This window comes from Barbus barbus (assembly GCF_936440315.1).
Source record: "Barbus barbus genome assembly, chromosome: 11".
NCBI lineage: Eukaryota > Metazoa > Chordata > Actinopteri > Cypriniformes > Cyprinidae > Barbus > Barbus barbus.
In genome coordinates this window covers 12844559-12898047 of record NC_136739.1, presented here as the reverse complement: position 1 = coordinate 12898047, position 53489 = coordinate 12844559, and the positions used below count along the sequence as shown (strand labels likewise).

At 37.2% G+C, this 53489-nt stretch overlaps 1 protein-coding gene across 2 annotated transcripts; it reads left to right on the top strand.

Moving 5' to 3' along the window:
- The first annotated feature begins 8034 nt into the window (after positions 1 to 8034).
- Positions 8035 to 33298, top strand: LOC306876632 (gap junction alpha-5 protein-like). 2 transcript variants are annotated; one of them, XM_079427960.1, is made up of 3 exons: positions 8035 to 8326; positions 10575 to 10620; positions 31220 to 33298. In XM_079427960.1, exon 3 carries the CDS (start codon positions 31235 to 31237, stop codon positions 32438 to 32440), a length of 1206 nt encoding a protein of 401 aa, XP_079284086.1. In that variant the 5' UTR covers positions 8035 to 8326; positions 10575 to 10620; positions 31220 to 31234; the 3' UTR covers positions 32441 to 33298. The 2 variants fall into 2 exon arrangements, with proteins under 2 accessions (XP_079284086.1, XP_079284087.1); XM_079427961.1 differs by lacking the exon at positions 10575 to 10620 and having other exon boundaries at positions 8065 to 8326.
- Positions 33299 to 53489: the final 20191 nt, after the last annotated feature.

Below are 53489 nucleotides of genomic sequence, written 5' to 3'. Positions count from 1 at the left end.
ACTCTGGAATAGCCTTTCTGATAACATTCGGGGTTCAGATACACTCTCTCTGTTTAAATCTAGGTTAAAGACACATCTCTTTAGCCAAGCATTCACATAATGCATCTTATAATCTTGTACTGCAGTTATATCTGATCAGACGTACATTATTATTATTCTTTAGCTTGGGTTGAACAATTTATTTTTGCTTAGATGGAACAGCAGCTACGCTAATCATGTCTCTGCTTGTCTCTCCGTTTCTGCTAGGAATTACAGAACTTCAGTCTGGATCCAACCATTACATGATCTGAGATGACCGAACACCTGAGATGGAGGATCAGCACCGGGAGATGACGTATGTGTTCCTGATCATAGGCAGAGGCCAGACACCTGGATGAACACCTTCATTTCCAGCGATATCGTCGACCTGATTGCAAAGACACTATTTAAACTTATTGACACATTATTTTCCTTTTTTGATATTGTGCAGTGCTTTGACACAATTTGCATTGTAAAAAGCGCTATATAAATAAAGGTGACTTGACTTGACTTGATTAATATATATATATATTTTTTTTATTTAATATTATAATGTTTTTGGCAAATCGAATCATTATCTTTTACCCAAATTAGGACACTTTATCAGTCAGTCCGTGACATATCACCCTGCTTATTATCGAGGTGCACTTATAGATCTGTGTTGACTGCTGTTTAACAGAAAAAAGGAAACAGTGGTCACCAAGTACAATAAGAGCATCTTGTAAACGGTCAAGAAATCTGGTTCACATGTGTAAATGTTCTGTAGCCCTGTTATGTACAAACTACTATAAATACGCAAGCATATAAACTGGCAAAACTTATTTGTAAAGGACAATGGAGGAAATTATTGATTGTTCTCTTCAACCTGCCAGGAAGCAGACGCTGGACTTCCTGCAATGGATGAAGCAAAAGATGAGAGGACAAAATGTAGAGAAGGGGGGTGAATTAGGAACAGTATAAACTGTAGAAAGTAGTGAATGGCAACAATGATGGAGTTGGTGTCTGTGGGAAAACTGTGGACCTGTCAGTCACTATAGAGACACTGACGGCATAAGATCATAAAAAGCCGTAGAAATTTTTACATTTGTGGTTTAAGTGGCTTTTAGTGGGAATTTAATGGTATTGTTCACCCAAAAATGAAAATTCTGTCAATTTACTCACATTACACTTTTTACAAACCCAAGTTTCTTTCTTCTGAGCACAAAATATACTCTAAAGAATGTGGGTAAGCAAAACAGTTGACAGTAGCCACTGACTTCCATTTCTCATAGCAATATTTTTTTTTTTGTCATATTTCTAATAACATTATATCACAACTAATTATATTATATTATAATAAAGTATATATAGGCCTACTATTAATATAAACATAATTTAAACAACTTAATCGTAAGTTATTCATAACATTTAAGCACATTAAAACACAACAATGTGATGATTTGTTCCAGAAGCTTTAGTGTGAAGGTGGAGGGCATCAATCTTGCTTTGTCCTGATGTGTGAGACTTTCTCAAGATTTCATTTTGTGCTCAACTTTCTCACAATTTAATTCACTGTGCTGGACTGGAAGTTGCAGTGTGACCACTGAGACCAGTGTGGAAGCGATTGTGAATAGAGTCATTATCGCTTTTTTGAACAAACCCCAAATACTAAATATGAGTTGTAGTAACAGTGATGTTTGTCTTAGCAAGCACCATTAATAAAGAGAATATAAAGAACGGATGGAGAAGGGTCAAAGGAGTAGTAGAGGATATACAAGGAAAAGAGACTGATTGCCATTTAGATGCTCAGGGATGTGACAAACTAACGCCATGAAAAACACTCGCCATCTTTCTCTCAATTTCCCACACTCTCTCTCTCCACTTCTTGTCTTATTTTCTCACTCTTCCTTTCTGTTCTTGCTGTGTTATTCTGTCTCTGTCTTTCATAAAATGTTTTTATAGTTGTTGCAACTTCAAATGTTTTTGCTTAAGTTTCACAGAAATAAAATACAAACAGAAATTTTAAATAGGTAAAACCTTTATTGGACTATAAATGAAAGTTTATCATCAGGATAAACTAGACTGCAGGGCCTGTTCATTTGACATTTACACATGCATTTGGCAGATGCTTTTATGCAAAGTGACTTACAGTGCATTCAGGGTATATATTGTATCTGTATGTTTGCTCCTTAGGCATCGAACCCATGACCTTGGCATTGTTTGTGCCATTCTTGAATAGTTGTAGAGTACTCTCTGATTAAATTATTTGAACTGACAATGAAATTAGCCAAAGTCTACACAGACACACATTTTTTAGACATGTCTGGAGTCACTGTCTCAGGGTGGCTCCTTTCCTGTGTTTGTCTGAATGGTCGTGTCTAACCACCAAAATCCATGTTTCAGCTCCAGTGCAGAAAAACAGAGCATCTACACGTCCAACTTCCTCCTTTCTCTTAGAATAACGTCTGTCAGTCTCCTTCTTTCTTGGGCTGGTTTTGAAAGTGTTGATTGCAGTGTTTCTGTTGGGGTGGAGTGTGCTTTTAAAAGCGCTTTGTACATCTCTGCTTGCTTTGCCTTAGCTATATGTTTCAGCATATCATATAATCAGCATATTCAGAATAAAGGGTGATGAAAATTTATTTTTTTGTGTGTTTCAGAATAGGTATACAGGTACATCTCCAAAAATCGTGAAAAAGTTATTTTTTTCTTGAACTTATTTCAAAAAGTGAAACTTTCATATATTTTAGATTCATTACATGTAAAATAAAACATTTCAAAAGTTTTTTTGTTTTTATTTGGATGATTAGAGCTCACAGCTCATGAAAGTCAAACATCAGTATCTCAAAATATTAGAATATTTACATTTTTCAATTAATGACCATCCCTACAGTATAAATTCGGGGTATCTCTTGTCATTACTGAAATGTGTGGCTGTTTACAGAGTGCTGTATCAAAGCATATTAAATGCAAAGTTGACTGGAAGGAAGAATTTGGTTGGGAAAAGGTGCACAAGCAACAGGGATGACCGCAAGCTTGAGAATGCTGTCAAGCGAAGCTGATTCAAACACTTGGGAGAGCTTCACAAGGAGTGGACTGAAGCTGGAGTCAGTGCATCAAGAGTCACCACGCTCAGACGTCTTCAGGAAAAGGGCTACCAAGCCACTTCTGAACCAGAAACAACGTCAGAAGCGTCTTACCTGGGCTGTGGAGAAAAAGAACTGGACTGTTGCTCAGTGGTCCAAAATCCTCTTTTCAGATGAAAGTAAATTTTGCATTTAATTTGGAAATCAAGGTCCCAGAGTCTGGAGGAAGAGTGGAGAGGCACAGAATCCATATAGCTTGAAGTCCAGTGTGAAGTTTCCACAGTCAATGATGATTTGGGCTGCCATGTCATCTGCTGGTGTTGGTCCACTGTGTTTTCTGAAGTTCACAGTCAACGCAGCCATCTACCAGGAAATGTTAGAGCACTTCATGCTTCCTTCTGCTGACAAGTTTTATGGAGATGCTGATTTCATTTTCCAGCAGGACTTGGCAACTGCCCACACTGCCAAAGGTACCTAAAGCTGGTTCAATGACCATGGTGTTACTGTGCTTGATTGGCCAGCAAACTCGCCTGACCTGAACCCCATTGAGAATCTATGGGGTATTGTCAAGAGGAAGATAAGAGACACCAGACCCAACAATGCAGATGACCTGAAGGCCGCTATAATGTTCAAATGTTGCTATCAAAGCAGTGCCACAAGCTGATTACCTCCATGCCACGCCGCATTGATGCAGTAATTCATGCAAAAGGAGGCCCAACCAAGTATTGAGTGTATAGAAATGAACATACTTTTCAGAGAAGCCTGACATTTCTGTTTAAATATCCTTTTTTTATTGATCTTATGTAATATTCTAACTTTCTGAGACACTAAATTTTGGGTTTTCATTATCTGTAAGCCATAATCATCAAAATTTCAAAAAATAAAGGCTTGAAATAGTTCACTCTATATGTAATGAATCTATATAATATGGGTTTCACTTTCTGAAATGAGATACAAAAAATATTGACCCTTTTCACGATATTCTAATTTTTTTAGATGTACCTGTAGAAGATCTCAGATATGCTTTGGAAATTGTTCCCTAATTATGTGATCCATGATTGTTTTGATTAGGAAATAGAGCAAATATGAATATTTAATTTCACAGCAGTTGTACAATTTTCAGTTATGAGACAAATAATATGCATGTGTAAGTTGTTTAGTTGTTGATTTTGACTGTTTCTCTCTCTTCACACACATACTGTAAAACCAGGATTAATTTTTCTAGCTTAGGCAAAAAGATAAAAGTCAAGAGATGAAGGGTGGCTCTATGATTTAAACAGGGCATTGAAGGCATCTGTGGCACTTTCTTTGCTTCATAATTCTGTCTGTGCATGTTTAATGTTTGTTTAAGCTTGTAAGGTAGCCATTTTCCCCAAAGTTATTTCAGTATAAAAAAGTATTCCAAAACTACTTAAGTATAAACTGTGAGGACATGAGTGAAAAATATGGTAAAATATCTATTTTTATGAACTAACAATTAACTATTTTTATTTCAAATAAATGTTGTTCTTTTTAACTTTCTATTCATAAAAAAAAAAAAAATCCAGAAAAAAATACATTATATTTTCCACTATACTATTAAACAGCACAACTGTTTTCAACATTGATCATAATAATACATTTTTCTTGAGTACGAAATCAGCAAATTAGAAAGATTTCTGGAGGATCACGTGACACTGAAGACTGGAATAATGATGGAGGAAATTCCAAGTTATTTTAATTGATAACTAATGTGGTTTATTCTGTAACATGGATGCTGACATAGTCTGAAATACATTATTATTCTTTATAGTATAAACTAAATACAAAAATTCACAATGTTCGAAGGTCAGAAATGACAGCAGTCAGAAATTTGAGTCCTAATAAAGATGTTACACTCTATTTGCAACCTATTGCTATGGTGCGTCACTAACCAAATCCTCTTTGCCATCACCAGACTGATGATAACTGTTGCATGTCGTACTGATGTCTGGAGAGTTTCTGTGAGCATCATTAAAATGGGTCACATGAGCATACGATGTAGATAGGGCTTTGTTCCACTCGCCAACACCCACCAATCATTTTTTTCTACAAACAGGGTAACTAAGACAAAAGTCATGAGGGCATTATGCGTGTGTGTGTAACAGGTATAGATTTGTTATATTTAAAAAATATGCAGATTTTTTCTTTTTATGAAGAACACAACATCTAATGCATCTGTTTTGTGTGTCAGTCCCTTTAATTTATTGACATAATTTCTGTAACCCCTTATATGAATGTCCTTTGTTAACTGTTCCTCGTCCCTTTTGGGGTTGTCTGCAATATGAGACTGTGAATTTTTTTTTTATTCTGTCATCATTTACTAACCGTTATGTTGTTCTAAATATGTATGATTTATCATGTTCTATGAAGAAGATATTTTGAGAAATGTCTCAGGGTTTTTTTCCCCATACAGTGGAAGTCAATGGACTCCACTGTTGTTTGGTTCCTAAAATTCTTGGGAACAACAAAGAAGGTGGTGGTTTTTTAACAAGATTTCATTTTTGAGTGAGCTATTCCTTTAAGTTCCAAGTAATATAGAGCATAACATAATACTAAAAACAATGTTAAACATAACATGCAATTATTTTTATTGTTCATTTACTTTAAATGTATTATATACTCAAATTCACTGAGAGCATTCCTGTGATGTGTGGATTTAGATGATGCCCAAATAAGAAATGGCATGTACATTTGATAGTAAAACAGATGCCTGATGGGAATTTTCATCCATTTTCCATTTTGATGGAAATGATGGTTACTGTGGTATTAAAGTAAGCAGTTCTTAAAATAGGTTAAGAGATTTCACATGAAAGCTTTAAATTTGCTTGTTTTTCCTTGCTTTCTATTTCTCTATGGCTCTTAACAAGTGAGTGATCTGACACAAACACATCATCAGCCCTTAGTAACCTTTGGTGTCCCTTACACTAAATTAGCATCATTGTGCACATTATGCTATATATATATATATATATACACACACATGTATACACACACAGACACAAACACACATGGACCCAGCAGCAAGGAGTACTCAAATATCACACACACACACACACACACACACACACACACGTGCACGCACATACACAAACACACCCTTGAGCAAGGAGGAATGAAACCTAAAAGATTGCCATTATATAAAGCTGACATACATCTCTCAGCCGATGAGCAGCAGAAGCAATGAAAGGGAAGTGAAGAGAGAGAGGGATTATAGCTCAGACTTCTGTTTAAATTAGTCTCTGTGAAGATGGATAAATTTCATTCTCACTGGATACAGTAGCCTAACAAGACTGTGTGAAGGAGAGAGAGAAGGACACCTGGATGAAGTAGAGAAAGGGATCATGTAATCAGGTACAAGATTTTATTATCCTATATATACTGATACAATCATTGTTGCTAAATTGAATTCTGATGCATCATATTGTTCAGCTCATGAAGAAAAAAACTACTACACTTGTACATTTTCTGTAGATAATATGAGTGTTAAACTCACATGCAGGATGTTAGAATGTTGTGGTAATTGCCAGAGTGTTGCTATGTAACTCAGTGCCCATTTTGTGAGCTAGGTGCCAATATCTTCAGCTTTAATTTTCATAATTATTTGCCAACCTAGGCCTCTACCTACATTTTACACCTCCAAAGACATCTACAACTCCAAAAAGTTCACACAATTCACTGCAGACTTTCAGCTGAAATGTCAACTAGTGGCAGTAAAACATCAACAAATTGTATTCTTTCCCACACATATTATGATTACCAGGCAGATTATTAATTGATAAACTCTTATTTTCACGAGGCTCCTAGCACAATAATATGACCTCAAAACACTATTTGTGTTATTTGAAAATCAATATGTTTTGACATTTACATCACACACCCAACTCCGTATGTATAACTTTTCTCATGTAAACTTGCTCAGTAGCTCATCTTGTATGGTGGAGTGCTTGTGAATGAGTCCTTTGAAACACGAGCCATGATAAAATACACTTTTGGTTGATTTATTGGAGGGTTTAGTGTAGGTGGTAATGGTATATTGTTTTGCAAACGCAATAGAGTATTAACCTTTTAGTGCCATTCGCTGAATATTTAATGCCCGAATTGCCGCAATACGTACAACAACCAACAAAATAAAATTATAATCTGCTTTAGTAGATTTTAGTTTTTAAAAAATGTATTTGTATTTACAACGCTGTGATTGAAATCACCCATTTGCATGGTTATTTGTAGAATAAAGCATTCAATTGATCATTTGCTTTTATCTAAAAAAAAAAAAAAACCTTGTTGGCATTTACCCACCCTCAAGATAATTTTTTTCCCCTTTTTAATATGAAACTTAAAATGTTCAAAATATCACACAGTGATATCTGGTTCAGTTGAAATGTCCTTTATATATTAAAAAATCATTTTAATTTAATTTGATTTGAACTAGTGTGCCTTTTCATTCTAAATAAAAACTGCACTACAAAGCTATTACATCATGCAATTATAAATATATACATAGAGAAACATAGAAAGAGAGAGAGAACTACTTGTTAAAATGGAGGTCATAATTTACGTGTGGAAGTGCATGAATGGCAAAGATATGTTTGTGTGTTTTTTGCATGAAAAGGTTTATTGATCAGGGCAGGGGGTAAAACTTCAAATTTCAACAAACACATATAGTGACACGAGCACAACGCATCACATCACCAACAAACAGCCTGAGAAGAACAGCCATTGTGTTCTATTACAATCTGACTTCCTCTCTTGACACGGTGGTATTCTTCTCACCAAAATAGAGTGCCACCAAGTGCATTCTGATGGGGGAGAGGGTGGGGTGGTGTAGATTGGGATGGGGGGGGGGGGGGGTAACTAGAGAGAGAGGGAGGGAGGGAAGGAGGAAGAGAGGGGGAGGAGGAAAAGGAAGAGTGGAGGGGGGTTTGAAACACTCCCTGAGATGGCCCAGTACTTCTCAGAGTGTCCCACACTTGTGCTCTATTCCCACAGTGGAACGGACACGAGGGGGCCTGTGCTGAACTCCAGAAATTGCTGGAGTGTTTTCTATAGAGATACACTGTCATTTTTCTCCATTGCTCAGCATATCCCCACTGTCATACAGACACCAGAGCTGGGCTACATCTACAGGACCCCTGGGCCACAGAATAATAGCCCACTCATTCATCTGAAGAGGACAAGACCACAGAAGACTCAACCAAAGACAGTCTCATAAGTCAGAAGTCAGACAGGTAATTAACTTTTATGCATCATTTAAATTTTTTAAGAGATCTGTGGGTCAAATAAGATTTTTTATTTTTCATTTCTTTCATTTACTTCCATATTTTCAAGGTTTAGTGCAGAATTTTGTAATAAAAAAATAATTTAAGATGATTTGGTACTTTTATTATTTAATTAATGTTAAAATATTAATATTTTAAATGATACTTATAATATGTAAATATTAAATAATTTATTTAATAATTTTGAGGCACATTTAAAATAATAATATCAGTTGATTTGGTAGTTTTATTATTTGTATAATATTTAAATAGTTTAAAATTATATTTATAATATGTTTATTTTTTATTTATTTTTACATTTTAATATTTCCTTTTTATGTACAGTTTTTCTATGTTTTTTTTTTTTTTTTTTTTTTACAAAGTCACACATAATCATTTTGAATCAAATCTTAATACATTTGCACATTATGATATCACGTTTGTCATTCTAAAGGATTATGATTTTATTGTATGGTTTTTCTTTGGCCAAATACTATTTCAATGACTTACTGACTGACTGTCTAGTCTGTTTTAAGTAGAAAAGTGAATTACCTGTGCTGTGATTGATGTATTAGTTTTACTTATATAACCTGATACAGTGGCCCCACTTAACAAATATATTAATGTTCAATTAAATTGATATCAAACCAAGTTGCAACTACAAACAAATGATGCTAGATTTTTTCAGACCTAATCCCCTAATTTTTGTTTAAAACTCGACCTCTTTTTATTTTGTGAAACATTTTGCTTTAAAAATGAAAATTCTATTGGTCGTATTGGTTTGCTGTTTTGTTTCTTATTGCAATGGCATTCATATATTCATAAAAGTGTGGCTTGAGTGTCCAAATACATTTTAAGGGTCACTGTATGTTAAATTCTATATCTTTCATATCCCAATAGCAAAGTGCAAAAGTCCTGTTATGTAAAGTGGTGTCTGTCTTGATTAATAAGACCAGTACAGTTGCTTTGACAGTGAAGGGAGAAATAGAACCACCATGTAAGGAAAGACATCACCCTGTTAGCAGCCTGACAAGCAGAGAAAGGATTGCCTTCATGACCCATATGAGGGATCCCACTGGATGGCAGGTGTTGATATGTGCGGGTGTCTTTGTATAATGGGGTTCTGCATATCTTCATATTAATAGCCAGGGGTATCCATGCTACTTTGTGTAAAATTACTTAATACTTTGTCTTGTGGACTAGGCTAAACCATTAAAAAGTTTAGGGTTAGTAAGATTTTTTTCATGTTTTTGCATTTAAAAAACAGTAATATCATGAAATATTATTACTATTTATCTTTAACAATTTAAGTTTTCTGTTTTAATATATTTTGAAATTTAAATTATTACTGTGATGGAAAGCTGAGCCATTACTCTGGTCTTCGATGTCACATGATCCTTCAGAAATCATTATTTATAATTTATAATTCTTATTCCAATATGCTGAGTTTGAGCTCAATAAATATTTCTTATTATTATTAATATTGAAAACAGTTGTGCTGATTTTTCAGGCTTCTTTGATGAATAGTAAAAGAAGAGCATTTATTTTAAATATAAATCTTTTTTTAACCTTGCTTTACTGGCCTTTTTTGAGCAATTTCATGTGTCCTTGCTGAATAAAAGTATTTTTTCAAAAACGACAACAAAAATGTTGTTGACCCCAAACTTTTAAACTGTAAATTTATGTGGCAATAGCTTCATCATTCATTCATATATGCAATTTTTATGATCCCTCTTATTTGAAAAAAAAGAAGAAAAAAACATAAACATCATGCAGATTCTGCAGAGGATAAACTTATAACTATATAAACCACAGTGTTTGTCTTTGTGTCTTGCCTAGTTTACACTTCTGGTATATTGGGACAAAGATGTGACTGCAGTCTGTGGTGTCATGCTGATTCTGGTAGTCCCTGACATCAGGTTGAGGGGAAAGGGCTTAAATAAATATTTATTCAGAGTTAAGGGGTCGGTCTCATGCGTGGGCATTGCAGAGCCTCTTATGGTGTGAGTATCAGTGTGCCCGCAGCAGCATGATCACTGTGAGAAAAACCAGCATGCCATCACTTGCCAACAGTGCTTGGCACCGCCACCTATGTGAAGTGCTACTAGAATGTTTCAAAGGTGTTGTGGCAATGTTCCCAGCTTGTTAAACTGATGCAAATGGGAGTGCAAGGCTGCATGTTATTCTAAGTTTATTTTTGTTATTGAATGTTTGACAGAGGTTTACAGTCATAAAGAACAGACAAAGAATCCTTGAGGGCGAAGGTAAGCTCTGATGTTTCCTAACAAACAATTTAAAAGAAGCTTAAGAAGAGTTATGAAAAGTTTCTCAGATCCTGATAAGCACCTTTTCACTGGAACTAAATCAAATAATTAAAGGGCCTGAAAATCAATGTTTTACACAAGTCACTACTTATTTACTGATTTAAATCATGTCTCTATTTTCTTGCTTTACATTTAAATCCATAAATTAAATATCTATCTATCTATCTATCTATCTATCTATCTATCTATCTATCTATCTATCTATCTATCTATCTATCTATCTATCTATCTATCTATCTATCTATCTATCTATCTATCTATCTATCTATCATACATACAACACACACACACACGGGGGTATATATATATACACACACACACACACACACACACACATATATACTGTATACTGTATATATATATATATATACACACACACACACACACACACATATATACTGTATGCATATATATATATATATATATATATATGAAGTAATTAAGTAATTAGCAGAAGCAAAAAAACAACAACTATTAATAAATTAATAAATAAATATTAATATCAAATTAAAGATACATTGGTTTTGTGTATTGAGGGGTAAATGTATCTTAATTTAACATGCTAACAATAGTGTATGAGTATATACACTAAAGGCCCTTCAAGGTCAGTAACTAATGTCAACTCTTTCACAAACAGAAAATCATATGAGAGCAGGTGAAAGTTCTTCCTGTCTGTCATTCATCTCACCAACCCGTGTATGTGCTCCCATTGTTTGCTATCTTCAAGAAATACAGCGGTCTTTAACCTCTAATAATACCTCATGATAACAGTTTTGAGGTTTTGTGATTTTGTGCATTAACCAGATGCAAAATAATCAGCACAAATGAACTCTTATCTCATGTCGTTCTTTAGCTCTCTTTGGGAAAGAAAACACCTTTGCACTTGTAGACCCTAAGAGACTCGTTTCCTTTAAAGTAGCAAGTCTGGAGGAAATCGTATTGTTTGAAATTGCTTCCTAAGAGAAGAAGAAAAGGAAGATGAAAAAAAAGGAAAATGGAGACAGAATGAAAAAGAGTGAGCACATTGGCGACAGAGATCGCCCAGTCAGTGTGAATCAGACGGATATTTCCGTCCTCATTCTGTTTTTTATTTTTTGAATGTCTAAGATTCCGTTCCCACCGATGCCATTCCGAACAGCCTTTGTCAACATAACATATGAACACGAGTTTACTGAGTTCCCGCCAATGTATGACAGTCACTTCCAAAGCATCTGGTGTGTACCACTGCCACATAAAAAAACACCTTTGAGACGGCATGCATTAGCAACATCATAACTGAAAATGGTGAATTTCTTAGGAACTAGACTGCACATTTGACGAATGTGTATGTTCTAGTATAAAATAAATATCAACTGAAAAAGGTGAAGAGATGAAAACTTTATTAATTAAAATTACGTTTCGGCCATTATCAAGGCCTTCATCAGACATCAAAAACAGCAGTACCAAACAATGCTTTGAACATTCTTGTGATCTGCCAATTAGGGGAGTGGCTTCCAAACAAGTTTAAGGAGAGAAGGAAAAGAAAAAAAAAACGTGAAAGAACAGCAAAGAATTTATAAAACATACCATAATCAATTTCCTGATTGAGACCTCTGGGAAATAATGTGTAGAAAGTAAAAATCCAGAAAGTCTTCCTAGATTTACGTTTCATAATATCACCTCCCTGACCTACTGAATGAACTTGTTCAATACCAAAGTAGAAAAACTCACAAATAATAATGTGAATATTCTTTGAAATGTTGTGCTACTGGGTTGCTCATGTCCAGGGCTGGACTGGGACAAAAAATCGGCCCTGGCATTTTGGCCCAGACCGGCCCACTACATGCGATCAAAATGCTACCCATCTTTGCATGCCCTTGAATACGTATAACAACTCCCATTCCATTACAGCACTAAAGCCATATATAGGAAAGAGTGAGAGTTGACACATTAAAAACTTCTAAAAAGTGTAATTTATTAATATAATAAAACTATAATCCACACTGATGAATCCTGAAACTAGTTATGACATCCATCTTGTGTGTGCCTGTGTGTTTGAGGGAGAAAGAGACGAGACATGATAAATTGTTAATCAGATGATCACTGTTTCCCATAGTATAGCATTAAATAAACTGTAAACTTACTTAGTCAAATGGGTGCTTGTGAACTTCTTGGATGAACCTTTAAAAGCAAAAGAAGGCATCCTGTGTGTGTGTGTGTGTGTGTGTGTGTGTGTGTGTGTGTGTGTGTGTGTGTGTGTGTGAGTGAGTGAGTGAGTGGGTGAGAGAGAGAGAGAGAGAGAGAGAGAGAGAGCGAGAGAGAAAGAGAGATGATAAATGATTGATTAGATGATCGGTGTCTTCCAGATAATAAAATTACTGTAAACTCACCAAGTAAAAAAGAATGCAGCCATTTGATGACATCCTGTCAGAGAAGAGGGAAGAGATTCAGGCTCGAATAAAACATAAACCCGGTACTACATTGCTCTGAACACTTTCATAATCATTTCAAGCATTTCTGCTTACCTTATTGAATAAACTGTGAACTCGGTCAAAAGTATGTTTGCGAACTCCTTCGATGAACCTTTAAAAGAAAGAGAAGGCATCCTGTGCGAGTGTGTGTGTGTGAGAGAGAGAGAGAGAGAGAGAGAGAGAGAGAGAGACTTGACTTTTAAGCTTCTTTTATTTACAGACACTTATAAAAACAATAAATATTATATTACCCAAGAAGCATTAAAAGAATACTACCTACATGTACATAAATAGGTTATTAGCTCACATTAAAAAAGAAAATTTAATTCATAACATTACATCATAACCTCTCTCTTCACTTGGTTGACATAAAATACCTTTAGTACCCCACAAAGAAAAAAAAGAATCAGTATCATTTACAAATTCATAAAACTTGTACTCCAAAATTAACCTACTTTTTACCAAAGCCTTAAACATATGTAAAGGATCAATTCCTCCATTAAGAAGTGTTTTATTCTTCCTTGTCAGCCAAATTGCCATTTTAGCCTTACCAAACAAGAAATTGATCAAAACTGTTTGTGTCCTGTTTGAGGCACTATATTTTGGTCCAAAAACAAAAAGACCATTTGTAAAGTGAAAACCAAATCTATGACTCAATTCTCCTAATACACCAAACATGTCTTTTAGCCTTGAACAACCAATAAAAATTTGAAAAACAGTTTCTGAAATTCCACAAAAACAACACTCTTCCTCCTGCAAAGGATTCAACCGTGCCTTATGTCGATTTGTTGCTATTATCCAATGTGAAATTCGCCATTGCAAATCTCCATTCCATTTTTCAATTGGTTTCTTATATAAGGACCTCCAACTACCTTTTGGGCAAGTACCAGACTCAACAAATTCAGTCCACTTAGATTCTGGAAGTTCTTTTAATGCTCTTAAATTGAGATATTTTACACAAACACAATAAAGAGCTTTCGTAGAAATAATGCTAAAAAGACCAAGTTCAGGCGTCCTAAAAGAGAGCAGACTTCCCTCAAACTCCTGCCAGTCTCCTACATCCACAGCCACACTGATCTTGGGGAATACATTCTCCGATTTTTCAACTTTTAGTGGCAAAACAGGAAAAGAGACTTGAATTTCAGCTAACAGTTTTCACACAGTTCGAACAGAACGGATACCAGTCTTTATGGCCAGTTTATCTGCAGTAATCCACTGGTCATTTGACCGAAGATGGCAGATCTTATGAACTCCTGCTCTCACCAAGCCTATGCGTACAGTCTGTGATTCCAATATCGCACTAGGTAGGTGAGAATTAAAAATGAAGGGTTCTTCAAGATCCCAAAGACTCTGTGTTTCAGAATTCTCCCTTTTAACAATAAAAATCTGCCATGCATTGAGTACTGAGGCATAAAAAGATGGGAGCCCACTAAGATCCATCTCCTTTAAATTCATTAAAAAGAGATGTCTGTCCAAATTCAACCGTCCCACTCGATTCAATAAGGCACAAGCCACTCTTATCCAGTTCTGAGACTGATGATAAAGTAGTCTCTGAGCAGTTTGCAGTCTTAAAGCAGCCACTTTAGACTTAATATCCATAAGACCTTGGCCTCCTTCGTGTACCTGCAGATACAAAACTGACTCTCGTAACCAATGTTGTCCAGACCAAAAAAAATTAACAAACAATTTTTGGACTCCTCCAATAAAATCTTCTGGTGGATTCAATACAATTAATCGATGCCATAGGATAGCGGCGGCAAGATTGTTTATAACCAGCACTCTTCCCCACTTAACATTTTCAGGGATAACTGGAAAGGCATTTTTATTTTTTCATTACACCAAAATGCTTCTGTTTTACCCCAGTTGAGTTTTGCGGATGATGCTCTCTCATACAATCCAATACTGTAATTTATAATGTCAATATCTTTTTGTTCTTTCACAATTACAGTAATGTCATACGCAGTCAGTTTAACAGAATGAAAATCATCACCAATCCTTAAACCAGACAGATCTTTTCTTAATAGACATAAAAGTGGTTCCACTGCTAAAGCATAAAGCTGACCTGACAGTGGACACCCCTGCCTAATACCACCACCAATCTTTAAAATAGAAGATACATTCATATACAAGAGTTTGATCCAAGATATAAAAACATTTCCAAACCCAAACGCATGCAATGTTTCAAACAGAAAACCATGGTCCACTCTATCAAAGGCTTTTTCCTGATCCAGGAATAAAAAACCTACATGCACTTCATAAAGTTTAGAGTAGTCCAAAATATCTCTGATCAGAAAAATGTTATCATATATTGTCCTTTCTGGAATACAATAGGACTGGTCTTGATGTATTATATCCCCCAAAACAGATTTCATTCTATTGGCCAATAACTTAGCTATTAGCTTATAGTCAGATGTTAGAATCGATACAGGCCTCCAATTTTTTAGAAAACTCAAGTCTCCTTTCTTGGGTATCAGTGCCAACACTGCCCGTTGACAACTTTTGGGAAGTAGTTTATCTTTAAAACATTCCTGAACAACCTCATAAAAGTCTCTTCCAATGATCTTCCAAAAAGCCTTATAAAAGTCCACTGGCAGTCCATCAATTCCAGGTGCACGGCCAGCATTCATCTGTAATACTGCATCAGTTAACTCCTTAAACGAAAAAGTACTGTCCAGAGTCTGACTCTGCTCTTTAGTGATGGTAGGAAGCTGTTGTAATAATTGTGAAATGCATCCAGTATCAGTGTCCTCCTTTTTATATAGTTCTGAATAGAAATCCACTGTAATCCTTCGCATTTTTCTTGAATCACAAGTCTTTAGTCCATCTGGTGTTGTCAAACAGTGCATTTCATTTTGTTTCTTTAAGACCTTTTCTAAATTAAAAAAATACGCAGTGGGAGCATCCATGTCATGTATAGACATAAACCGCGACCTTATTAGGGCACCTTTAGCCTGAACTTGTAATAAAGTTTCCAGATCTTGCTTCTTTACAGACAACTTTCAATCTAATAATGAATCTGAATGTTGAATCATTCCAGATGTAATCTGAAAGATCTCTTTCTCTATTTCAGATATTTGTTGTTTAATTTTTCTTGTAGACAAGAAAGTAAATTGCTGACAAAAAAACTTTTATTTGGGTCTTTCCTATCTCCCACCACTGTATCAAACTTTCAAAATCATCCTTTTGGGAAACCCACTCACTCCAAAACAACTAAAATTTTTCACAAAAATCGTTTTCTTTTAACAACGCTACATTAAACTTCCAGTAAGGACTTTTACATTTTTGATTTGTCAAGGCAATATTTACTGTAATAAAATGATGATCTGATACACAACATGGAAAAATGTTACACTCCATTAATCTATTATTTTCTTTACACTTGATATAGAGCCGGTCAAGTCTAGCTGCACTAATCCTCCCTTGTGAAACTCTTGTCCATGTATATTGTTTTACAACATTATTCTTTTCTCTCCACACATCTATAAAATCATGTTGAACAATGATACTTTTCAAGAAAGAAGCTGATACAGAATCTGGTTCCTCATTATTTCTGTCTAAAAGAAAATTAAGAGTACAGTTCCAGTCACCACCGACCACTATAAATTCATCCAGGGTAAAACTTTTTAAAATAACTCCCAACTTTTTGAATAACAAAGTTCTTTCTGTGCCTCTATTTGGAGCATCAATATTTATGAAAACAAATACTTGATTATGAATTTCAGCTTTCACAATCAAAAGGTGTCCTTTCTCCAATTCTATTTTTGATAAAATATTAACATCAAGATGCTGAAAATAGGATAGCTACTCCAGCACTGATATTTGTGCCATGGCTTAAACAATTTTTCCCTTCCCACCACAAATTCAACTCAGATTCATTATTGGAGTCACTATCCGTTTCTTGTAAAAATATTACATTATTATCTTTAAGCCTAAAAAATTCAGATAATAAAGCTCTTTTTCCACCATTCCTCAACCCATTAACATTTAAAGATCCCACTCTTAGAATCTGCATTATAGGGGAGAGAAAAAGGAAACAGAAAAAGAAATAGCTGAAAAACGAGAAAATAAAAATAGATCCCACACCCATGTGCATTTATATTTTCCGTTTTACCATTTTTGCCTGATCATTTTGAGCATTACGTACAGCTGTCATACATTTTTTCAGCCTAAATCTTTTTTATTTCAAAATCACGTCGTAACCAACAGTCTTCTGAGCAATCAGTACAGATTTAACAAATATGTTACCATCAGCAAAGTATTTTAAAACGTCAAATTTTTTCCCTTTAGTTCGATCCAGAAATTTGTTTAATTCTTCCACAGAATAAACGTCATTCATCGACTGACTGTAATCAAATTCAGACACCTCCAAGCCGCTATCACATCCCTCCATCTGAGCCTCATCGCTATCTACATCTACTACCAAAGCAGACTGCAAACCACTACCACTCTCATCCTCAACACCAGTACTCAATTCACTGTCCTTTACAGAATCAACTACATATTTTCAGATCTACGTGCTCGTCAATATTTCCGTCCTTCACTTCATTCTCCGTCTGTTTTTTATGTGGGCAAGTAAATCTCTTATGCCCCAAATCTCCGCAATCAAAACAACGCATACTATCTGTTGTTGCGAATATCATGTACACGCTATCTCCATGTTGTATGCGAAAAGAGATTTCCAAAGTCTTAGAGGGTGCATTTAAAAACATGAAAACATGTCTTCGAAAAGACAACACGTTTCAATGCAGCATTTTTGCATCCAAGTTGAACTATTTTGATGGAACTAGCAAACTTACCAAATCGACTAAGTTCTTTGATAATTTCTTCATTAGAAATGAAAGGAGGCACATTTGAAATCGTTACTTTAGTAGCAGGTGCGTGCAACGGCGTTATCTGCACCATTAGAAATGAAAGGAGGCACATTTGAAATCGTTACTTTAGTAGCAGGTGCGTGCAACGGCGTTATCTGCACCAAAGTGTCGGACACAACAATTCCGTTTTCAACAAGCCTGTTCACTAAATTTTCCTCATTTAGAAAAACCACGACGGCCTTGTTCATTCTAGAGGCCGAGACTATTTTTCCATGTCCTACAATTTCTCCCATAGCTAGTAGAACATCTTCTACCGTACACGCTTGATCCGGAGCAACTTTACAACCATTCTTGATTGAGAAAACCGGTTTTTAGAAAACATAGTTTTCTAAATCAACAAACGGATTTTAACGATTTTTCTTTTGTTTTCTTCTTTGGTTTTTTTGTTTTTTCAAAAATAAAACAAAGATATTTAAGTGATAAATGAGAAAAAAAGAAGAAAACGGGAAAATTGAAACGAATTCAAGCGCACCGCTCTCACACCCCACGCCACACTCTCGCTTCCCAGCATGCAACACACACGAGAGAGAGAGAGAGTAGCTATGATTTAAAAAAAAAAAAAAAAAGATTATATGATTAGTGTCTTCCAGACTTCCAGATAAAAGTAACATTTAATTACTGTAAACTTACCAAGTAAAAAAAATAATGCAAGTAAGCTCTTTTGATGAAATCCTTTTAAAAAACAAATGATGTCAGAGATGTCAGATTCCTGTCAGAGAGGAGAGAAGAGGTTCAGTCTTGAATGAAATGTAAGACAGTTGCTCCACTGCAATGAATTGTTTCATATTTATTTCAAGAACTTCATCTTACCTTATTAAGCTACAAGAGCAGCTTTCTTAATAATTTACTCTTTTCAGCGACCCTGTCAATGACCATGTCTGAGTCCAATGCCATGAGGATGTCTTTCACAATGGCCATCAACATAAACATCTCCAGCTTGTTTGCTGACCGAGTGCTTCTGAGTCTGCTTTTGATGAATTTGAGTGTTGAGAATGTTCTTTCACAGGTCACCTGAGTCAAGGAGAGGGTCAGCAGGAACTTATATGCAAGCCCAAGGAGATGATAAGCACTTGACAACATGTTAAACCGCCTGAGTATTTCATAGCAGCACAGTGGGCAATTTTTGCAGGAGGCACAGCTTTTGTTCACGATATCAGTCTCCTCTTCTTGTCCTTCAGGCCTATCTTCCACTGTTCTGGTCTTGTATTCATCTAGATGTGATGCTTTAAGCCTGTCCCATTGTCCAGCTAAACTTTTCAGTTCTGACTGTAGATTCTCCACTGTAGCTCTGCTGTCAAATTTGATCTTGGTCTTGGAGTGCATTGCTGGGAAGAGAAGTGGCCCTGATGTAATGAAAGTTCCTAGGGTCCAGCCAAGCCAAATCAGCAAAGAGAGTGTCATGTGTCATAAACCTTCTGTGAATGGCCCCGATAGCAGTGTCCTGAATTATGTTGTGTACATTCACCTCGTATGCTCTCTCAGCATCGATTAATGACTCATCTTCAGCCATCTCTCCAACCCTGTTCTTTTTTCTTTTTTGCTCTTTTCTGAGGCAATTCAGCCTCCACTTCAATGTCTGTTCCTTCCTTCCTTTGTTCTATGTTTTCATTTGTCCATTTGACAAATGTATCCGCAGCTGCCGTTACACTTATGAAATCCCTGGCGATGCTTTTGAGGCTCTCATGTGTGGCAATCACGATTCGATGGGCAGAGAGGATGTCCATCCTTTCTGTCTGGAGGTACTTAGAAAGTGGAGTGGTTTGGTCAAATATTCTCATGAATATCTGTGCTGTTAACACGGTTTCATACCTCAGGAGGCCCTCTTTAAAGCCTCGTGCTTTGGCACGTATAGTTGGCTTTTCATTTTCCTTTTTTTCTATGGCTGCCAGTGTGAGCACTGTGTCAATGAAGAGGCCGTCCTCTGGTTTGCCAAAATGTCCAAACACTTTTTTGACAGCATCATGCTTGACCCACCACTGTGTCTCACCAGTTGGAGAGAGGCGTCTGTGGCTTTTGTCTTGTTTTTGTTTTTCCCATATATTTAACCTCTTATAAGACTCCCTGATAAATGACAACCAAGTGTGAATACATATGGGTGTTTATTAAACTACACTACAGGGGAACATGTAACACTGAACTAAACACAAACACACACACATTAAACATACACTCACCTAAAGGATTATTAGGAACACCATACTAATACTGTGTTTGACCCACTTTCGCCTTCAGAACTGCCTTAATTCTACGTGGCATTGATTCAACAAGGTGCTGAAAGCATTCTTTAAAAATGTTGGCCCATATTGATAGGATAGCATCTTGCAGTTGATGGAGATTTGTGGGATGCAGATCCAGGGCACGAAGCTCCCGTTCCACCACATCCCAAAGATGCTCTATTGGGTTGAGATCTGGTGACTGTGGGGGCCATTTTAGTACAGTGAACTCATTGTCATGTTCAAGAAACCAATAATGTTAAATAATAAAAGCAATGTATCAGAGACCCTTAAAAAATTAAAACGTTAAACTCAACAGGGAAACATCAAAAACTAGCTTAAAGATCTGCTATTTGTCTTAGACTTAGCCAGTGTGAAAATGTGCAAACTAGTCGTTCTGACCATCTTATGGTAACACTGAGACGTTATAGTGTGTCTTACTACTCCTGCGGACATAAATATAACAAGCCAAACTCACGTAGTCGCAAAGCAAAGCATGCAATTAATTTATTACAGTGCTAATCACCATTATTTTGTGTTTTTGGCTCAATTTTATCAAGGGGTATCTACACTTATTACATAGCCTAAGTGTTCTGAAAGCAGTTCTGCTTACTGCAGGCTTTACACTCACTTCAACTATCTCCCTTCCTTTATCCTCCTCACCGGTGCTGCCAGTGCCACCGGCATCACTACTCTCATCAGCCACGGCAGCTGATGAAGGTTCTGCTGCAGCTGCAGCAGAAAACATCCGTGCTATTTTGCAACACTTTGCAGCGTCTGTTTGAAGAGCCTGGCTGTATCCGAAATCGCCCCCTATACCCTCATTCACTATTCCCTACATTAGTCCACTCATACAGTTCACTTGAAGGAGTGAATGAAAACAAGTGAGTGAATTCGGACACTGAGTGCACCAGAAGGACTGCCGCTTTTGCATAGTTTGCTTGCTGTTTAATAATCATTTGATACGGGCAGCTCCAGTAGTAAGATTGAATGATTTATCTTGAACTCTGTCACGGAAATTATGTTTAAACCTTAATAGTCAATTTACAATTAATTTTGGTAATTTGGCAATAAATTTGTTGTATTACGCTGTATTACGCCGTGAACGAGCGCTTCTAAAATGAATGGATGGATGATTCAGCCATATGGATTCAGCTGCGGGCGCCATCTTCTGGCGAGACGCGGGAATTCATTCGGCGCACAAATCTCACAGTGCATTCTGGGGATTCTCTAGCCGTTGAGTGTACATCGGTTGTACACTCGTTTTCGCTGTGCATTGTGGGATTGAATGAGTGCACTCGAGAACATCCACTTTGGTTTCGAACACCACTTAAAATGGCTGTCCCCTCAAATAGTGCACTATTTGAGGGTATAGGGGGTGATTTCGGATACAGCCCCTGTCTCGTTTTCCCCCGCAATTTCTCTGCGCCTCCCTTCCATTTCTTCTCCATATCTCTGACTCTCTCTTGACTATTTTGACAGATACTCACCGACGCTGCACGCTCACACAGAGCCCAAGATGTGATTGAGTCAGCCCAATTTCAATTAAGAAAATAACCAATGGGCTGCAGATTAAATGTCACATGGGCCAGTCTGTCTGAAAAAAAAAAAATCCTACTCTGACTTTTTTTGACAAATACATTACATAGCCGCAAAGACCACAGCACCGTCAACTAATTAGGCAGAAAAAAACTATAGGCTACTAAGAGTTTTATGGGCTGATCAGACAAATATGGTATGAGAAGATGTATCGGCCCGGCTCAAAAAGTATGTCGGCCCAGCGGGAAAATGCCCAGTCTGCCAGATGGCCAGTCCGCCCCTGCTCATGTCCCCACATTTTATAGCACTGCAACGTTTACATATACAAGTTTTTAATTCTCTTGATTTTTCACCAACATACAGCATTCCACATGGACAGCGTATAGCATAAATGACATTACAGGAATTACAGGTGATGACATTTGTTATGAATATGTTTTTGTTCTAGGATATGAAAAATATTTCAATCTCCTGGTGTACTGACATTAAGTGCAATTTCCACATTTATAGTTACCTGGAGGAATTGCAAATGGTAGAGACTCAGAGGGACTTGTGCGAACATCGGCCTCAACTAAAGAGCTCGTTAAACTCCTTGCTTTTCGAAAAGATATTAATGGGCGATGTTCAAACCTTTTTGAAAGACATGGGTCTGATTGTAAAATATGCCAATATTTCTGCATAATGTTAAAAAGTGTTGGAGCTTGGGGAGTGTATGTTGTTACGAATTGTACAGAGAAATTCCTTTTATTCTTTTTAGTTTTATTTGCCGAAGTAGATGTTCCCTTTGTACTACTTTTAACTTCTCCTCTTCACAATTCAGTATAAAAGAAACTCATTATGTAAGACAAACTAGCACTTTATATGCCAGAAGAAAGTATTATTCATAAAGCCTGTGCTTTGCTGCACATAGAGTCAAAGGGATAGTTCACCCAAAAATGAAAATTCTGTAATTACTCACCCTCATGTCGTTCCAAACTCGTAAGACCTTTGTTCATTCTCGGAACACAAATTAAGATATTTTTGATGAAATCTGAGAGCTTTCTGACCATCCATAGACAGCAACGCAACTACTACGTACAAGGCCCACAAACATAGTAAGGAAGGACATTGTTAAAATAGTCCATGTGACATCAGTGGAAATTTTGTGAAGATACGAGAATACGTTTTGTGTGCAAACAAAACAAAAATACAAGTTTATTCAACAATTCCTTTATTCAGCAATTTGTTTTCTTCCATGTTCATTTCCGCTGCGCATTCACAAGAGTAACACAATGCATGCGTGTGGTGCTGCTGACGTAGAACCAAGATGCACTGTGGCTTGTTTGTAAGCGGAGGAATGCACACGCATACGGTGTGATACTGACGTGAACTTGTCGAATTCTGACAGAGAAAAGAAGAAATTGTTGAATAAAGTCATTTATTTTTGTTTTCTTTGCACACAAAAACTATTTTCGTATCCTCATAAAATTAAGGTTGAACCACTGTCACATGGACTATTTTAACGATGTCCTTACTACCTTTCTGGGCCTTGAACGTGGTAGTTCCCTTGCTGTCTATGGAGAATCAGAAAGCTCTCGGATTTCATAAAATATACCCTAATTTGTGTTACGAAGATGAATGAAGGTCGACATGAGGCTGAGTAATTAGTGACATATTCACATTTTCATTCTTGGGTGAATTATCCCTTTAAGACAGCTAATTGAATTTCCTCTTTGCTTTTGATAAATTTTCATAATTAGATTTGACACATAGTAAGATTTAATTGTTCAGTCAGCTGCTCACTGCCCTTTTCTTTAGTAGCTCATTTAAAGACCGGAACCTGACATGCACTGGAAATTGATCAGGTTAAAATTCATGTCTCAAGTGTAACGAGGAGTTAGTGGCGTTAGGATCCATGTGCTGCTTTATTAAAACAGAATGCAAGTCAAACAGGCAGAGTTCAATCACGGGCTTCAAACACAATGTAGATAAGGTAGAATCAAAGTCAGAGTTCAGGCTAGAGATCAGGGCAGGCGGCAAACACACAGGATAATCAAATAACAAGGCAGATTGAATCAGAATAGGCAGGCGGCGGAGAATCAGAGTCCAGTAAACAGTCCAGGTCATACACAGAATAAATGCTCGGAAATGTTTGCATGGCAAGACAAGACTTCGCAATGAGAAAGCTGGGAGAACAGTTTAAGTAGTAGAGAGTCAATGGGAAACACCTGTGAGTGAAATCAGCCACAGGTATGTGGGAAATTAAGTCCAATGATGGTTAGTACTCAGGTGACGGTGCCCTCTGGTGGCGAGCGGAGGGAGCCACAGAGGCTGAATTCGTGACATCAAGTATATTTGGGACAATTTAACAAAAAATTACTATGAATATAAACTTCTAGGTATATATTTCCCAAAAGATAAAATTCAAGATAATAATAATAAAAAAAAATTCAGTAAACCAGCATATACATTAAAGCGAGTGCAACAAAATAGGCTTCTTTATACTATAAACTCAAGTTAATGCATTAGTGTCCACTTCTTTACTCTGTTCTTCTGTTACTCGTAAGTGTAATTCATGTATTGTGAAACTGCAGCTTCATGCTAACACAAAATAAATATGATCTGCATTCTTATGACTTCCATTTTTCCGCGCTTACACTTTTGGCACGGCGTTTTCGCCAAAATACGGTCAAAAGCACTGCAAGCCTGTGAACAGTGATTTGCAAGCGAAAACAACAGTTTAAAGAACTGCAAAACGGATTGACCGCGTAGAACCAATCTGTATGTGTAAAAAAACAGACTGTCAAATGTCTGAATGACTTGTTGTGTATGTAGGGCAAAAAGTTCCCGAAATAATCCGATATGTACAGATCCGTCTTTCTTTTATCTGCGCTTACAGTTTTGGCACGATTCTCTCACTAACTGAGTTTTGCAAGCGCTGACTCTCCATTTACTCTTATCTGATTGGTTCAAATAAACACATCATAAGCCAAGACATTTATCTTCATTTAGTTCGGGAACATTCTCGCTACCAGAATGATACTTTTAATGTACACATACAGTAAAAATAAATAAATACCAACTTAATTAAAACATGATATTTTATACGTTGTGTACCATTAGGCTATGTGTTCATACTGAATTTCGAGCCGTGTAGTATCCTTCTCCTCCTAAACAGGCTATATGATATATTTAGTTTATTGTAATATTATAATTTTGTTGAGAATTAAAGAAGGCCTAGTATCTGCACTAGCCTAATGCATGCATAATTTCACCTGTTTACTGATCAGGGATGGTTAAATTTTAATAATTGTTTAATAATCAATTATTAATTCAATAATAATTGAACCAAATTTATTTAATTATTTATTTTTACTGTATGTATACGTTAAAAGTATTGAGAACATTCCCGAACTAAATGAAGATAAATGTCTTGGTGTTATGTTGTAAATCCAAACAGGATTTGGTACAGGATGAGTGTGAGAGCACAGGCAGGCACAGACCCATACACACACATGCACTTTAAAAGGTAACTCTCTAGTGTGGCCACAGTTGTGCTTCATAAAACATTTGAGGTTTAATGGGTATTCGAGTGACAACATCTTGGAAATAGCATTAAATCGAAAGCCCTTTCCGAGGTAACCTTAACTGGTGCTAAAGAAAACAACTAAAAAAGGCACATGCAGACCCTAAGAAAAGATCAATGTGTGTCAGATCAAAAGACATATAACACACTTTCTGATTGTTTTCACACCTTTTAAGCTATTAGATCAATTGTATCAATTTCATTTAGAATTATCTAATCATTTAAGAGATAAACAAGATGCTTTACGGAATGACTGGAATTTAGAGTGATTTATTTAAAGGGAGACTGACGTGGCTGGACCGGCATTTACGGAAATGAGGCAGTGCTCACAGATGTTATTTTGGGAAGCAGAGCAACACTGAACAGTGTTAATGTTAGTGTCTAAGATTAATACACCTTTTAGAGGAACAGAAAGGAAACTTTTGAAGGAGTTTATTCTGAGTATTTACTTCAGGTAAGTAATATAGAATATACAGTACTATAAAAAGCATCTCTTTAGGAAAGTTTTTATTTTTGTGCTCCCAAAATATCTAAAAAAAAAACTTTTTTATTAAAAATGAATGGTGCAAAATAGCTTAAGAAAAAATAAATGGTAAATTAAGCTTTTGATAACTTTTCATCCCAAATACTAATTGCTATTACTACCCTGTTATTCATTAAACTTCATAAAATGGAATTTATAAACAAGTATTTTTCTTACAATATAAGTATTTTATCCCCATTATATAGTGCATAGATAGATAGATAGATAGATAGATAGATAGATAGATAGATAGATAGATAGATAGATAGATAGATAGATAGATAGATATTTACAGATTTATATAGATTTTAAATATTAAAAAGAAATTTTACATAAAAAAAAAACTGGTCTGGTTTCTCAACCTGCCATATTTATCTGAATTTGGAACACTGACCCCGTCATGTCGTTTGATTTGTCTCTGTGTTGAGAAGTTCAGTTAGTCCAAGCAGCACCCTAATAGCTTCATCACTCACACAGGAACAAAAACAGAAGCACAAAGGTTGGCACACGTGATGTAGTTGGCAGACATATGTATTGTGGTAAAATGATCACCCTATCTAGGCCTGGACAGGGTCATTCAGAGTGGCAGTTCTCAGGGCCCTTGGCATGGCAACCTTGGCAACTCCACTTTTCCAATCCTACCCCCCAAAAAATGGGGGAAGCCAGACTAAAATTAGAACAGTGGTCCCCCCTCAGGCACTACTGTAAATATACAATACATGACACACAGCATGTGAAACCTCTGAAAATGTTTAAGTGGATCACAAGAACAGTCTTTCTAGATGCAGTGTCAATTACATTTGACAGCAAGCACACTTTTCACAAAAAGAAGTTTAAGTTTTAATAATAAACCAAGAAAGACAAAAAAAGCATTTTGAGGCTTTTTGTCAAACTTGGACTGTGGATCATGTTCGTAGTAGGCTAAATGTGATTAACCGTAATATATGTTTCCTTTTTTTAAATGTTGTGTTTGTTATTGTCTTTTTTTGGGGTTTTCTTGAATGCATTGCACAGCACTTTGGGCTTCTCTTGAGGCAGTAGAAATGTGCTATATAAGAAACTAAACTAAACCACACCACACCACACCTGGGATTACTCTGCTATAAAGCACCTTATCAAATTGACACCAGATTATTAAAAGTACTTAGAAAAATTGCTTAGAAAATTTGAAAAAATTCAGCATAGTTTTATCTAATCCACTGAATTTTTTCAAATGTTTTAAAAAAAAAAATCAGATAAATTAGGAATAAGATGTAATTAATTAGGTTTACTTAAAACAAAATTAAGGTGGCAAGCCATACATGCACAATACTCTTTTACAAATGATTCGCAAAAATAGGAAAAATAATTTTCAATGTTTGCAGACCTTTAAAGTGGAAGTGAAGCAGTCAGTTAAGTTTACTTTATTTAGTAAAGTGATTTCCACTTTGATTAAAAACAAAATAACATACATGATTAATGTAACCATTTTAAAGAAAAAAGCTTGTTTTGTTATAGCTTTTGGAGCAGCGTGTGACATCACGGGGTTGGTTCGCTCCGATGGCCAGTAAAGTAATATAAGCATTTCTTTACATTTTTAACACACGCTTGTTTTGAAATGGAGCAAGATGACCTTGAAAGCACTGTTGAGCCCATAATAACTGCAATTGCCTATCCATTTGAGTCGATATGGCGATGGGACCGAGCAGTAGGGGTTGGAGAAGTCATGAACCTGCTGGTTTGGGGTAAAGTGCGGATCAGAAGCAATACTCGTTTACGTGGATACTCCTCAAGACTGTCATTCCGACGTGCTTTTGTGTGCATTTACTGATGAAGGCGCGAAAGAAATCTCAATTTCGTACTCATGTGCTGTCCGAGCCAAGCTGTGGCTTTTTGTGTGTGTGCGTTGCCACCGGGGTGAACGCTCTCGGTTGCTCACGTAACCTCGCTTCCCCGAAATGAGGGAACGAGACATTGCTATGGAAAATATATTTTCCTCTAATACTAGTGAAGCCTTATTGAATCACGCCAGTGAAACTGGCCAATGGCGTTCAAGAGCGCGAAATATGAGCGGGAATCCCACTCTATATAAGGCAGTGCTTTTGACCGTATTTTGGCGGGAAAACAAACGTGTAAGCACGGAGAAATGGACAGATCATAGAATACAGATCATATTTATTTTGCGTAAGCATGAAGCTGCAGTTTCACAATACATGAATTAAACTTGTAAAAAAAAGCAAAATGCTGCAAATCTTTTTTCTTGCGCTTGAATCTCGATTTGCACCTTTACAAATGTTTTCTTGCACATGCCAATTTAATTTGCATTTGCAATTTTATGTAGACTACACTTGCACAACTCTTACCTTTCACATGCAAATCTTTTAGGCAGTAAATTACTTCCATGCATTACTCCTATGGAATGTCAGCATAGTGATAGGAATACCTGTCTGTCTGCCTGTGTGTGTGTGTGTGTGTGTGTGTGTGTGTGTGTGTGTGTGTGTGTGTGTGTGTGTGCCTGTACCTACTTACCCATATTTTGGGGACAAAACCTGGCAAAATCACACACACACACACAAACCCTTTGAGGACGTCCTCATTTGTAAAACTGTGTTTTGCAATTTGTGAGCATACAGCATGATACAAGGGAGAGGAACTGACCAGAGATGTATCAGAAGAAGGGAGACAGATGGCATCAAATACAGCATTTTACATTACATTATGCCATGCACATTACTATAACTCATCTGAAAAGTGCAGTTACAGTATAGATTCAGTCATGTGTCATACTGCATTGCCAGTAAACTCTGTTCTAGCACAAAACCTTATGGCCATGTCATACCTTCATCACACCTTTTGATACAGTAACACAATGTATGAATATATTTTCTAACATGGCAATTATTGCCTGTATTACTGTAATTCTTTCAGCAACAAAGGTGATTTGAAAGATGTATCTTGCATTGTTTGCTCTTGAATGAACTGATTTTTAAAAGTACTAAATTGAAAGATCATACTGTTGTGTTTTGGTGATGAAATCAAATGTTCTCAATATATATTACGATAATCTTATGTTTTGAAACAATGATTGAGTGGATGAAAATATGTATAATTGTAATGAAATTATGAGATCAGATTTTGAAAGAATGATAGCGATGTTACAAGTGTGATCAGTTTAGATGTTTGTACTAAGAGTTTTGAAAAAATACACCTTACTTGTGAAAATAGTCCCAAAGCGAATTAAAAACTGTAACAACACGATTTATCAATATCGTAAACCAATAGAGCAGCGCCATCTACAGACTAAACATTTAGACATCATGAATGGAGAACATCTAGCCTACTCAATGCGTTGAAGAACTCCATTCTAAACACAGTCAGTGCGGGAAATGTGCATCCCTGTCGTTCAGTCTCACTTGCTTAAGGTTTCAGATTTCTTATTAATTTGGACTTCATCCATTTTGACTAAATCCGACTACAATTTCTCTCCACCTGATACGCACAGTAGGCTTGATGACGCAATACAATTATTCTAAAAGCTGATTGGCCTGTATGGTTACCGCTCACTTTGATTAGTTATGCTGTTTTTATTTAGCGAATTACAAATATACGAGCAAAATAACCATGTCTAAACTGTTTTAACAAAAGAAAAATAAATAAATAAATTTCCTAGAGGGAATATACAATATTTTACAAAAACTTTTTTGAGGGCAGGATTTAAAATAACTTTACTTGTAAACACTAAAAAGCATGATTTCCTGGAAAGAGACAAATTTCACTATATCCTCATGCTTTTCTCGGTAGCATTTTGGATGGAAGCAAACAACGTTGTGTTATTTGAATATCCATTCTGATTGGTCAGATTACACGTGCATGGATTACTGTTTTTTTCAACTGTTTACACACAAAATCTTTACTTGTCTCACAATTTCTGAAACCTGACACTCGAACACCAAAACTGCAAAACAATACGCAAATTCTCGGCCTTGACTCTTCAATTTCATAAAACACTTTTTTTGCAAAACATAATACATAATTCTCTATGTAACACACAAAAATTTTACAGGAATTAATATTATGGCAAAGGTGTTTGCAACTGTTTGCTTTTGAGATGTGTTTGTGATATTTTGAATACAGTAGGCCTACTTCATTTAACAAAAGATGTGAGGCATTTTGTATTTTATGTGTGCAATTCTTAGATTTGTGTGTAAAGATTTTTATTATTTTTTTAAAAAGAGGCAAAGTTTTGAAAATGTGTGTTAGCAGTTGAAAAAAACTGTAAAACTCGACTGGTGTGTGCATAATAATAATAATAATAACAACAATAATAATAGTAATGTGCATCTGAATTTTATTTGTGGGCTAAACTGGATAAATTATGACAGAATTATGAATACACCTTTTTATATTTTATGTAGTGTCATGATTTGATAAAAACAAAGGTTTATTATTGTATGTTCTTTTGGCATTTAATTTATTGTATACCTTTTAAATTTGCTTACTGAAAGAACAACAGCAGCAGCAGTATGGTGTAACATTTATTTGAAACACATGTATTGGTACTTGCTACCTTTAATTTACTCTTTCCTTTCATTCTTTTCATGGCTTTGGAAAACTTGCATCTGATGTATCTCTACGTCGCTTTTTGCATAACTCCGGGTCGTCAACACCAAGTTTCGTTGTAATTTCTTTCTGGGAATTAAATGCTTTCTCTGAATCTTTAAAGTCTCTCTGCGAGCGATCGTGCAGGTGCGAATATATTTGTGGCAGCTCAGCTATTCGACACAGTGTATTTATGTTGCTAGTGACTTGTAGATGTTGTTCTCCCGCCTGACCTCAGTTGAATGAGAAGCGAACCGGGAAAAAAAAAACGTTAGTCAAAGAAGGTGGAGTTCCAGAACACACCCACCGATTGCCTAATCATCACGGACCAATGGTAGCTCAAAGGTGTTTAGGAGCCAAAACGAACTTCCCCAGAAAGTTCTCTTTGGTGAGCTGCATTATTAAAATCACAAGTTTTGTTTGTTAACATAGTTAATGCACTGTGAGCTAACATGAACTAACAATGAATGATTGTATTTTTATTAACTAACGTTAACAAAGATGAATAAATACTGTAATAAATGCATTGTTCATTGTTTGTTCATGTTAGTTAATACATTAATGTTAACAAATTACACCCTATTGTAAAGTGTTACCAGTAAACTTTATCAACTTCGTTGTTATGTTCCTTCGAAATGCCTTTTTGAGGAGACTCAGCCTCCCTTGTCGTCATATATTCAGCAGGAATACTTATCCATAAATCATCCTTACACTTAAAACAGCTTAGAATTTTGATACCATGACACTATTTCATGGGTCAATAATACCAATGTCGTTTTTCCTTTTATACTCTCTCTTAGTATTGGCGTGGAGTGATGGGGGACTGGAGTCTTTTGGGTAATTTTCTGGAGGAGTTGCAGGAGCACTCCACATCAGTGGGGAAGGTGTGGCTGACTGTGCTGTTCATCTTCCGTATCCTGGTGCTGGGCACAGCGGCAGAGTCATCATGGGGCGACGAGCAGTCTGACTTCATGTGTGACACACTACAACCCGGTTGCACCAACGTCTGTTATGACCGAGCTTTCCCCATTGCACATATCCGCTACTGGGTGCTGCAGATCGTCTTTGTATCAACACCGTCCCTCATCTACATGGGCCATGCCATGCACACCGTCCGCATGGAGGAGAAGCGGAAACGGAAGGAGCAGGAGGAGAAGGGTGAGGAGGGCAAAGGAGAGAAGCAATATTTGGAACAGAAAGAAAAAGCAGAATATGCAAAGACAAAGATCCACCTAAAGGGGGCGCTGCTGAGGACGTATGTCCTGAGTATTGTGATCCGCTTGGTCATGGAAGTGACCTTCATTGTTATCCAGTACATGTTGTATGGAATCTTCCTGCATGCTCTGTATCCTTGTAACATGTCACCTTGTCCCAACCGTGTGAATTGTTACATGTCCCGTCCAACTGAGAAAAACATCTTTATTGTGTTTATGCTGGTGGTGGCAGCTGTTTCACTGCTTCTAAGTGTGTTAGAACTGTACTACCTTGGATGGAAACAGTACAAGCAATGCCTTCGAAAATACGCCGGTAAACACGCCAATGATGTCAAAAGCAAAAACACCAAAGTTGGTTCTGTAGTCCAACACAGCATGACAAGTATTCCAATGGATCTGCCTGAGACGGCTCAGCCACATCCCTCCCAAACCTGCACCCCACCCCCAGATTTCAACCAGTGCCTAGCATCAAGCCAAGGTCCAACATCACCCCCGCATCTTCATCACCACCATCTTCATCACATCCACCAAACCTGCCAACCCTTCACCAACCGCCTGGCCCACCAGCAGAACTCCGTCAACATGGCCACTGAGCGCCATCATCACAGCCACGATGATCTGGAGCTGGCCGTGGACTTCCTGCAGATGAGCTACGAGAGCCCTGAGGCTCAAGTACTGGGTGAGATGACACCCAGCACCTCCTCCACACCATCCTCCCAACCAGGCTGCTTCAGAGACAAGCGCCGGCTTAGCAAGACTAGTGGTACTAGTAGTAACCGAGTCAGATCAGGAGATCTAGCCGTGTAGGTTGGGTTAAAGAACCGTCCCGGAGGATAAGAATCTGGGAGTGTGTACTAGCCTTAAGGTGAGCGATATGGATGCTAGGGGTATGCATGCTTGTGTGTGTATGAGTATTCTTGTGTGTTGGTACTATATGGGATATTTCATTTATTTGGGATATGAAAGGCTTAAATAACAGCATGAATCAGAGGATAATGAGAATGTGTAAGTCAGAGAGAGAATCTGTATCAGAGCATTTAATATGGTTTCATTGAAACTGTTTCTGTAAGTGTATGTAGATTTTTTTAGGGTGGATCAAATAATCCTGAATAAAAGGGTGTTGATATATTTAGATGATTGGAAGGATGAATGGAAGATGAAAGGACTACTAAAATAACTTTGCAGCATTTACAAGACAGTACTGGGTAGTTGTGCACACTGATAAGGTTCATATTGTAAGAAAAATAATTTGTATTTAGTTCTTTGTTTTTTTGCAATTCAAAACACTCCAATCAAACACTTTTTTGAGCCAAAAAGCAATAAAGCACTTAAAAATATCTTAGTAAAGATCATAATAAAAAAGTAATAAATGAAAAAAAAAAAACATGTGTGATGATTTTATTAAGGTTTATGAATTATATTAGCAATAAATGACTACAGAATTTATCTTATGCTACAAATTTGCTAAAATATATGTTAAATAAATAACAGAATTCTATGAGGTGTCCTATGATATACTTTATGTTTTGATCAACCTACCATTGATGCAAATATGTGTGAATTATTAACACACAACTTATTTGTGACAGTAGTGAGCCTATAATGAGATATCAAAACAGAGGAACACTCAATTTAGTTTGATATTCAGTTGATATTAAAGATTTGAAAAAAAAAAAAAAACATACATAGGCAAATTGAAAATGCCTTGAAAAGAGTAGATAAAAAAGAAAAGACAGCAAGCGCAATCACAGCTTAATAAATATCATAATTTGATATGGCATACACAATTGCATTAATAGTCTGAAAACAATATTTTTTTTTATTAATGGTAAGCAGGGTTTGTATTTATCAAAGCATGCACTTTCATTGATGTCTGCAGTATGTCTCATAAAGTGTCAATGAAATTATCTCTTAATATTCCATTCAGAAAGATGATTTACTGTCACTGACCTTTCGAAACATTGTTCAGTCTTCTGATGTATAGTCATCTCTATTTCTTTATATGTAATACTTAATCTTGTATTAGTGTATGGAGTTTTTACAATTAAAAAACATTTTATGACAAATGTATGACAGATCATTAGAGTTGGTCTAGGTAATCCTTCTTTCACTGTTAATGACATCTGACCTTTATTTCACTTCATTTTTCATATTTGTCTCCACTGATCTGTTTACAGCATACAATACAAATATCCCAGCACTAATAAAGCATGTGTGACGAAATTGTTTTTCTGCATATTATAAAATTAAATCAGTATTTTTACACCATACATACAACGCAGCCAATATAGTGGGGCTTTACAGTGGCAGCTCTCACCCATTGTCAGTTTACTGTAGCGTACTGTACTATAGTTATTTGGCAATATTATTTGAAATATAGTAACTTTAATATAGGCTTTATTCAGTTGTGAAGCTGGCACAAAACCTGTAGTCTCTTCACACCCACAAACTGAAATGTAATGCCTTAAATAGCCCTGATGTCGGGGTCGACTCCAGCACTCGTTGTCGACTTGTTGTCGCTGTGCCAGAAATCGCTCACTTGTTCACTGATTCTCTAATTTCCATAGTGCATGGAAGTTGAGTGCAATATATCAACAAGGAGTGAACAAAATAAAGTGAAGAATTCACTGACATATTACACACGCGGTGCGTCACAGACCTGGAGCTGTTGCAGAAATAACAACTGCCACGTACTTTTATCCTAGTAGCTACACGTAGCTTACTTCAGAAATAAATAACAGTCATAGATAAGTGACATTTGTAATTATACCTCCGTGCCAGCTTTGTAGTAATTATTATTAACAAAGAATATACAAAACTAATGCCTGTAATTGAAAATTAAATTACAGGTTACAAAATCAGGAAAACCTAAAAATGACAGTGTGAAGGGCTTTGGAGTTTCTGTTTGATTTGATTGAAAAAAAAAATGTTTCTCAAAAAATATTGGTCCTTAACATCTTTATCAAAGTTGTGATGACCAAATAAAACACCTTTATACTGTACTCTGTGATGAAAATGCTTGTACAAAGACAGAGAAATCCTTCCAGAACAAAATTGTGTGTGTGCATTCGCAGAAGAGATAACAATGGTTAAAGTATTTGTCTTCATAATAATTACAAGCCATAAGTAATTAAAAACTCACATCAAGAATAAACAAATCGAGTAAATGTACATTATTTCTGTATGTAGGCCTACCGTATTTATTTTTAATATCTTTAAGGCTGATGATACATGGGACAACTTTTTGAGCAATTTTGTCGGGAAACTTTATTTGAGCAATGTTGCTTGGGCACGTTCCCATAATGGGTAACAAATTTCTATCTGGATACTTTAGATTGGTCGTGGGCCCTGTGTCTCACCTGGTTGCCCATTGAAGACAACATTGCCCAAAGTTGCCCCGTACATCATCAGCCTCACGGTTCTGTTCAAGGTGATCATGTGCCTCTGTTTAGCGCCAACAGCCGACAATTATAATAAGATAAATTCTTTAAAGAATATTTTCTTTCTCGTATATTAAATTCAGACACAATATTTGATTACAGCTGTTTGATTTTTCCCTGTGTATCGCATAACATATTGTGAAGCCCCACAAAAAAAAAGTTAATTTTGTTATGTTTTAAAAATGTTTTGTTTTCTCTTATGCATGAGTGCCGATGATGTCACAAAAATAAAACTGTGGCATGTGTTTGAGAGTATAAAAAAGGTTCGAATCTCACCTCATTTTGTAGGTTTGAAGTTGTCGGATAGTAAAATACGGCCTTAACAGTACAACCGCATTATAGGTATATCTGTGTAATATGGGTCTACTAAGGAAACTAATGTGTTTTAAAAAAAAAAAAAACACATAGGGGGTGTGTACACGAAATCCAGGGGGAGAACCATGCTCAACAGGTTGATGAGAGGCCTGTTGTGGCTGGTGAGGCTGCTGATAGTAGTGGGGCAAGAATAGAAGAGAAAACAAGAAAGAGGAAGAGGTTTTGGAGGTGGGTGGCATTCTAAAAGAAAAAAACTATGACATCGTACAGGCTGAGAAGCTGCACCAGATGGCAGGAATGGGAACATTCCGAAGACGTACTAATGGTAAAATAATATTAATTTTTTTACTATGTTTGTAGATATTCAGGAAACATACCAAGTTCGTGTACTTGTTTCTCTCGAAAAAAACAAAAACAAAACAAAGCTACAGCCAGTTAGCCTGATTACGTCAGACTTCGTACTTCTGCTCAATTTCAGTTCTCTTCTGTACTCAGTCTGATATAGCAAACCAACTCCCAGATTATCTCCGGCTCCGCACCAGCCGTCCAACCAACGAACAGAGGGCGGACTGAGAGCTGTGACATAGACGCTAAGCACCGAATTTAAGATTGTAGTTTAGGTTAGATAAATCTAAAACGACATCGGACGTGGAGACACGGGATGCTATTTGCTCTGTTGTGGAGAATATTCCCAGCATTTGCCAACTGAAGCCCGAACAAGAAGAGTGTTTGGTTCACATTTTGAATGGAAGTGATGTTGTGGCCCTACTGATAACACCACGCAGCCACAACAAGCACTGCTCATGGACATCCCGGCTGAGCCCTGCCCACAGAGCTCATCACATGCAGACTGTGACGTACTACAACAGCTCCAAGACTCAGCACCCAAGGACGACTTTCTGGAAAACAGCATCTCACAGCCACCGGAAACACCAGAGCCAGAGCCCTGCTCACCAGACACACTTTCCCTCTCTCCAGAATCTCCACTTCTAAGCTTCTCACAGAAAATGGAGGAACTGGTGTATGCTGGGACCAAACTCTCCCACTCTTTCGCTGCAAGCCCCCAGATATCAACTAAAAAACGGCGGGCCCCACAACCACCAAAGACTGCAGGCCCAGCTCACCCTCCTCCTCCTCCTGCGAGAGCTCTCCGGCCGCTGCCACAACGCCAGGGCCCAAACCCCTCTCCATCTGGTGTAGGTGAACCAAAAACAACTGATAACAGCTCTCAGTGATATGTGTCGGGTCCCCGCTATATTAGCAGCAACATTCACAAATGTTTACAGAACAAGCGGGAACCCAGTGTGCCTGTAGCCTCCTCTATTTCTGTTTTATCACGCGATAGAAAGTCTAAGGCCTTTTCGAGCCGTATGGCTGACCCATCTAACCTGCGGCCTATAATGCATCAATCTAAGATTGCTGTAGAGACAAAATGTAAATCCATCAAGTTAGCATTTTTAAACATTCGCTCACTTAAAAATAAATCATTTCTGATCAACGATTTAATAACCACAAACAACCTGGATTTGATGTTTCTAAATGAAACATGGTTAGAAGACGGCTGCAGTTCAACAGTCCTCACTGAAACAGCCCCTCCTAACTTTAATTTTATAAGTGTCTGCAGGACTGTTAGGAGAGGTGGAGGTGTAGCTGCTCTCTTTAAAGATGTTTATCAGTGCAAGCAAATGTAATTTGGTCAGTATTTGTCTTTTGAATACCTAGGTATTGTGCTGAAAGGTGCTCCACGCACCCTGTTTATAATTATTTACAGGCCTCCAAAATATTCTCCAGCCTTTGTTGATGATTTCACTGTTATCAATGATTTCCTCAGAGTTTGACTGTTTTGCTATTGCAGGGGATTTTAATATTCACATAGATAATGCAGAAATCAAAACTACAAAAGAAATTATAACTGTTTTAAACACTTTTGACTTGAGTCAGCATGTGCATGGACCCACACACAATCGTGGACACACTCTAGATTTACTCATCAGTAGAGGTCTAAACATCTCATCCATTGTAATCAAGGATGTAGCACTATCTGATCACTTCTGTATTTTCTTTGATATATTGATCTCAGTCACCACTGAATCTAGATCTGTCTCTATCAGAAAGAGATGCATTACCGAGAACACTGGTGCACTATTTATGGAGGCAATATCATTAACACCAAGCATTTCTGCAGACTCTGTTGATCTTCTCCTGGAGTCATTTAACTCAAAAGTTAAGAATGTTATTGATGATATTGCCCCGATAAAGGTCAGCAAGAAGACGGGGAAACAGAAATCAATTTGGAGAAAATCAACAGCAGTTCAGAGCATGAAAAGACAATGCAGAAAAGCTGAGCGGATGTGGCGGAAGACGAAACTCGAAATCCACTATAGCATCTATAAAGACAGTCTTCATGCTTTCAATGTGGAACTAGCCACAGCTAGACAGACTTTCTTTTCAAACCTTATAAACAGTAACTTAAACAACACTCGCACTCTTTTTGCGACTGTTGAGAGACTGACAAACCCCCCAAGTCAGATTCCCAGTGAAATGCTCTCCGACAGCAAATGCAATGAGTTTGCTTCCTTCTTTTCTGAGAAGATCAATAATATCAGAAAGGAGATTGGCACATCCTCAAGTTATGCAGAGGTCACACAGATTCGACCGCAATTTAAAAAAGAAGTGAATATGTGTGTTTTTAAAGAAATTGACAACAAAATTTTGGAAGAAATAGTACAGCACCTTAAATCTTCAACCTGCTATCTTGACACACTTCCCACATCCTTTTTCAAAAATGTGCTTAACTGTTTAGAAGCTGATCTCTTAGAAGTGGTGAACGCCTCACTTCTTTCTGGGACTTTACCAAACTCCCTTAAAACTGCAGTTGTTAAGCCCCTTCTGAAAAAGCGCAATCTTGATAACACCATGTTGAGCAACTATAGACCCATATCAAATCTTCCTTTCATAGGTAAGATTATTGAAAAGGTAGTTTCTAATCAGCTGAACAACTACTTAAAGTCAAATGGATACCTGGACAATTTTCAATCTGGTTTCCGAGCACATCACAGCACAGAGACAGCACTCAATAAGATAATAAATGATATTCGCGTCAATTCTGATTCTGGCAAAATATCAGTGCTGGTACTACTAGATCTTAGTGCTGCGTTTGACACTGTCGATCATAACATACTTCTAGAGAGACTGGAAAACTGGGTCGGGCTTTCTGGGAGGGCACTCAAATGGTTCAGGTCATACTTAGAAGGGAGAGGTTATTATGTGAGTATAGGAGAGCATAAGTCTAAGTGGACGGCCATGACATGTGGAGTCCCACAAGGCTCAATTCTTGCACCGCTCTTGTTTAACCTGTATATGCTCCAACTAAGTCAGATAATGAGGAAGATCCAAATTGCCTATCACAGCTATGCTGATGATACCCAGATTTACCTAGCCTTATCTCCAAATGACTACAGCCCCATTGACTTCCTCTGCCAATGCATTGATGAAATTAACAGTTGGATGTGCCAGAACTTTCTTCAGTTAAACAAGGAGAAAACTGAAATCATTGCATTTGGAAAGAAAGATGAAGTTCTCAAGGTGAATGCATACCTTGACTCTAGGGGTCAAACAACTAAAAATCAAGTCAGAAATCTTGGGGTGATTCTAGAGACAGACCTTAGTTTCAGTAGTCATGTCAAAGCAGTAACTAAATCAGCATACTATCATCTCAAAAATATTGCAAGAATTAGATGTTTTGTTTCCAATCAAGACTTGGAGAAACTTGTTCATGCCTTTATCACCAGCAGGGTGGATTACTGTAATGGTCTCCTCACCGGCCTTCCCAAGAAGACCATTAGACAACTGCAGCTCATCCAGAATGCTGCTGCCAGGATTCTGACTAGAACCAGAAAATCTGAGCATATCACACCAGTCCTCAGGTCCTTACACTGGCTTCCAGTTACAGTTAGGATTGATTTTAAAGTACTTTTACTCGTTTTTAATCACTCAATGGCCTAGGACCTAAATATATTGCTGATATGCTCACTGAATATAAACCGAACAGACCACTCAGATCATTAGGATCGAGTCAGTTAGAAATACCAAGGGTTCACACAAAACAAGGGGAGTCTGCTTTTAGCTATTATGCCGCCCACAGTTGGAACCAGCTTCCAGAAGAGATCAGATGTGCTAAAACATTAGCCACATTTAAATCAAGACTCAAAACTCATCTGTTTAACTGTGCATTTGTTGAATGAGCACTGTGCTATATGTCCGAACTGACTGCAATACATTTTAGGTATAATCATTTTCTTTAAATTTATTGTAAATCATTTTCTATATCATTTTAAAATTCCTTGTTTTTATTATTTTTATTTCCATGTTTTTATTGATTTTAATGTCTATTTCACTTTCTTTTATGTAAAAGCACTTTGAATTACCACCAGGGGCGTAGATTACGCGGGGGACGCGGGGGACGTGTCCCCCCCACTTTTTATAAAAAGTAAATTCGTCCCCCGCACTTTTTCATTGGACAGTTGTGTTCTCGACATGTTGAGGTTTTAATGGAGCAGTGTATATAAATGCAGAATGATTTAAAATTCAAAGAGACAAAATAATTTATACATGACGTTTACGTTTCCATGGCAATCAGTCACTCAGTTTGTAACGTCACGACATGCCCAGGCTCGCGCCCGCGGTCTCGCGCTGTATCCATCATTCATTAGAAGTCGCGATGAGTTCAAAGCGACAAGAAACTCTTCACTCCTCTTTTACGAAGTCAAGCAGCGTAAGTTGGCATGTGGTATCCGAATAGTGTTGCACAATGTTGAGTGACTCTGCCTATTGCTCTTGTTGAATAATTAGCAAGTTTTGATGTTCATTATATGGAGAAAAAAAAGCTGCCTGGACAAACATGCACTTATTTATTTTCAGTGTATTTTTCCGTAACTCTTTTGTGACGTCTTTTATTTTAACACGTATGTATGTTATCAGAACCCTTCAAATAGGAATAAAGATAATGTTGAACTGAGATTTTACAGCGTTTGCAGCATTGTGACATGTTTAACTGCCAATACTATACATGATGTATTTCAATCAAGTATGCAAGCACTGATCTGATACAGGACCGATCTTCATTTAGGGGTGCTCTGTCATTATTGCACTAATTTTAAGTTTTTATGTGCTGTCAAGAATGAACAAGAAACAGTCAGCCTAGGTTTGTTAGGACAGAATCAGGACGACACACAAGAAAAACAAACTTCACAGCTGAGAAGAACTGATAGAGTGTCTTTTAACACCTGGCTGTTTTTATATTGTATAAAATCTATTAATACACAAGCGTTTGTAGGATTATATATGGACCAATCATAAAAAACACATAATTAGTCAAATATATAAAACAAAAAAATAACATTAGTATGATGAACAACTTCTCAGCTATCATTTTTAACTCAGTATGTAATTATTAGCTTGCATATTGGTTGTTTATTAGCACATATTAATTCTGTATTCTGCATGACAATATTCTGCATCCCATAATCCTAAACTTAACAACTACAGCGACTACCTTACAAGATATTAATAAGCAGTAAATGAAGAGTTTATTGAAGTAAAAGTCATAGTTAATAGTGAATATGTGTTCCCCATTCTAAAGTGTTAAAAATTAATTTAGGATACAAATGATTGGTTATTGTCCAGCAGTGTACTTAATGTGTTATTTTCTTCTGTATGTCACTATTCCCTGTATGTAGATGTTTCAAACACTACTTTATTTGCTATAGACAGACGCAGAAGTGCATTCACAGCTGAGAGTGAATGAGGCAGAGAGGTTCAGTGACGCTTCAGAGGTAAAGATTATTTATAGCATTGTCTATGATAAGATATTTCTTTTAACAGACTAATCAGACGAATGTATAATAGAACAGAACAGAATAAAGTAGTATGTGAATGTGCAAGTATCCATTACTGTGTGCCATGTACTGTACATACAATACTCACAAAATACAATCTGAAATATGTAAACAATAGTACCCTTATAAGGACATCTTTGTAACTTATACTCAAAAAGGTGCATATTAGTACATTAGAGTACCAATATGTACCGTAATGTACAACTATGAAACATTTTGGGGTAAATAAGGTACAAAGATGTGCTTTTAAGGGTACTGTCCCAGTGACAAGCTGTTGTATTTCTTTCTTTTTTCTCTCTTTCTTTCCTTCTATTTTATAATCATATATAATAATATAAGCATAAAGCATATTAAGCAAAAAGGTATGATTAAAAATAAAACCTGTCAATTAGACAAGGGTTAACTGGAAAAAAAACAAAAAAAAAACAGGTATAACACTAGACATTCCGTCCCCCCCACTTTTGAAATGATGGCTACGCCCCTGATTACCACTGTGTATGAAATGTGCTATATAAATAAACTTGCCTTGCCTTGCCTTGCCTTGCCTACTCCCGACAGGTTTTTAAGCTCGAACTGGCACCCTTTTCACAGGTCAGTGTCTCCTTTCTTTTCCAGTCCTTGAATATTGCCATGTCATGCTGTAATCTTGCAATTAAGTTGCAGCATTTCCGACAGACTCGAAATGAACTAATCCTAACTCTGACAGTTGGCTGCAAATATTTTCTTGTTTGTCTCTACTGTCAAATATTAGTTTAGATGCACTAATTCTACCGTGGATGCGTAGATTTACTTCACATAATCTGCAAAAGTCATTCACAGCCATCTTCACTCCGGTATTTCGCTCGATGGTTTTGTTTTCGCTGCATCCCTGTGTTTACAGCGGAAGTTCGAGGCGGCTGAGCCAGCATATAACATACCTCATAACCAAACATTATGTGATTGGCTTACGGGTACACCAATGATTTTAAACTTCAGACATGCAATCCCCCCCCCCCCACCACACGAGAAAGTAAACTCTTGTCAATTATGCCCTTCCAGACTGTATACGAACCAAAGCGAAGTAGCAGAGTTTGGTATTACCAGTCTAACAGCCAGTTATTCTACAGGGAAATATGTGTTCAGTGTCATAATGTCTGTTTTTGTTTTGGTGAAATTGATCTAAGGATAACTTTCTAATTAGGTGTCACTGTCAAACCAATCAGTAGCCCTATTTGATAATTTTAAGATCAGAAACAAATTGATTTACATTAAAAGTGCTAAATGAAGATATTTACTTTTATCTGCATTTTAGATCTTCAAGAGGTACAAGAAGTCCTCCAACCTGAGCTCCTTGACATGCTCTTCAGGGCGTTTGTCAGCAGCTGGCAACTTTGACTCTGCTGTGAACTTCACAGCACACAATGTCATTGACTCTGCAGTGAGTCTCACAGTAGATGAGCATATTAACTCTACTGTGAGTCTCAAAGCAGATAGGGACGGTGCCTGTGCAGTGAGTGCCAAAGTAGATGGGGATATTGCCTGTGCAGCGCGTCCCAAAGTGGATGTACACACTGCCTGTGGAGTCAGTCCCAAAGTAAATGAGGGCATTGACTCTGCAGTGAGTGCAGCAGTGAATAGGGCCATTGCCTGTGCAGCGCAGCCCAAAGTAGATGGGGGCATTGCCTGTGCAGTGCATTCCAAAGAAGGTGGGGATATTTTCTCTGCCAGGAGGTCCCAAAGTAGATGAGGGCATTGCCTGTGCAGTTCGTCCCAAAATAAATGGAGGCACTACCTATAAAGTGCGTCCCAAAGTAGATGGGGGTATTGCCTGTGCAGTGCGTCCCAAAATAGATAGGGGAACCACCTTTGCAGTGTGTCCCAATGTAGATGGCGTCACTGACAGGGCTTAACAGGAGAGCTGGACAAGGGTAAGTTTACTGTCATAACCCAAAACAGCTGTAACATTTAAATTTTTCATTATTTTAATTACCCTTTAGCTTTGTTGCAGTTCACTTAAATAGTTCTCCAGTGTGTCAAATGTATTTTAATTATAAAACAAATACAAATAATCTGCAATTTTATTCTCTTTAACAGATCACATTTGTAGGCACTAGGCAATACAAATGTGGTGGCAGGCTGGGTCGAGGAGGATTTGGCTCAGTGCGTAAAGGGATTCACTACAAGGATGGTCTTAAGGTATGTTTTTTTACTTACAATTTTTGGGTTCTTCAAGTTCTTGTAATGTATCTTATGTTTACTAATTAGGGAACTCAAACTGTTTAAACTGTCATACTGACTAAACATGCTTTACTAGGTTTTAAATTAATGCTTGGTATTTAAATTCACAAAACTTCTGTTCTTCAGGATTTATGACTGGAATAAAATTACCTTTGTGCACGTTAATTGTTAATTGTTTGTTTTGTTATTTAGGTGGCTGTGAAATATGTCCGAAAAACACAACGTACAGCATATATCACCACTGTGAGTACTCTGTGCTCTTAATTCCCTATCTATCAACTAATCGTATCTTACATTCACGTTAATCATAGACAACAAATGATTTTCAATAGGCGAATTGCCTTTGACGAACATTTTGTGGAAAAATTGGGAAATGACCTCAATCTAATTATCACATTTTTTTTCTTTTAGGCTTTTCATCCCAAACTCCTTCCTTTATAGATCGCTTTGGTAGTCATTGCCAAAAGGAAACCCAGCTGTATATAATTAAATTGTTGGACTGGCAGGACGAACCGGACTTCCACCTCATGGTCATGGAGCACCCCCTACCAAGGATGGATTTGAGAACATTATTTTCTGAAATGCAGCGGAGGTGTCCTCAGCGAGCAGACTGCAAAGAACATTATGTGGCCGGTCATTTATGCCGCTAACTTTTGCTGTTATCGTGGCGTTTTCCAACGCGACATCAAGCTGGAAAACCTGCTCATGAACCCGTACTTGCTGGATCTCAAATTAATTGACTTTGGCTGTAGGGAACTCATGTAGGATTCAGCCTACAAGTCTTTCAGTGGTAAGTATTACGCATCAGTTTGGTAGCAAATTCATTAGCTCACTCAGTTGCATCCTGTATATAGTTTTGTTTTGCGGGCTATGTAACGTCAGAGCGCAGAACTGGGAGTACATCTAGTACGAGTTCACAGGTGGGAAGTCACGGGTTTGACTGCCGTTCCAGTGCACTTTCACGGGTAGAAGGTTGGAAAAACACGGGTTATGGGTTGCCTGGGACACAGCATAAATCCCACCTATGGAAATTTGAATGGTTGGCAGGTGGGGAGAACACTTGGTTGAGCACTGCACACAGCACTGAAACCCGGTGCTGGTGTTTTTATATCACTGTATTTCTGATGGAAACTGTTTTCAGAAAATTTTGGATGTCATTTTCATTTAATCTTGCATGTAGTGTCTGATAAAGCGGGGCTCTGCTTTGTTTACAGTCTTTCCGGGGAAACCTCGATCTACTCCAACAGTGCTTCCCGCTGGCAGAGAATTAATTTACATATATATGCCGCCACAAATAGTGTAACTCTGTGGGATTATGGTGATAGTATTATGGTGTAAATAAATTAATTAAACTGTATAACAGTTTCACTGCAATTCATGTTATAATGTTAGAATTAAAGAACAATAAACATAATACATATTACCGTTGCACTTATCTGTCCATAGTAAATGCAGATATTTTTAAGCTGTTGTTGACATCCTATTTAAAATTTGACTTAGACAAAAAAAACAAAAACAACAACAACAATAACGTAATATGTCTTGCAATATCTGTGCGTGCAAAGGTTCTGCGTGATCCTCTTGTTCAATAGAGAATGAGAATGTGATGTAACGCCGCGTTGAGTTCTGGGAAAAGCTTAGTTTATCCGCCATACTTGCAGGATAGCGCTGCCTTTCCACTGTTGAGTTTAGGGCAGTATTTGATTTTTTTGTCGTGATTGTGAAAAATGTCACCATTGTATGTCCTTCATGCTGCATCGAGAATTGCAATAGTAACTCATATCATCGTTCTGAGAGAAAACTGGATAAAATAGTATGTTTTTTTCACTTTTTTTCTGTGTACAAACACCAAAGGAAGCAGGTCGCGGAGAAGACATTGAATAGTAAATCTAATGTCACTGATTAAACGCACTGCTTCTCACTCAATAAAAGAATCACATTTCTGTGTGTTTTTTGAAAGATTTGATTTAGTTGGTTTAATAATTAAAGTTACCTTCTTTGCTAGTATGACTCTCACTAGACTTGTGAATTAGCAGAACTTGAACAGGGGACTTTCTAAAATGCTTAAAGTGGCTTAATGTAACAAGACAGTGATAAAGACAAAATTGTAAAGCATACTATGTGCAGATACTGTCGTGTCCTCCGCCTTCTCTAAAGAATCACTCTTGAAGTCTTGGGGTTTTGATGCCAGAATTTAGATTTTATTATCAGAGACAATAAAACCGAGAGACCCTGCAGTGAATCTCCTGAATCGTTGTTCGTTCCTTCTTAAATACAGTTTTTTTCCCCCAAGGCGTGTTCTATACATTTCCTATATCGTTGTTGTTTCTAAGAAACAGTCTCCATCTGTTTCCTAGAGCAGACAATAGGCCCCACTTTATGTTACGTTAAAGGAAGAGACCCTATCGTGTCAAAACAGGATGTGCAGCTTTACCTTAAACCATACGTCTGCACATTCCATTCTTCTGCAGACCTCTACACATGCAGGCAGATACAATTTTATAATAGTAGAATAACTTGATACATAAATGGCCATATTCACATTGATTACACATGATTAATTTATATTTTGATTAATAAAACTCTTCTACATTTTCCCCCCTTTGAGACTTACTAAGTCTCACCTTTACTTATCTTTCCCAGAGTGAAGTTTTATAATTCAGTCTCATCAGTTATTGCTACCTAGTGACCAAATTAAGTCACACAGTTTTATCACCAATGACTAGATTATGCAACAGCACTCTGGCGGAGCAGCAGGACCAAACCTCTCCCCCACAATTGCATAGATCCTGTCTCGCTAATTCCTCATTTAAGATAAAACAATGTTATAAGCATGAGCGTGCAATTGGTTCAGCGCTTGCCTGTGGTTGTCTCAGTTATGTATACAACAGAAATAAAAATTCAAAACATAAATCATATAACATCACACAAAAATAGCATAGTTGATCTTCAGCCCAGACACTTTGCGCATCGTAGAGGGCCACCCTTGGGCAGAGGTTAGGCTAGCACATTCACCCAGGGTATGGTTCATCTTTATACTTCTTCGTCCTTAGTTGAGGTACTAGAATCTCCATCATTTGACAATGTTTGTGACTTCCAGTTGGGTGTATAAGCCCAGTCCTGGTAGTGTACATTTTGATTACACTTCAAATTCCATTTTTCATCATCTTCACATCTTAGTATTTCCATTTGCCTAGCTGTGGCTTTGACAACTATTGACCTCAGTATAGGAAGCACACAACAAAATAGTAATCCTCCTATTAATACTGCAACTCCTAAAAACATTCCTAATTTAGCTAACCATGCTCCCCATGCTCCTAACTTTAGATCAAACCAATCCCACATTTTATTATCTGTCCCAGCATTAGTTTTAAGTTCAATCCTTAGGTTTTTCAATTTGGTCATTACTTCAGTGAATGCTCCTTCTGGAGCAGTATTATTTGGTATAAAAGTACAGCATTGATCCCCAAACATACAGTTGTGGTCAGAATTATTGGAACCCTTGGTAAATATGATCAAAGAAGACTGTGAAAATTAACCTGCTTTGTTAATCCTTTTGATCTTTTATTTAAAAAAATCACAAAAAGCTAACCTTTCATTGGATAATAAGAATTTAAAATGGAGGGGAAATATCATTATGAAATAAATGTTTTTCTCAAACACACGTTGGACACAATTATTGGCACCTTTTTATTCAATACTTTTTGAAACCTCCATTTGTCAGTTTAACAGCTCTAAATGTTCTCCTATAATGCCTGATGAGGTTAGAGAACACCTGACAAGAGATTAGAGACCATTCCTTCATCCAGAATCACTCCAGATCCTTTAGATTCACAGCTCCATGACGGTGCTTCTTCTCTTCAGTTCACCTCACTCATTTTCTACAGGGTTCAGGTCAGATGACTGGAATGGCCATAGCAGAAGCTTGGTTTTGTGCTCAGTGACCCATTTTTGTGTTGTTTTTGAGGTTTGTGTTTGGATTATTGTACGGTTGGAAGATCCAAACATGGCCCATTATAAGATTTCTAATAGAATCAGTCACTTATTGATTTTTTATCTGGTGGTATTTGATAGAATCCATGATGCCATGTGTCTGAACAAGATGTCCAGGACCTCCAGCAGAAATATAGGCCCACAACATCACAAATACAGCAGTATATTTCATTGTACACATGGGGTACTTTTTATCCCTGTGTTCACCAAACCCATCTTGAGTGTTTGCTGCTAAAAAGCTAATTTTCATCTGACCATAGAAGCCAGTCCCATTTGAAGTGCCAGTCCTGTCTGATAACTGAATATGCTGGAGTTTGTTTTTGGATGAGCTAGGAGAATTTTTCTTGAAATCCTCCCAAACAACATGTGGTGATGTAGGGGCTGTTTGACAATTTTTTTTTAAGGTTTTCTGACCCCGAGACTCAACTATTTTCTGCAATTCTCCAGCTGTGATCCTTGAAGAGTCTTTAGCCACTCAAACTCTCCTTCTCACCGTGCATTAGGACGATATAGACACACGTCCTCTTCCAGGCAGTTTCATTACATTTTCTGTTGATTGGAAATTCTTAATTATTGCCCTGATGGTGGAAATGGGGATTTTCACTGCTCTAGCTCTTTTCTTAAAGCCACTTCACTAATTTGTGAAGCTCAATTATCTTTTGCTGCACATCAGAAATATATTCTTTGTTTTTTCTCATTGTGATGGATGATTAAGGAAATTTGGGCTTTGTTTTCCCTCCTATTTATATTTCTGTGAAACAGGAAGCCATGGCTGGATAATTTTATGTTCATAATCACCCTAGAGTGCTCAAAATTGTGAATATGAATGGGAGTATACTTCAGAGATATTTTACTCTTAAGAATTTCTAGGGGTGCCAATAATTGTGTCCAACGTGTGTTTGAGAAAAACATTTATTTCATAATGATATTTCCCCCCATTTTAAATTCTTATCCAATGAAAGGTTAGCTTTTTGTGAATTTTTTAAATAAAAGATCAAAAGGATTAACAAAGCAGGTTAATTTTCACAGTCTTCTTTGATCATATTTACCAAGGGTTCCAATAATTCTGACCACAACTGTAACACACACTCCTCCTTTCTCAGCTAGCAAATATTCCAAAACTATTCGGTTTTGCCATGTCATTCTGCTTGTTGCATCTAATTGCTCTCCTAAAAGTGATAAGGCATCATCAGTGTAATTAATAAATCTTTGCTGATTGTAATATTGTCAGTCCTGTGTCTTGATTCCCCCTCCTCTCGTGTCCATATTTGGCCTTCCTGTTCCTGTCCTCGTTCCCTGTCATCATTAGTTAATTAGTCCCTAGCCCTGTTTAATTACTCCGCACCTGTTTCTGTTCTTCCTCTTTGATTTCCCTGTGTTCTTAAGCCCTGTGTTTCCCTGCCTCTGTGTCCGGTCTGATTGTCATTCCTTAACGGCAACCTGTGTGTAGCTGTATCTCCAGCGATCCCTGAGCTTTGTAAATAAAAGTCTGAGTATTCAAGACGTTCCTCGCCTCCTCGTTTCCCTGCTCCTACGTGTGACGTGACAAATATATGTAATTGATCCATTCTGTATTTTTATTTTGCATAATCCAAACAAATATTGATTCAAACCCTGATTTGACTTCATCTCTTGCTTTAAACTCATAAGGTATACCTCTTGGTTGACCAATTGAATCTATATAAACTGCAGGGTCTTTTTCATAGGCCCTTTTAGATCAGAATTTTTCTTCATTTGTTGCTTCCTCTTCTAGAGAGATGTGGCTCATTTTATGTGTCAGCATAACCCTAGTACATAATCCTGACCATTTTTCTGGTAATGTTGTCAAGAGGCCATATTCTAATCCACACATCCACCATATGTCTGCCAATGCAATATCAATATCATCAAATATAGGTGGTGGGCCCTCTTTTATCACTAAATAGTCATCTTTACATTGTGGTATTTTCCATATTTTGCTGCATTTCCCTTCAACTCTTCCTACATCAATATGTCCCTTCTTTTCATAACATTCAAATTCCTGATCTGCCATTAATTGTATTTTTCCTTGTGGCTTTTGTAATTTTGTTTTCTGTGCTATTGGCCATTTACGGGTACGTATGCACTGTAATTCAGTTGCTTCTCTGTAGTTTGTCGTAGATTGGAGAAACTGGCACCAATATGAGCAAAATGCCATTTTTTGGGTACAGTTTCTAAAGATATTTATCTCTCTGCCTCTTTTTACTTTAAAACATTTACCTCCCAATCTTACTACATCTAACCCCATTACATTAGATAGTCTTGCACAGTTCTTAAACCATTCATCATGAAATATTCTACAACTAGAACTGTGTATAGGTATTGGTACAATATATAGAATTGGTCTTGCTTCAAAGCAAACTATGCAGTTTTCCCATTCCTCCTTTTCTGCTGTGTAATTTACCCATTTATACCAATTATTGTCTTCTGCATTTTCCCATAATATTTCTGAATTATCCCTTTTCTTAAAAGTAATATTATGATTATCATCTACAATGTGTCTATTTTGTCTAGATAGTTTTTCCTCCTCATCTAGTTCTTGTTCTTTTTTAATTAAGTCAAAGCCACTGTTAGTTTCACCCAAGGATTGAAAAGTCAATTCTGGGGAAGTCTGGGTGCTGTTGGTTATAGCTTGAGTTTGCCAAATTAAATGCATTAGGCATGCGATCATCAGATATGTTGTCAGACTTATTCTTTCTCTTCTCCTGTTTGTCTGACAGGAGAATGTGAGCTCCTTGTACATCTGCTTTTGAGCTTTCATCAGTTTGTACTTCATCTTGTGTCACTGGTCTTTCCTTGTCACTTTCTCCTGAATTATCTGCTTGTCTGTTTTCTCTTTCCGTCCGTACTTTGGGAACTCTAGTACAGTGGTTTAGATGATACCAAGTTGTACTTCCCTCCACTTGGACTGCAGTTGGAGTAGCTCTCACCACTTTGTAGGGTCCTTCTCTCCTGGGCTCATTCCACTTTCTCCGGAACACCCTCAGATATACTTGGTCACCTGGAACAACTGGACATTCCAACTCTGTTTCCTCACAGGGCTCTTTTCTTGTTTCCTGTAAATAGATAGCTTTATGTATGGCAGTTAATTTCTTCATATATGATCGAAGTTCCATTTGCAATTATTCTAGAGGAGGTCCTTTGTAGGGACCTCTACAATATGGCACAGGCATGGGTCGACCTGTAAGCATTTCATGCAGTGTTAAGTGCGTGTTTCTGTTAGTTTGCATGTGATAGCTCATTAGTGCAAGAGGTAATGCATCAGTCCAGTTAAGTTTAGTACTTTCACATATTTTATTTAGTTTGGCCTTAAGGGTTCCATTCAATCTCTCTACCATTCCTTGTGATTGTGGATGATAAATGCACCCTAGTCTCTGCTTTATTCTCAATTGTTGCAGTACTTGTTTTACAGTTTTCTGTATGAATGCCGATCCATTATCTGAACTTATTTCTGATGGTATTCCAAATTTAGGAATTACTTCTCTTGTTAGAAATTTAATTACTGTTCCTGCTCCCTGATCTGCTGATGGTACTGCCTCCACCCATCTGCTAAATCTGTCTATGACCACAAGCATGTATCTTTTGCTTTGTACTCGCTTTATCATATCCACATAGTCCATTACCAAATGCTTAAATGGACCTTCTGGTACTGGTATATGGCCTATTGGTGTCGTTATTCCTTTCCTCAAATTGTTTTGGGCACAAACTTCACATGCGGTCAGAAATTCATCTACCATTGCATGTAAATAAGGAGACCAGTATCCTTGCTTTTTAATTTTCCTTATCACTTCCCCCCTTGCGCAATTGTCAAAACCATGCGCATCTGAAATGAGAATATTCAAAAGTGAAGTTGGTGCAACAATTTGCCCTTCATGTGTACGCCAAATATCTTGCGTGTCTTTTTTGGCCCCCCTTTGGTGCCACATTGAGAGTTCATAAGGTCCTGCTTGTTGTTGAATTCGAATAATATCGTCCAACTGAGGTTGAGGTTCTATAAGTACTACAGGTGTTAATACTGCTACCTGACACCCTGAGGCTTTTTTAGCTTCCAAATCGGCTGCATTGTTTCCTTTAATGACATAATCATTTCCTTTTTTATGAGCCTGACATTGCTAATCTTTTTGGTAGCATCATAGCAGAAATTAATTGACATATTTGTTCAGCATGTTGGATGGGAGTTCCATCACTCTTTTTGAAACCTCTTTGTTTCCATACTGCTCCAAATAAATGACATACACCATGAGCATATGCTGAATCAGTGAAAATAATGGCTGTTTGTCCCTTTGCTACTTGACATGCAGCTGTGAGAGCTTTTAATTCTGCTAATTGAGCAGAGCATGTCTGTACACACTGTTGAGATATCACAGGCACAAATTCTTCCTTGTCCTTCTTCACTACTGAATATCCTGTATGATTTCCTACATGATCTCTAAAGCTAGAACCATCCACAAAGTAAGTGACTACTGCTTTAGGGACTGGTGTAGACTCAAGATTTGGCCGTAATCTAGTAAATGTCAATGAATTTGACACACAGTCATGGGGCTTTCCTTCAAAATCCAAAGGAATTAATTCAGCTGGATTTACTGTATGACATCGCTTTATAGTAACATCAGGATATGTAAGTAGTGATGAATAGGCTAGAATTCGGGCCTGAGTCAGAACAAATTTCCCTCGTTCTATTAACTCAACAATTTTGTGATGAGTATAAATAGTTACTGGGTACCCCATGATTATTGTGGATGCTTTCTCATATGCATAATATACTGCTGCAAGGCCTTGTTGGTAACATGGTGGGTAACCCTGAGCTACATTGTCCAATTTTGTGCTATAGTAAGCAATAGGCTGTTTTTTCCTACCACTACAAGTTTCTTGCATCAATATAGCTGATGCATAACCATCAGCTCTGTTTGCAACATACAGATGAATTTGTTTAGAGTATTCCGGATTTCCCAAAGCTGGGGCCTGTTGTAGTTCTTGTTTTAGAGTTTCAAATGCTAGTAGTGCATCTGTGTTCCATCTTAATGGATTACCTAAATGTTGCAGTCCTGCTTGTTTCATGATTTCTCTCAATAGAGATGTCTTTACCGCATAGTCTTCTATCCAATCGGCACTGAAGCCAGTCATCCCTAGAAAAGTGGGTGGTGATGGCGCAGTGGATAAGACACATGCCTTTGGTGTGAGAGACCGGGGTTTGAATCCACTGTGAGACGCAATACTGTATTTTGGTTTTGGATACTTTGTGACCTCCTTGTGCTAATTTCGTTAGGACTTTAATAGAATCTTTATGACATTGTTCTAGTGTTGTAGAACAAATAATCAAATCATCAACATATTGTAACAAAGTACTGTCTATCATAAGATCCTCTAAATCAGCCTTAAGAACATGATTAAATATATGTGGTGAATGTTTAAACCCTTGTGGAATTCTGGTGTAAGTATACTGTTTATCAGCATATGTAAATCTAAATAAATATCTACTCTCCTCTGCTAGAGGGACACTGAAGTAGGCTGTAGGTAGTATTTGGCTTCAGTAGGGACATTCGTCAGTAGCGTGTACAGGTTTGGTACCTCAGCTGGCAAATCCTATATTATATCATCGATAGCTCGTAAGTCATGAACAAGTCGCCATCTGTTTTTGTCTGCTTTGATTACAGACATAATTGGAGTGTTACACTAACTAGTTGTTTCTATTAAAACTCCTACCTTTACTAAACCTTCAATAGTGTTTTTTTATACCCGCTTCAGCATCAGGACGCAAAGGGTATTGTGATTTTCTGGGCAGACGTGCATCTGGCTTAAGTTTTATTCTCACTGGGTTTGCTGATTTTATCAATCCTACATCTGAGTCATGTTGAGACCATAGTTCAGTTGGTATCTGACATTCTACTTCCTTAGTGTAGTGTCAGTAGTGTCTATCAATTCGGATGTTGTGATCATCTGTGCCAGTTTCTTTTGACTGATAACTACTTCCTGAGG

What these genes read in the sequence shown, in the direction of transcription:
- LOC306876632 (XM_079427960.1), top strand. Translation starts at nt 31,235, where the DNA reads ATGGGGGACTGGAGTCTTTTGGGTAATTTTCTGGAGGAGTTGCAGGAG.